Source organism: Hydractinia symbiolongicarpus, chromosome 2, assembly GCF_029227915.1.
Source record: "Hydractinia symbiolongicarpus strain clone_291-10 chromosome 2, HSymV2.1, whole genome shotgun sequence".
NCBI lineage: Eukaryota > Metazoa > Cnidaria > Hydrozoa > Anthoathecata > Hydractiniidae > Hydractinia > Hydractinia symbiolongicarpus.
In genome coordinates, this window is record NC_079876.1 from 14176912 (window position 1) to 14235078 (window position 58167).

General features: G+C 33.0%; 4 protein-coding genes and 1 long non-coding RNA gene across 6 annotated transcripts; 3 read left to right on the forward strand and 2 right to left on the reverse strand.

Moving 5' to 3' along the window:
* Positions 1-8968: 8968 nt before the first annotated feature.
* LOC130629562 (mitogen-activated protein kinase kinase kinase 1-like) lies at positions 8969-13455 on the forward strand. The gene is made up of 7 exons (XM_057442819.1): positions 8969-9177; positions 9709-10007; positions 10381-10527; positions 10896-11058; positions 11283-11557; positions 12297-12428; positions 12988-13455. Exons 3-7 carry the CDS (start codon positions 10489-10491, stop codon positions 13129-13131), a joined length of 753 nt encoding a protein of 250 aa, XP_057298802.1. The 5' UTR covers positions 8969-9177; positions 9709-10007; positions 10381-10488; the 3' UTR covers positions 13132-13455.
* Positions 13456-15302: 1847 nt separating this feature from the next.
* Positions 15303-18591, reverse strand: LOC130629563 (uncharacterized). Of its 2 annotated transcripts, none has more exons than XR_008981981.1 (2): positions 18357-18591; positions 15303-16827 (listed from the first exon to the last, which is right to left on the reverse strand). It is a non-coding gene; the product is annotated as an uncharacterized LOC130629563 (long non-coding RNA). The 2 variants fall into 2 exon arrangements; XR_008981982.1 differs by having other exon boundaries at positions 17760-18591.
* A 4715-nt stretch (positions 18592-23306) lies between these two features.
* On the forward strand, positions 23307-33728 carry LOC130629564 (YTH domain-containing protein 1-like). Its single transcript, XM_057442820.1, has 16 exons — positions 23307-23585; positions 23821-23922; positions 25296-26026; positions 26130-26154; positions 26335-26547; positions 27252-27314; positions 27396-27511; positions 27607-27660; positions 27796-27968; positions 28510-28594; positions 28703-28845; positions 30065-30183; positions 30824-31064; positions 31917-32004; positions 32303-32383; positions 33490-33728. The coding sequence occupies exons 1-16, from the start codon at positions 23456-23458 to the stop codon at positions 33541-33543; spliced, it is 2418 nt and encodes an 805-aa protein (XP_057298803.1). The 5' UTR covers positions 23307-23455; the 3' UTR covers positions 33544-33728.
* Positions 33729-39070: 5342 nt separating this feature from the next.
* On the reverse strand, positions 39071-42745 carry LOC130629821 (putative ankyrin repeat protein RBE_0319). Its single transcript, XM_057443183.1, has 5 exons — positions 42642-42745; positions 41510-41535; positions 40769-41241; positions 40161-40211; positions 39071-39265 (listed from the first exon to the last, which is right to left on the reverse strand). Exons 1-5 carry the CDS (start codon positions 42743-42745, stop codon positions 39071-39073), a joined length of 849 nt encoding a protein of 282 aa, XP_057299166.1.
* Positions 42746-49201: 6456 nt separating this feature from the next.
* Positions 49202-57289, forward strand: LOC130629565 (solute carrier family 35 member E1-like). The gene is made up of 6 exons (XM_057442821.1): positions 49202-50140; positions 51628-51693; positions 53208-53345; positions 53683-53808; positions 54901-55146; positions 55733-57289. Exons 1-6 carry the CDS (start codon positions 49820-49822, stop codon positions 55865-55867), a joined length of 1032 nt encoding a protein of 343 aa, XP_057298804.1. The 5' UTR covers positions 49202-49819; the 3' UTR covers positions 55868-57289.
* The last annotated feature ends 878 nt before the right edge of the window (positions 57290-58167 follow it).

Below are 58167 nucleotides of genomic sequence, written 5' to 3' on the forward strand. Positions count from 1 at the left end.
TATTGCAAGATATATGTGATAATGCCTTTTAATTCATAATAATTTTTTTTTAATTATTCGCGATATGGTAATTATTTTAAAGGAAAAACAAAGGCTGTTTGTGGCCTTAGTTTAATTAAACTAGTCGTTAGCCCTTGGAAAATCCACGAGTTCGCCTGTCGCAGCTAAGCTACCATTTTGCGTGACAGACAGACAGCCGTATACGGCATTATAATATAGATGAAATAAATTTCAGAGTAATATATTCATGTTAATTCACTAAAGTAAGAAGCAGTGATTTATCTGGTAAGTTCTGGATTTCTTTTAAACTAACCTAAAGTTACAGTTTAACTAAATATCCCTACGGTGGAGACGACTGGCACTTCTCTTTAATGACTGTCGAAACAAAAGAATGAATAATTGAATTGTGTATATTCATTATATAATTGATTGTTAATTTGTTTCGTTAAAAAGGAGGTGAAAATTACGGAACATATTTACCATGAAGTTCTCGTTTTTCAAGAAAACAATAACTTTACTCAGCGCGTTATTAACCAATCATGAAAAAAATATCAACTTTTTGCACGCTATTTTAATCAGAGAAAAAATATCAACTTTTTGCACGCCATTTTAATCATGAAAAAAATATCAGCTTTTTGCACGCTATTTTAGTCAAAGACAAAATATCATCTTTTTGCAATTTAGAATGGAAAAATAAGTTAAATTGCACTCGTTTATCGGTGGAAAATGAAAATATAGTATATATTCGTGTAGATTGGCCAATCATAGTGCAAAAAAACTCTAACCATAACATGACGCTATTAATTAAATTAGCATTCGACATTCTCGTTTTTTTGGATTTATAGAAAGTACCTCCACCAATCAGTTTCTTCAAAATTGTATCAAAAGATTGAACGAGAGCTAATATTATCTTCCCAAGATAGTATTATCTTTACCGTAAATGATCGATTAAGCCCCCAGGGGCTTATTTGTCAAAATGGGTTTTGGGGGAGGGGGCTTATTCGGAAGGGGGGTTAAATGGGAGGGGCTTATAAAATTATGCAAAAATCTAGTGTGCTAAAAACAACGATTTTAATAAAAACAACATATCTTTCTAAAAGTATAATAATAAAAACAAACACTAATCGATCTCAATATAATGGTTGGAAAGAGAAAAAGGGAGGTCGGACTTGTTGTTCCAGCAAAGTATGTTGCTTTGACAGGGAGCAAGATATTCGGAAATATATTGTTCGACAAGTTAAAAAAAACAAAAAACACCTTAACTTTGAATTGGATATTATAACCACGAGTGTTATTAATACCTCAACCTGCGAAATAAATACCATTTAATCAATTGTTTATAGTAGTATTTTCTCAGTCCCTATCAACTATATTGAAATTACTGTGAATTCGAACAAGCCCCCATGGGGGCTTGTTCGGAAGAGGGCTTATTTGTCAAAACGGGTTTTGGGGAGGGGCTTATTCGGGAGGGGGGGTTATTCGGGAGTGAGGGCTTAATCGATCATTGACTGTATAGTAAGAAACTTTTTTTTTAATTTTAAAAAAGTCAACTACATTTCAACTGCGCGATGCAATTGATACCTTGCTGAATTACTCCATGATGAACGACACCACAGAGGTAAAAACACTTACATATCTTACCAGACTAAATTAGCTGACTTTTTCTTCGCTTAGATTTCATCAACCTCGTCCCCAGGATCTTGTGACCCCTGCGCCGTTATTACGGAGTGGCCAACAATGGTCGCTATCAACTTCATCATCAAGAAGGCAAAATGCCCTGGGAGCGAGGTTAAGAATTCATATAATTTTAGTCTTGTCTCTTTATTTTCTTTGATGAGATATAGAAAGAGAAAAATTAAATACAGTTCCTTATTGTCATAATTTGTTTATGAATTTAATCCTTCTCTTAAAAAACTGCCGACAACTGGAACAAATTAAGCTATTTAGTAAAAATCCTACTGATGAGGAGATTCGCTTAAGTAGGACGTCCACTAAGTAGTACATGTTTCTCCGCTCTTTGAATTCCACAAAGCGTAATGCGTACCGCCTGCTTAAACCAAACTGACATCAGCAAACCAGAAGCTCAATCATGTTTTAAAAAATTTATTGTGATTTCTAACAGCAGTTTAAGTATTTGAATAAGTACTCAGTGGCAAATCAATAAGGCCATTTTAAATTCTCTAATCAGGAAAAACGCATTGAAAAAAATTGCATTGATTAATTCTTGTAAATCGACAAATGACTTTGCACCTTAATTTTTTAATAAACCTTCAAGAATCAGCAATCAGAGTTTGTACTGAATAAACTTTTCATTTCACTTAAACACAAAAACCTTCCTGATTATTTTCTTAAAATGCGCTAAGTTGATAGATACACACATCCACATATTTATAAATGATATGGCGTAATACGTAAAGAAACGACCTAGTTATCCTGCGCCTTGTAATCCTGCATCTTTAATTTACTGTGAAAACAGCTGCGTGTACCAAAATGAATGTCGACACATTTGGACGTACTTTTGCTTTTTGTTGCGTGAGGGGGTAAAAAATACAAATAGAGGTAACATGCGACTGTAAAAAGAAGTCGAGAATATATCATCATCCTGGACCAGAGCTATTATTAACATCCGTTAAAACATCATTAGCGTGGAAGAGCCCTGGGGACGAGGTTAGCAAATTCTATCAAAAATGCTTTTAATATGCTTACTTATATATGCCAACAAAGAAAGACACAGCTAATCTTTTTGATAAACGAGATTAGCTGTGTCTTTCTTTGTTGGGCGTTATTTGCAGATCTTACATATCACAAACGTTATTGGATTGAAAAAATAACTATCACCGTCTTCTTAAACGCCTTCATGAAATCGCAGTATTTTTCTAAATGCTTCTCAGGTTTCTTTGAAGTATTTTTTCTTAATCGCTAAAACGAAACTCGTAAGATGCTATAGCGCAATAAGTGAGCTAAATAAAAACGAATCAACGGTAATTATTACTCAAACGCTCAACGTACCCGAAAAGAATTTCAAGTTAATACAAATTCGAGATAGCGAGATTATAGCAAGATGAATTTCAAAAATTTTTAGATGTATTTACAGTGGTTTAATAGATCGGAAAAATAATGGATATCAAAAGAAAGTCTGTACGAAGTCTAAAACAGGGAACAAGTACAAGCACTAATAAAAACAACATATATAAAAGCAATGTTTTTTCACAAAGTAATTTTTATCTGTTACTTCTTACACCTTTATACGTGTTTCCTTAGCGGTAAAAGGGTTTTCCTTTAATAATGAAATCGCGCGTTTAGCCACATCATTTTTCATTAAGTGGAGAAAAATTATTTAATATTTTCACAGAGATTTCTAAATTTTGTGTACTCCGCGCTACCACTTTTTCATCGTTCTCAAAATTCAAGATAACGCATCAACTACTATGCTCGTGATCTCGACCTTCCACGAGACTGGTGAAAAAGGCCGTGATAACGAAAGTTTAAGATAGTGGTAGTCGAGATGAGGAGCGTCGATCGTGAAAAAGGTCGAGATAACGAAAGTTTGTCAATATCATGCACACATTAGAAAAATTATTTAAATTTTTAAACCTGGTCAGGGATGGATTAATAATCAGAAGAATCAATCATTTGAAAAAAATTCAAAATGCCACTTTGCTTTTTAGCAGATATTCTTCCCTTATTTACAATGGAATCTAATCGCTGTTATAAAGAGCGCATGTCGGTGCCGTTGCCGCTAAAAATGGATAAAGTTCCTAATGTTTTTATGGCAGGATCAACCTCAATTTTAATGGCTTTTCAATGGCTTTATCATACACTTCAATGTCGTCATCGTCATTCTTCCCCTCTTTGTCGTCTAGGTCTGTTACAGATTGGATAATTTCTTCATCTGTGACCGGGTTATCTGTTTACGCTTTATCCCAGACATAATTTGTAATCAAAGAGAAAATTGTAAGCACTCCAAATCTTGCTTTTGAGAAAGTTTGAAATTTTTGAACGTTCAAATGTTTTCGTGATTAAATTGTTTTGTGCGATGAAATTCGAAAAATTACAGAAAAGGGCGAGATAACGTGATACTCAAGGGACCGTAAAAATAGGTCGAGATAAGGAAAGTTCGAGATAACGGGTATGCGAGCGCCGACTGGATATTTATTATGTTTATATATTAAAATTATTACAAATACACGTTTTTCTTTTTAATCTTTTAGCCGCAGAAACTAATGTGTGCAAAAAGATAGCCATACAATAGACCATAGACCATGTTTTTTTTAATTTTTGCGCGAAAAAAAGTTGGAGAAGGAACCAAAATTTTAGAACGTTTAGAATTTTTGTAACATGTAGCTACACAATTTTATCTTAACTTCTTTTTCGAGAAATGTGCAAGAAACTAAAAATATGGGTATCATATAGTAGAGTTTTTCTCGCTAATTTACGCGAAATATAAGCTATATTTTTATTTTATACTGAAAAACGAGAGCAGTTTTTCTTATTTTTCAATTCTACAGGGCAAATACTGATATATTTTTCCTGATTGGTTGAGTTTAATCATTGTTTTCTTGAAAAAACGCTATAACGTTTCCAAAATTTCTCAAATAAACGAACATAAATATTTACGGTTTAATTATTCTTTCGTTTGCATAGTAATTAAATTGTCATTAGGGACCCAGTGCTCTCCACCGATGAGAATGTTTGGTTCACCTGCGACTTCAGAGAGATTTAAAAACAAGTTGGAGGAGACTTGCGGTTAATTCGATTATTCGAAAAAGAAAATTTATCAAGAATTAAATTACACGATCACAGATATTGTCTTGCAAGGAATATTTCAAGACATTCATAAACCATAAAGAAATAATCTATCCAGTGCGACAAACTCAATGAAATTTAGGCGTCGAAATTTAGTTTTAAATGGTTGGATGAAGTAAATAGAAAATAGTGAGATGGATTCTAACAACAAAATCGACTTTAATATAAGAATGAGGCAAACCACTAAGAGAAGGAGAGCAAAGTAGTAATCATAATAATTAAACTAATAAAAAGTAAAAAAGATTAGAAAATTTATAAATTAGTATTTATAATATACAAAATATATAGTGCTTAAATAATAAAAGATAAAATATCATATATATAATAATCACTTTTTACCGACCTTTTTTTAAGGAGATACAAAAATTACGTACATGGCTCAAATTATTGTAATTTTTTTATCCTTTTTTGCTAATAGAAATGTTTTTTTTTTATTATTGCAACATGAAAACTTTAACACCATCTTTCCCGTAAAAAATATTCATCGTCACTAATGATCATATATCTCCCTAATCTCCAAAAAGCTCAAAAGATTCAAGACAAGGAAACGGAGAAATTCACTATTTGCTTAAAAATTGGACGTTCTTTTAAAAAATCGTGAATTTTCGCAGGAGCTTAGCTTAAAAGGACTTGCGAAGGTTGGAAACGAGACACAGTAAACGCGGTGAAACCACGTGACTTTAACCATCCATCTTTTGTGAATGAAAATGAAACAAAACACGAAGCAATCGAACATGACGAAAATAATTCGAATAAAAATTTTTAACTACACCGTCTTAATATATTAAATTTGTAATCCTATTGCTACCTACAACTATATATTAAAAATTATGTTTACAATCTAAAGAAAAAATAAAATAAACGTCCGAAGAGTTTTGACATCTATTCTCGTCTCTAAAAAAATAAGAAAGAATCATGCTAACTTCATGTAAAATCCAAATTCATGTTTGCTTCATTCACGACACGAAAAAAATCATTCTTTTTTATATACGAATTCCAAAATGCTATCGCACCTAATAAAGCTGGTTGTTGTTTTCCGAACGAAACAAAATCTTTCATATTTACTTCTTTTTAGCCTAAAAAATAAAGAAAACTGTCAATAGCGAACACACACTTACTCGTATATAGATTTCGCTCGTTTTTATCACACATAAAACTATAAAAGTGGTCTGGGAACGAAATTGTATTTTGTTACTTCGTTTTAAACTGTTTCTTAAATATATACTTAATTTTTATGATATATTTATTATTTATAATTTTATTAATTATTTTATTTCATATATCAGAACCAAACGTAAATTTATTTTGTTTTACTTTATTTTCATTTACTTCTTACACGGAAATTAAAAAATATTCCATCCCAACAATATTTTTTTTATATTAATTTTTTTCATTAATTAAGAAAAATAATCAAATACAAAACTATACTTCTTTATATTTTATAAAATAAACTTTGTAATCATTTGTTTAAAAAAATTAAACGTCCACAATTTCCTCTATTACTATTAATACTTGGCACGGAAATTAAAAAATATTAACATTCCTAACCTAAAACTTTATTGAGAATATGTATCCATTTTTATTATCAAATTAGAATTATTAACTCTTTATTATTATTATAACATTTTTTATCATTTAAGTATTTTAATTCCTTTTTATTTTCAAATAAAAACTAATTACAAATTTATTCTTCTTTCTAATTTATTAAATCAACTTAATAACTTCCCAGCCGGCACAAAGATGTCTAAAAGACGTCTTTTAGACATCTTCCGCATTTCTAAAAGACGTCTTTTTTAGCGCTGATTTGTCCGTCTATAATGCATCTTTTTAAGCGTCTAAAAGAGGTCTTTTCAAAGATGCATTCCAAAAGATCTCTTTTAGACATCTTTTAAAAGACGTCTTTTTAAAGACGTCTTTTAGACCTTTTACAGATGTAGGAGCGACTAAAATGCATCTTAAATGCAACTTTTTAAATGCATCTTCCCAAAGACTTCTTTTAGACCTTTTTAAGAAAAACTATTACGACGCGTCTTTTTAAAGACGCCTTTTAGACCTTTTACAGATGTAGAAGCGACTAAAATGCATCTTAAATGCAACTTCTTAAATGCATCTTGACAAAGACTTCTTTTATCTATCTATAAGACGTCTTCCTTTGTTTTTGTTGTTTTTGTAGGCATTTGATAAAATAAATTTAAGACGTTTACGTTAACGTTTTAAAACGTACATTTTTAATAAATTGCAGAAATAACGACATGAAAGACGACAAATATTTTGCGATAAAAATATTTTGAACTTTTTATATCAAACTCGTACAATAAATATATTTTATAATTACATAAATATAATTTAAATATAACCGGAAATAAATAAATAAAATATTATTAATAATCAACACTATACAATTCATTTATATATTCATATTTACAAATTGTGATCATTACAATAATCTGTAATACGAATTCTACTTGTGAACTTATCCATGCTATTTAAAGCATAAATTGGAACTCTAGTCGAAAAAATCTTAAGCATATTGAGCTTAGGCCATATGAAAGAGTCACCTTAAAAATTTTGTGAAAGTTGCTAGTAGTTGAAATTCGTCGTAACGCTTGCAAGGCCGAAATAAACAAAATAAATATTGGAAATAATAAGGAAGTCTGTTCAGAAGAAACAAAAAGAGATATATTAAATGTATAAATGACATTCATAAATGAGGTAAGTCGAAAGGGCTTTTTATTTGTTTTTTGGAAATTTATACATTTAAGGTACCCCTTATGTCCCTGATCCTTTGACTGGGAGCGTTTCGAAGTTTGGTTCCAATTATGCGTCTCATCTCTTGTTCGTTCGCATCTTTAAAACGCTCGTTGACAGATTCTAGAGAGAAAGAAATAGCTTATTTCCAGATAAATAATAGATTTTTATAGAAACGTAGTCAGTAAATGTTTGAGAAATAGACCAATGAACCTAACGCGATCATTTGCATACTATGTAATAGCAAAACGATTTACTCATTATTTTTGTAAATGACTGTAGCACAGTAGAACATTCTTAAAACATTATAACTTGAATCAACCGTGCCTTTCTCAATCAATCTCTCTATCCAAAAACTAAGAGAAAACACACCATACATAGAAGGGTAACAACGTAATACATCAGCTAATACACGTACCTACTATAATTCTATAAATTAATTTCCCTTCCAGCGGGACTTTGTCTTTCTTGCCTTTTAAATTGGCTTGCGCCATGAATGTAGTGGTGAAGATCCTGACGAAAATTAAAATTAAAATTAAAGGTAAGTAGAAATAAACTACTAAGGAGAGTGTATTTCCTTAAGGAGAAAAAATTATACCTTTACCTATTCATTGCGAGACGTACAGCATCTCTGTAGTCCACCCCGCCAATTTGTGATATTTGTTGTTTCTAAAAAGATAAACTAGATTGTGTAAATTAAAGGTATTACAATAATGCTAGTTTCAAAATTAAGAATATAAATAAAATCACTAAAGCCTGGTTCCCACCAATGCGTTTATCGATAAACAGATGTTTATTTTTAAAGTCATAAAGTTAAAACTGAACAATTTTACATTGCTTTCCGATTTGAGTCATGATGTCGACATTAAATGATAATGATCAAATAATAAAAATATCATTCAATGTTAAAATGGGATATCAGGCTAATAAAAACCTCACCATTGCCGTGAAGTCTTCAGGATTTCCCAAACGTTCCTCACAAAGCTCAAGTTCTTCCCTGTTGTCAATTTGAACCAGAGGCCTTTTGTCAACTGGTACCTGGTTTTGCCCTTCCATACCATCTATTCGCCTTTCCAGGCGAACAAGGTACCTGCACATTTTCTTTTGATTCTCCAGAATCTGATTGCATGTTTCTAAATTGTATATAAAATGTAACAAACCCATTTAAACAAAGGAAAATTAAAAACATAGTATTGGACGTTTACAAAGATTACAAAGAAAAGTTATACCTTGTAACGAGTCTAATGATGGTTTTTTTGATGAACTTTGAGAGCTATAAAAATTCGGAAACTAATCTTCAGAATGACCCAAAAACTCAATAAAACATTACACATACATTTTCACATTACAAACATATTATCACACAACGAATAAAATAATTAAATCAAAAACGTACGTGTTTCCACTTTCTTCATAAAAAGGTTCACAAATGTGCCTTGTCGTTACTAGTAAAGTTTATTGCAGTATCTGCACAGGATTCAAGACTGTTTACAAAAATAAAGGAGATTGTGCAGAGGTTGAAACCTACAGTTCAAAGCACCTTGCACAGACATCTATCTTTCGAAGCTCAACGTGAACAAGCTGACATCTTGAACATATTGGATGAGCATGGTGATCTGGATAGTACGTCAATGTTTTTTGTTTTAGCCTCTTTTTTTTTTTTTGGGGGGGGGAAAGGTTTGCAGACTTGAGTAAATCTTTTCCTGGTTTTCAAGACACAGTACCTTTTTTTAAATATTTTCAAAATGTTGTTTTTACTGTTTTTCGAAAATGTTATTTTGTGAAGGGAAGTAATTATTCAGTGTAAAATTTGTTTTTGCTCTGATTAGCTAAAACATTTTGCAAAATATGCTGCTGACAGCCACTTCTGAAATAACTCTGATACACCTAGGTTCACAAGAATTTAATGGTGTCTACATTAACTGGTTAAATAAGATAGTGATGAGAAGCTAAAACACATACATTTCACCTCCTTGCCTTTGGCTTAGTGCCAGTACCTTTTGCAGTCAATTTCATTCTTCTTATTTGCAAAAATTACTTAAGTAGCAAATACTACTTCCCTTATGTACTCTATGAATGATAGTAAAAAAACAAACTACTTCACAGTAAAAAAAAACTAGCTTAAGTAATCAGGAATTATTACGTTTGGTTTAGGTCATCGTAGTGTAGAGAGAGATTTAAACAATTCTTCTGAGCGAGAAGAAGAAGACGAGCAGGCAGGTGCTGTAGCTGCACCAAGTAGTATATTAACACCACCAGGCTCCCCACACCCTCATAAACTTAGTCCACCAAGATCTGCTTATGATCCTCGTTTGAAATGTGTTCAGCAAATAGAGGATGACGAAGCAGCAGCCTTAGCGATAGCGTTGGGTAAATCACTGCGACCAGAGAATGTAGTGCCTGAACAGTTGATACCTACAGATGATTTGACGCTGGTTCATATACAACCAGGGGTGAGTATCACACTATTATTATTACATAATGTAAAATGTCATCCAACTTCCCGCGCCCTATTGCATTTCAATACTAGAGAGCTTACAATAGTGTTAAGTCTTGAGTCAGTGTTGTTGGTGATATTTTTGTTAAATATTAGTTATGAATACGTTGACATGCCATTCCTCAAATCGGCGCCTAATGAAAATGAAAGTAAATAGGGAGAAATTCCAAATTGGTAGGAAATGCCAAATTTGTAGGAAAATAGAATTTATTAGCTTGATGCTTGAGTGTCCGATTTCATAAATGAATAAGTATTTGTACTCCTATTTGATGTGAGTACATTCTCTCAGTCAGATTTACTAATTTGTAGTACTATTTTTCATGTACTAGGGAAAAGAGGAAGAGATTTGTCACTCCAAAAACGTTTACCTAGAGAATGTACATTGGAAGAAAGGTGGGCTACTGGGAACAGGTGCTTTTTCATCATGCTTTGAAGCCATGGATTTTAAAAGTGGACGTATAATGGCAGTAAAACAGGTAATATGTTCCCTATGAAAGTATATCAGCATGTAAATTGGGTAGCTATTCCGTAATAACTTTTGTTATTAAAATCATCTCATTTTACTTTCAAATTTCAATGCAAAATCATATTACAATACGTGTATACGTCTACCTGTCTGTTACGCAAAATGGTAACCACAGTAGGGAGACACACGAAATGCGGTTAATAAAGGACGGGCAAAGTCTTGGATTTATCCACAGGTTACCGACTAGTTTCAATAAAATTGCCAACAAGAAAGAAAAAAACTTATTTGGACCTTATTAAAATGTTAATCACTTTTGCAGTGGTCAACCTTTTACCTACAGAAATATTTTAATTTTCAAAAACAATATTTTCACTGTAGATATCTTTCTGTCGAAACACAGAGGAAGAACAAATCAAAGTACACGAGGTCGTGCTAGAAGAGATAGCTCTCATGCATCGTTTGAAACACCCACACATTGTGGCTTGTCTTGGTGCGACACAGCATAATGGACATTATAATCTCTTTCTGGAGCTCATGGCTGGTAAGTCATACATGCAAAAGATGACAAACTGTCTCTGACTAACTTTCTCTACTCTTGGTAATTCACCTAGGGAGACAACACCAAATTTTCAAAACCCAAGGAATTCCTTTTGACTGAGAAGTCAGAACAAGTCAAATGCATTCCATATATCAAAAGCCAACACTTTTTGCTTTAAAAAAATTAGCACTAGCAATTAGCAATTTCGTAACTTTGTTTACCTTCAGGTGGTTCAATATCTAGCTTGCTTTCCCGATTTGGGGCTTTCCGGGAAACAGTGGTTTTAAGTTATACCAAACAGATCATACAAGCTGTAGCTTATCTTCATCAGAACCATACGTTGCACCGAGATTTAAAAGGCGCGAACATACTAGTAGGCAGTACTGGTCAGATTGTTAAACTCAGCGACTTTGGTACTGCAGCTAGATTAATGGCACATGGAACTGGGACAAAGGAATTCTGTGGTCAACTATTGGGTACAATACCTTTCATGTCTCCTGAGGTAAAACAAAGCTTTTTTTATAATACTGAATATGAGTAACTGCAGTCGTACAACGTTAATATGAAAATAATGTTCTTTTAATTTTTTTTCTTCCAGTAGTTACAACAATTTGCTTAAACTAAGCGCATGCACTAAGCCCTACGTAGCTATACCTACTTAGCTACTTAGCTATACCTACCTAGCTAATTGGCTATACCTACCAAATATCTGATTAAATACAAAACCAATTCGGACGATCTGTTTGTAAAATTATGTTGCAGGATACCCTTGAAAGAAAAGTCACTAAATTTATATTCAATTTGCCACATACAGCGGTCTTTTGAACTGTGGGCGGGTTGCAGTTACCCACCCCAGCATGAATAGGGTTAACACTATTTATATCAAGTCATGAATTTTAACAACACCCTAATGTCTGGCCTTTAAAATATTATAACCAGCCAATTTTGTATTTTCTTTATAGGATTCCTGCCACTGTAATATATTGTCTTAGGTTGTAATTTTTTTAAAAAACAACATTACAAACCGTTTAGTCTCGATCTATATAATTACAGTAAAACTTGAAAAAATGTATTGAACCTTAGTTTGATGAGATTTAGCTAAAAAAAAACTATTATTCTATTTTTGGCAGAATATCAAGTCATATTAAGTTATGATTGGAATTCAGATTGAGATGAGTTGCTGTCAGTTTAGAATGATGGCTACGCGGATGAGTAATGATGTATGATATGTGTGTTTTTAGGTACTTCGTGGAGAGCACTATGGTAGGAAGTGCGACATCTGGAGCGTAGGGTGTTGTATCATAGAAATGGCTTCCGCTACTCTACCATGGGGTGCGCAACAGATGGATAATCATTTGGCACTGATGTTTAAGGTAAAAAGACTTTTTGTAACGTAGACGTGCAAGGGTATTTAACTAACAATTGCTTAACTATGTTAAGGAGTTTTGTAAATGCGCTACAGTGGAACCTTTATTAACGGACACCTCTTCTCAACGTATAACTCTCACAGAAGGCACCTTTCCACAACGGTCAGCTCATCACAACGGTCACCGTCAGAACGGTCAACTCTGCACAACGGTCACCTCTGCATAACGGTCACCTCTGCACAACCATCACCTCCTCGACGGTCACTTTTCCACAACAGCCACCTCCCCAAAACGGCCGGTCGCCCTTCAGAACGGTCGGTCCCATCTCCAGAACAGTCCTTTCCCCAGGAACGGTCCCATCTCCAGAACGGTCCCCTCTCCACAAAAGATATAATGGGCGGATAGTAATGGGACTATAAATATACTCCCATCAGAAAATAGCTATACCCTTGAAGGTTAATATATCTCTGAAAATTTTTAGACCGATCCGGCCAGTCCTTATAGTTATAATCTGTAAGAATTTTAAACGCACCTAACTATATAATTATAACCTTTATTTTTCTAGATCGCCAGCGCTTCATCTGCACCGTTGATACCAGCACGCTTAGGACCTGGCTTGCGAGATCTCACCTTAAGGTGTTTAGAGCTCAAAGAAACTGAAAGACCGACCGCCGACGAGTTGTTGAGACATGCAGTTTTTCGTGTATGAAACACGCGATTTATATGTTGCTACTGCGATTAAAACAAGAGTATAAAAAAAGGAAAACCTTTCTACCATTATAAGAGCGTAACTTCTTAGAGAATTTGAATGTTTTCAGCACTTTAAGATTAATACCTTTTCGTATCTCGTATTTTAGCGTCCAATCCTCCTCGCAATATCATGTCACGTTTGAGTTGGCATATGTTTATAAGATATTTTAAAGAGTGTTTTGTTCTGTGTAGGACAAATATTTTATGATTGAATTTATTTTTAAATGTATATATATATCTACAAAACGTTTAACATTTCTATTATAATATATTTGATGTATTACTTTTTTGCGAGAAGGAACTTTCGCGAAGGGAAAAAATATACGCGAAATTGTCTTGCGCGATAACGCGATAAAAAAGCAAAAAAGAAAAGGATTTTGTACTACGCTTTATCCAAAACATTGCGCCTCAGTCCTAATTTTAGTTTTGAAATATCAGAACTTAGCATTAGATTTAGAAGGACTTACATGTTCTTTGAGGATACAAAAGAAATATATTTACATTTTTGCGGGAAGTTTTTTTCGTAGACGAAAGTTGAACGAGAAAATAATTTTTTAACCCGTATTGTACTGTTTCACATTTTCGCGCATATTTTCGCGTGCGATGTTTTAACTGCAAAAAGATCTTCAGACTAAATGTGATTTTTGCAGGGCACATAAGGAGAGTAATTATTCGAAGATTTTGTCGAAGACTTAAAAAAGCCAACTCTCCTTCGTCATTGGAAAGTAATCTAAAAGGCCAAGCTCGACCCCAGCACCTTTACCGTGGCGGCGAACTATCAGGAAGCGCAGAGCCGTTGAGAAGCAATTAGTCCTGGGGCAATGTTGTTAAATAGCTGGTAACCCCGAAAGGAGCAACAAGTGCCAGTTTTTAAATTGCCTTCATAACGTAAGTTAACTGCTGACTTGGGTTAAAACATTAGTGATTAGCGGTGCGTGCCTTTTGGTTCGCTTCGTAATCACAAGGTCCGTCGTTCGGTGTATACATTCAAAAAACAGGACCTACATTGATAACAGTTTCCAACACAATGGCTATCCTGTATAAATATTCGGATTATTAATAATAAGAGAGAATGCATAACCAAACACAACACTACAGAATAAAGTGTTTTTTATTATTTCATTTTATTTGGCTGATTCGCATCTTTTCTCGCTAAGAAATGTACATGCGATTTCTATCTCGTTGTGATGTTTAGGTGGTTTGAAAAAATGCGATATGTTGTTTGATGGTGTGGTGCTTGTTCCTGGCTGTTATCTGGCCGTGTATGATCAGGTATGGATTTGCATCGTATGGCCAGGACTTCATAACTTGCATGTTATTCGCCGTGGCCCACAATTTACTGTGTGGTGGCCAATAAGTGTGGGATTGCACACGACGGATGACACGCAAGTTATGAAGTCCTGGCCATTGAACATTAGTTTTGCTGAAGGGTAGTCATCTTGCAACCTCGTCCAAAGGTCTCCTTTTTTCTTTGTGAAAATCTCGTACAGCGCGAGAAGAAATAGCCCTGGCACCGCAGATTATAATTTCTCTCGTTTAACCGCAATATTACTAAAGCCATCAAGAGGATATCGAGGTCATAGAAAATCAATGTGCGAGTTACAACATCTTCGAGTATACCTTCCATGCGCTATCTAGCTGTGGAGAAATAAAACGAAACAACGATACATATTTTGTTTAAAAGAATCCAATTTACATTGGAAAAAATCGATTCCTTAAAGTGTTTTAATTCTAAACCTAATGAAGTACAGTGTTTGGAATTTTTATTACTGGGTCGTGATGTTACCGAATGGATTTGGGAAATCTCTTATTCATCACAGCTCACTGCCTTATTTTATTCCAACAAGATATGAAAAAAATATTGTTATAGGCAGTCCATTACATTCCCTTATAAGGGATCAAATTTAAGTGCTCTCAACAAGAGGCATGACAGCAGAGGTACTAACCCAACTTCAAGAAAAACAAAAATCCTTGTTTGCAGTAGAGAAAACAGATTGTGAGGAACTTGGTATGTTAAAGAAAAATACAAAAGCATCCATATTAAATGGGAATTTTGATTACCTGTTTGGCCATCGCGAGCCTCTGCTTTCATTTGATGGTGGGACTTGAATAATAAAAAGTATATATACCTACCATATGCATATAGTTATATGAAATTTTTTTTACTAAAATCTATCTATATACTTATACAAAATAAGTACAAGGTTAAAATTTAATATATCTAAACATATGTCAATTTTAGATGTAAAATAAATATTTCTTTTTTTAAAGAAACTGTCAAGCATTATCTAAGTCCTGGTTAGACTCCGGTAATAGACAATTCAGGAAGCATTGTGAGTGTAGGAAAGTTGGCAATCTGTCTATTGGTAGGCTGTTCAGGCTATTTTTAACAACATCGTTGTTTGCTTAGCTTATATGTTAACGTAAAAGAGCTATTATTGTGCTTTCCAACGAGGGGTCACTCACCCTTCTAACATTTTTCGTTCCAAAGTTATGAAGATTTGAAGATACCTAATTGGAGTAAAAAATTAGACAAATTCCTGCGCATTCCTCCATATAAACTCTGGCAATATTTTCGGCCCCAATAAGCGTTTTTTGGTGCTCTGAAAAAGGTCAAAATGATGGTATGATGCAGATCAGCATAGTTCGCTAAAAAATTATCGAGTTAAGCTAAAATTTGGTATAAATACAGAGAAAGATAAGTACTATATGATTAGGTCGTATATTTTACCAAATGCTATTGCGCATGCGCAAAATTACATTACCAAATATGGTCATAAATTTTAGAAATATAACAGGAAATCGTCAATAAAACACACGCAAATGCATAACTAGGCTACTTAAAATACCACTTAGTTTAAAAATAAATTATAAGGTATCACGTGATCCTTCAAGAAGTACATTTTACGGACCAGATTCTTTGTAATTTCCAGACCAGGCGCAAAATATGTCCAAAATAGCAAAAACGATCATATAAAAAATGCGAATATTATTAAAGAGACATAATAGTATGATCACTACTTATCAAAATAAATTATATATATAAAGTACCATGTTAAAACTCGAAATGTATATTTTACAGACCAGATTTAGTGTAATTTACAGACTTGACAAAAAAAGACCAAAATCGTGAAAAATCATTGACTACGTGTGTAAATATGAATAATTAGGATGGTTTTTAGGTCTCTCAGTTAAGGAAAACACAATTATGAGGTATCACGTGATCCTTTAATAAATACATTTTACAGACCACATTTTTTGTAATTTACAGACCAAAAATATAACCAAAACAGGAAAAACTTCTCAAGGAAATGTGGGAGCAGAAAAAAATCAGAATAGAATAACTATTTTTTTTAAAAAAAAGTGGGAGTGTCATGAGATATTCTGAAAGTATATTCTATAGACCAGATTCTTTGTAATTTCCAGACTAATGCAAAATATGCTCAAAAAAAGCAAAAACAGTCAAACAAAAAGTGCAAATAAATAGGCATGATAGTATGACCAACACTTATCAAAATAAATTATATGAAGTATCATGTTAAATCTCAATTGGATAAAATAAAATATATAATTGCTAGCAAAATATATTGTGCTGTTTCGTTATATCTCCAATTTACAGACCAGACCCCAACATAAGTGAAAAAGCAACCACAACCTATGAAAATTAAAACAAAAATGTTTATTGCTGCATAATCAAAAAAAATGTTTTTCCTACCACTAAAAAACAACAACATTGAAAGAACTCTTAACATGCAGGGCTCATAACAATCACCACTACTAAATGACTTGAAAATACTGGAAATAATCTATCACTAAATAAATCGTAACTAAATAACAAAAAGATCTCCTTTTTCCAAATCTATAAGCAAGGGGAAAGACCAAATATTATCAGGCTCGTTATCATATTTCGGACTTCGTCTTCAGCTTTTTCTAATGCATCACTTTGCTTTTCAAACTTTTGCTTTAACAATTGTAATTCTTTCGCTGCTAAGTTCAAATCATTTTTATTTTTCTGAACAATACTCTTTGTTTCTATGTCTAACGTTTTCATACCATTAAGTGCCTCTAAATATTGTTGTTCTACCAATTCCAACTGTTCCTCTTGTCAATGTGTCACTTCCATTTTTCGTTTTAAATTTTTATTCTTTTTTTTTGATGACACTAAGCTCCAATACAAGACTCTTTTCCTTTTCTGTTTTTGTTGAATTTAATGACCTGTCTAAACTGTCTTCCCTTTTTGGTATTACAAACTCTTGTGCAAAAACACCTTCCTGTCCTTTTTTTTCTTTGCTTTTCTTAACAGTTTAATTCTTTGAATTAACCTTGTAATTTTATTATACAAAGCAACTCGACTGCAATTACTAACATCAATTTTAAACTTCTGTGAGAATGATTCACAAACTTCAACAATGCTTAATTGATTTAACTTCATTCATATATTTCACTATTAGTTATTTTTATGGCAGCCATTATAACTTACTTGATCATCTAACACTAATAATTACACTGAAATAAAATAAAAGCACTTTGCATAACAGAGTAAGGAAAAACTTTAATATGAATTGTTACTGTATAAATAAACGATACCTGCATATCGTAACCATATATTTAGGCCATGGTGGCCAGACACAAGTCTGTATCATACTGAATTTTGCTAGTGTTAGCTAGCTAGCATTAAATGTGCGTGCTTTTCTGGCTAGGATTTTTCTTCCTTCAAAACACAATGTAAGAAAGGATAAAAAGTTGTATTAGAGCAAGTCATAACAACCTAGCTAGCTAGCTAGACTGTATTTAACATAATTTTACAATGCTTAATTTTGAGTGTAAAATTATATCTGAGCAGTAACTTCTTAACTGTTGGCTAAAATCAACAAAATAAACACCTGTACTTGGCACATGGTTTAGCTTTTATTAACTAACTAACTAACTAACCAACTAAATAACTAACTAGCTTTCAAACTTTATTTAGTATATTCTAGAAATGGAGGCAAAAAGGGGCGCCCACAAAAAAAAAAAAAAAAAGGATAAAGAAAAAAACTTTGTTTTCTTTGTTAAAACATTGCGTTGTTGTAAAAACTCTTATACAAACTTACAAAAGTGTCATTGAAGAGTGTTTCCCTGAGTGAAAATCAAAAAATAGTTAAAATCTAGTACTTTTTCTCAAAATATGAAGTTTTTATTTACCTGATTTTTTTACTTCCTCAAACAGAAACCGGGATTTTCATCTTTGTTTACCTCAGAAAATCATCTACCTTTGCATAGGTACCCAACATAAACCGGCCTAAATTGGTTTAGTGCAAGAAAAGTACCCAAATGCTAAGGTTCCCATACGCTCACCTTTAAAAATTTTGAAGTTCTCAATTTCCGCCGCGCTGAGATTTTTTTTGACGGCAAGAATTGTCACGTGACTGAACAGCCTACTATTGGCCATGCTTTGAACGTGCTTATCAGACAGCAATATTAGGAAAGCATATGAAAAAACTGCTTATAAAATATGGCGGGTAATATTATGGAAGGCGGACAAAAGTAGTAAATTTGACACCCAATTAGATAACGATAATCCGTTCAATGCTAGGGCTATTCGCCGTCCGTCCAAGACTGTCACAAGAGAAAAAGAGCCCTGGGGACGAAGTTGGGTCACGTTGTTGCGTGTGGGTTTGCGCGTAGGGAGCATAGGAAAGTTTTCCAGAGTAGTAAAAATTTAAACTTTCGTATGTCTTGGTGAATAGCCGTGATTGGTGCACTTAAAAGTTAACCATGGTAGGCAACCTCGTCCCCAGGGACTTTTATCATTTTGACATCGGAGGCTGGTGGTGTTTAGCCGTAAAAAGCAAGCGATAACGGCTTTGACATAGGCAACAAACCCTGGGGGACGAGGATGCCATGGTAGGTTTGAACTACAAGTGTGATCGATACGATATAGTGGTGGAAAAGGAAATTGCAAACCCTAATTGTATCGGGCCAATAGCTCAGTTGGCACTAAGACTAAATGCTGCTTGTCCGAATTCTGCTTGGTTCAGGTTTCTATTGCCATCAATAGATATCACCTCGACTACTGAAATTTATATAATGTGTACATTACATAATTTTTTTGTAGCCACGCGGATAAAAAAAGTCGGCAAAATTAATTGATACCGTTAATACGGCCGGCAACGTGCCCGCATAATGTCGTTGGTGTCCGCGTAAGTATAATATAAATACAACCTTCTCCCCAGGACTTGTTTTTATAATTAAGTTAGACGGCCGTCGAAAATATAGAAAGTTTACCAAGTGCTAGGACAAATTGAATAATAATAAGAAGAACTACTAATTCTCTTCAATTATTACAAACAGTCATGATATTTTACAATAAAGAACTTGCATTTGTTTTTACATCTTTTAAACTCTTATGGACGTACGTTATGTGATTGTGAATGATTGTCCATCACAACCAGGCAAAGACTCCCCCGGGAACGAGGTTGCAGAAAAACTATCACGCTTGGCCGGCAATCAATCTAAAGCGTAGTAGTTTTCCTACAATGGATTATGACGGCCAATCGTGCATGGATTAGAAAACAACAACCCACAATGCTATTTTTCGAATCGAAGCAACCTGCACATGAGAGAAAAAAGCAAATGACTGCAAAGAAGCTATTGTTTATTTTCGTTTAGTTTTGGAATCTTAAATTGCTATTTGGTAAAACTATAAGAGTAAAAATATGGACTTTGTAATTAAAAGGTATTCAGCAGCTATCACACAAGTACTTTTTTAACCTTTTTTAAAACAACTCCTTTCCTGACGGATCAAGGTTCAGTCACTAATCCCTCCATTTAGGAGACTTTTAAGGGAAAATTACCTGATCGGAGTCTAATTTTCAAGAAAGGAATTTTATTGTACTCTTTTTGTGAACTAGCACATAATAAGGTTTTGCCAGTCAGCAAATTATGCTATTAAAGCTAGCATACGAATTTGGTGTTTGAAATATTTTGCTTTTAACAGTTTAAATAACCAATTTGCTGCCTATGTAGGATGCAATTGATGCTTAATTAGGAGTTAGTGCAGCCATATTAGGATGTGTAGTTTGTTTATATTGTGGCAGCGTAATTAAAAATTTTTCCCTGACTGTATATAGCTAGATGACTTGCTATCTTAATAAATTTTTGTTTTTATGTTTTTGGCAGGCAAAATAAGACAATTCGATTGGCTAATAATTCTTTTTAGAAGATATGATGGTTAAAAAACTATTTGCCTGCTGGAAAAAAAGGAAACAAAGTTTATAGCAAGTCATCTATAGCTAGCTAGCTAGCTAAATTATTGGATTCAGGTTACCATACTTTCTAATCGTTCTAAAAAAGAAAGACGAGTTTCATTGTGATGTATGTTGTTTATAATTCCAAGACCTCGTAAGCAAATTGACAGGCAAAATCTAAAAACTTTTACCTAGACCATTCTATTCCAAACTTTTAGGTAGAGCCATCTTAATCTTGAAATTAAATTATAGCTTGTATGTAGTTTAAATTTAGAACATTGTCAGTGCAACAATGCTAGTAGCCACAGTGCAAAAGTTTTTAACCATTATGACTTTTTTCACTTAAGGTCTCCATTTTTTTTGCCTGTAAATTTTGTTAATTTTCCCTGCATTTGCAAGAATCCAGCCAGAGAAAATGTAAACATTGAAATTGTCTATTAGAAGCCAAACTTAAAGTTCTAATAATAATAATAATAATAATAAATATTTAAAGTGGCTAGCCCAGAAAATCACAAAAACCTATAGTTAGTGGATTGTTTCCACTGGGGGCCACTAGAACAAAAAAGAAACAAAAAATGATAAACCTTAGACTGCCTCAGCTCAATCAAACATAGTAACATTTATAATCTGTGAAAATTGAAAAGAAAAAGAATAAAAAACAAAAATTAAAAAGTTAAAAAGTGATCTCCATTAGAATTTGCCAAATACATTCGAGATGGAAGTCTTAAACGAAAGCAGACTTCCATCACAGGTCACTTGGTCTGGAAGATTATTCCACACTTTTGCAGCTCTAAATGGGAAGGCTTTTTTGCCAAATTCCGTGTTGACCAAGGGAAGTGTGAACCTGTTTTTTGAAGCTCCTCTTGTTTGATGATTATGACAGTTTTTTGTCAAAAGGAATTTTGAGCGCATGTAATCAGGAGCAATGTGATTCATGGCTTTGAAAACTAATATGGCATCGTTTTTGATGAGTAAATTATTCATTGAATATTCCCTCTCTTTCCCAAGAAAGGTACGGACACATTTTAATCGTTTTTCTAGTTTTCCCAATCTACCTTGGGTGGCACAAGCCCATGCCGAGGAGCAGTAGTGGAAATATGGCATGACAAGTGCATTAATTAAAAGGTTTTTTGTGTGAGGTGTTAAACAGGATGCAATGGTTCTAATTTTAGAATATTTAATTAGTATTTTTCTATTTATGTCATTAATGTGCTTTTCCCATTGCATTTTTTGATCAAATGTTACCCCAAGATATTTAACTTTTTCGCTCCTCTTCAAAGGAATACCCATATAGTTGATAGTTTTGTTCTCAACTTTTTTTAACTGGCTGTGGTTGCCGAAAAAGATTGTTTCAGTTTTGTCCGTATTAATAGTCATTTTGTTATTATTCAGCCAGAGGTCGACTTGCGAAAGTTCTAACTCGACCTGGGAGACAAGGGTATCCAAATTTTTATGAGACGAAATAATTATTGTATCATCTGCATATAGATGGTGGTAGTTTGAATTGATGACAGATTTTAAGTCGTCAATATACAAAAGAAAGAGCAGGGGCCCCAACACAGATCCCTGCGGCACCCCAAAAGCGTCTTCATGAAGCAGATCTGATCCTGTGTCGTTTACAAGAGTCAGCTGCATTCGGCCCGTTAAGTAGGACTCGAACCAGTCAAAGGCAGCATCTCTGATGCCAAAACACCATAGTTTTTTTAACAAAATTTTATGATCAACAGTGTCAAAAGCTTTTTTAAGGTCAATGAGCACAGCACAAACAAAGTTATGTTGGTCGAGCTCAGTAAGAATAAAATCAGAGACATCGACTACTGCAGTTTCTGTGGAAAAGAGTTTTCGAAATCCGGACTGTCTGTCATTCAGGAAGTTGTGCTCAGAAATAAAATGAGACATTTGCTCATGCACTAACTTTTCAAAAAGTTTTCATCAATAGTAATATTGATGTTGTCTGGAATTTCGTCACCAAATGACTCCTCATTAGCAAAGGGCAAATTACGAGAAAGACAGGGACTGCAAACGAAAAACAGTTTATCTTCAGGAGTCTTCATAAATTGTTGATATTTTTTATCAGAAATACGCTCACATTTTTTATGAGCCCATAATCCACACTTGTCACAAGAAAGTGCTTTGTGTGTTTTTGCCACAGGTTTTAAGCATGAAGAACAGGGATACTTAACAGGACCTGGGTTGAGGCAGATGTCCCCTGACAAGAGGATTAAAAAATAGAAATACTTGTGCCTGCTTGGCTTAAGTTTTGATAAAGCCATTAATTTTAATTGGAGAGTGAGCTGGCTTTCAGAAACTCTATTGCAGGCATCAAGTGAAGAGATAGAAAAGAAACTCCTATTTAGTCGACTCATTTCGTTGTTGTTGGGTGAGCTACTTTTGAACGAAGGTTTTGTATTGCTCAAAAATACAACGAACACAAAAATCAGTTTTAGCGTAAATGTGGGGTTTCCTACCTGAGTAAAGTTATTTTTAAGTCGTAGAGAGATCATTCTACGGTTATGTGCTCTTCCAAAACTATGTTTGAAGGATCTAAGGCAAGCCCATTTCCTTACGATGTTACACAGAAGGAGCAGCAGGAACCCACAACACAGCAAAGCTACCATATTAGATGATAGATGGATAAAAAACTGACTGGGATAAAAACAATTTATTAACAAAAACAATAATTTAAAAACTTACAAAACAACAAATTAAAGAAATGAAAAGATATAAATGAAGTAAAAAAGGCAGTACAATATATAATAAATCAAAAAGGACTTAGCTGTCAAAGCAGGAGCTCTTCAAGCTTTAGTCTTCTTTTTTCTTTCTTCGACTTAGCGCGCCAAGACCGGAGCGTTTTAGATACGTCCGACCTCAACGAGAGCTAAGCACGGAATTGATTCTATTAAGAAATGACCACATAAATCAACATTGCTGTTGAATATTATGTTCTAAATCTCATTAAGAACTTTAAATTGTAATTAATCCTGTTATAAATTATAGATAAAATAAAATATGAAAATTATAAACTTTCTTAGGCTTTTACACTTGTAGCACAAAATGAATACAGAAAGTAAGGTAGATGAAAATTCTGAAAACGTAGACAAAAATGGGCAAAGTACGGAAGACAGTGAAAATTTAGGAGAAGATGATGGAATTGAGCCTGGTGAATTACCTTCTATAAATGAAAGTAAGTTGCATAATTTTGTGCTTTGTTGGGTTTTGTTTGATTAAAATGCAAAAATTGTGAAAACAATTCTTTTTACAAAGCACAGCTATACTATCACATCAAGTTTCCCTGTTGTTAAGCACTTATACAAAGCACTTAGGCACTACCACAAATATACAACTGACTTTATATGCAAAAAAGTATGCAAATCCGGTATTTCATAATGTATATGGTGTATATATGATGTATAATTTAGGTGGTGGTGATTGTGAAGTCAATGTGTTGGAAGATATTTTAGGAGCAGATGGCGGACATGATGATCTTCAGAAGGAATTGGATGACAGTGCCAGCAAAAAAGGTTTGGAAATATATGCACAACTCAAGGCTGTTGCCCAAACAGTATTTCTGATTAAATTTTTTTCACACCTGTTGATGCAATAGGCTATTTGCATGTCTGCTTTATTAACAAATTCACTTTAGCAATTGCAGAGTGCTGAACTGAATTAGAAAGGTTGACACATTAGGACTTAAATTGTCAAGTTTGTCAAAATTTTCCTATTGATTGTCGTATGAAACTAAAAACAAAGTTTCTACTATCCTTAACATGTCAGTTTAAAGCTCACTTCTCTATTTACACTAAGTTAATTTGATATAAGAGTTTCAAAAAATTGTCTAGGAATTTTCAGCCATGACAATTGTTGATGACTTTCAATAATGCCACTGCCTTCGCATTTTAGGCTACCAGCAGCAAAATATGCTTTTTCAATGAATGAGTTGTTACAAACATTAACCAATTAATCAATTCTTATGCCATAAAGGACCATTTACAAATTCTGTCTTGTAATATAGATGTATTGCCAGGAACTAAATATTTTCTTAAATGAATTAAATATTTTCTCAAAAGAATTTCAACATATTTTAGACTTTTTTTATTCAGGCCACACAAGAAAATAAAACGAAGATCAAAATAATGTTAAAAAATAACTTTTAACTTGATCCTATTTAAATAATATTTCTAAACAATTTGGTTTTATATTTCCAATTATGTAAATAAAAAGTAATTTTGTCCACTACCTGTCATGAAGCATTGTTACATAAACTGGTGTTTATGTAACAATGCTTCACAATGCAAGAAAGTTTCTGATCTTTTCATTAAATAAATTTAAGAACAAAAGCCATGTGTGTCTAACTTCTGCATGAATTTTGTTAAAATATAATTTTCTTTGTAACCTTTCGACATATATTGTATATGTTTATAAAACTAAAGCTAAAAATGAATTTGTTTTATTTTTCAATGTATTCTTTAAAGGAAAGGTATAAAAGATGTTGGACCTATATTATAGAGCTTAAAAAGGTTAACCAGTAATTTTTTTAAAAAGCTCTTTGTTCTCAAGACATTCACATTTAAAGAATTTCCGATTTAATTATCCTGCATAAATTATGATGTCATATTTAAGTAATAGCAAATTTTGACATTTTTTGTCATCAGTAATTCTAGACCTGTTAAAGGATGTGCATTCAAACCATGCATAGATATTATAAAGGTGAATTGACTGACATAAATTTTTTTGCTAAATTGGCAATCATTTTTTGTTGCAGGCCTCCTAATTTGTTTCCAATGACCAAATAACTTGGGATCTGCAAATAGAAATAGTTAGCAATCTCAATTCAATAGTAGTTTGGTTTTGATTGTAATAAATGCTAACTTAATTTTTGTTATTTATGGTTTAGTGGCCACCCCAAAGACGAAAAAAGCAAAAGCCACACCTAAAAGAAAATCTAGTCGGAAAACTAAAAACTCAGCAGCAAAGACAAAAATAGAAGAAGTTGAATCAACTGTTAAAAATAAGGTTGAAAGCGAAGTGACAGTGCCAAAAGGAGAACCTAAGACTAGTGACGAACAGATAGTTAAAACAGAGCAAGGTGAAAAAGTTATGTCTATGGAGAATAAAGAAGTCAAGAATGAAAATATCTCCAAATCAAAAGAGAAACCTGTCAAAACAAAGACTGCAAATAAGAAGTCTGGTAAGACAGCTACTCCATCTCAGAAAGCTTCAAAACCTGTAAACTCTGTTGGAGCAAAAGTCAAAACAATCACAGCTAAAGTTGTGAAAACACCGAAAGGAACTTCCAAGACTGGCAAAGGAACAAAGAAGAGTAAAAAAGAAGTGATTGAAAAAAAAGAAGAGAAGAAAGAAGGACAAGGTAAAAAAGTTGAAGAAACTGCTCCTGTTGAAGACGCTGACACTGATGCTGTACAAGAAGAAACATTAGAAAAAAAAGAGAAAATGTTAGAAAAAATGACTGCTCCTCCAACAGTCTCGAAAGACACAGAGAAAAAAGAAGTAAAGCCTAAGAAGGAAAAGTCAGCGGACCGTAAAAGAAAAGGCAGTACTAATCCAGCAGCAGAAGCGAAAGCTAAGAAACCGAAAGAAGTCAAATCTAAAAGTGATAAATCTGAGGTACCTGTATTAGTTTTCATTAAGAAGTTTTATTGTTGCCAATTCTTAATTGGTGAAAATTGTAATGAAATTTAGAATTGGAATTTATTTTTTTGTATTATAGAAGCAGAAGGAAGAGCAATTACTAGGTATAGTTTTAATTTATTTTTTATAGTTTTAATTTATTTATTTTAGTTTTTATTTATACAAAGTTGTTTAACAAAATGAAAAAAGAAAACAACTTTTAATTCAAAATCACATCAAATATCAACATTAGATGAGTGGAATGAAATAAGTTTTTTAACGAGGTTTTCTTTGTTTCTTAATAGATACTGGTGTTAAAGAAGAGCAACCAAGTGAAGAAGATATGAAAGTAATAGATGATGTTGATGAAGAATTATCTGATCATGGAAGCAATTATTCCCATGCAAGCTCGTTTTCCCATTCATTTTCAAGGTCACCATCGTTTTCTGGAAGTTTTACTGGATCCTTTTCTGGTTCATTATCATTGTCATCATTTTCTGGATCTAACACTTCCTTAGGTTTGGTTTATAGTTTAGAATTTATTATTTTAAGGAAACAAAAATTTTATGGCTCAGCTGTACTGTGATTGCATTTCGCAAGAAAAAATTTTCTTGGTTCTAAGAAATTACAAATTTTTAAGTTTTTTAAGCTTTTAGAGACAATTTGTAATTTAAAAATTTTGCAGGAAAAAAACTTGCAGTTTACAAGTGACCTTACCTTTTGCTGGAATAAACTTCACAATAAAAATTTTCTGCCTTCAATCTCATTGAACGGAAAAAACATTGTGGCATAATAATCATAACCAAACTTTCTCTAGAATGACTTAAACTTTGCTTCAGTAACCATTTTTATTTAAGAATTAGTTACAAAATTAGCACATGAGATAGCTTGTTACAAAATAACAAAAACAGCAAATCGCTAGAGTTGGATGCATGTTTTTTGGTAACCTTTTTTTCTTTTTAGCAAAACCTTATTAACTAAGTCCAAGGTTATGTTGTTTACATACGCTAAAATATACATGTTGTTTACTCGCTTTTATCTCCCTGAAGATAAATTGTGTGAAATTCTGTTCATGAGATAAAAGATTGACATGTGTGTAGTTATTATTATAACTTGGAAACTCGTGCTTTTTTAAGTAATGGGTTTTAAAGACGTGTACCCAGCATTAAAGCTACAAAGTAACGAGTAGAGTGTTTTCAATTTGTTTACATGTTTTAATTAGATTCACTTGGTAAAGAAGGTGTAAAAAAGAAAAGAAAAAGTCGAAAGCACACAGATGATCAAGGTTTGTTATCATTATCTTGCTGTTATGGGAACTTCCACGAACTGTAGAAATTTTAAAATAGCTTTTTTATTGCATCATTAGAGCATAACGAAGCATTGCAACAACACAAAGAATTTGTTGATTCCCTCTTAAAAGGTGCTCGTTACTTCATTGTGAAAAGTAACAATCATGAAAATGTTACTTTGTCTAAAGCTAAGGTGAGTAAAATGTAGTATTTTAGTTATTTCTTATTTTTTTATATATTTTTATTTATTAACTTGCCTATATTTGCCTGTATCATATTTTTATTTAGGGTGTTTGGGCTACTCCTCCTGCAAATGAGAGGAAACTAAATGATGCTTATAGGGTATGTTAGTTTGCAGAAATATAACAATAATAAAATTTTACTTTGCGCTATGTCATATTTATTATAATATAATTACAGACTGTGCCAGAGTTAAAGTAATACTTTGTTATATTTATAAATTTAATTATATTTTAGCATTCAACAAACGTAATATTAGTGTATTCTGTCAAAGAAAGTGGTCGATTTCAAGGATTTGCTAGATTGGCGTCAGAATCTCGTCATGATGGTATTCCTGTCCCTTGGGTATTGCCACCAGGTTTCGACAGGAGAATACTTGGAGGAACCTTCAAAATCGATTGGCTCAACAGGTATGTAATGTTTATGTAAAAGAAAAAACTGTTACTGATCTATTCATGGCTTTTTAATACTTTTTTAGCATTAAACATGAGAAAAGGATTAATATTTTACGCAGTTGTCAATTAAGTTTGTTACAGCTTAGACAGTACTTTAAATGCATTCTCTTGGCTGGACGCTCATTGATAACAGTACCAATAGAAACCGAAAGGAATATTCTGCGTAAATACCATTATCTGCTTAATCAGAAGTTTTTTATTTGTGTGTTCAACTGCATCTGTTTAAAAAAGGCTTAAAATCCAGGACTTAATATTTCCTTACATAAAAAGAGCTTAGATTTTTTAATACATTTTTTTTTAATAAATCAATATAAATCATAAAGTAACAATAAATCTAAAGAGGGTGTCCGTTGAAGTCATGCAGAGACAGAGTACAGCTATTAATAATGTTGAAGAAACACAGGATTAGTACGTTTTTAAAAAACATTTCTAATTTATGGCATGTAAAGGGTAGCGATTCTTTATTTTCCTTATCATACTTGTGAAATCTCTTCAGAAAAGATGTCCCATTTTCCCAGTGCGCGAATTTAAGAAATCCTTGGAATGAAAATAAAGAAGTTAAAATTTGTCGAGATGGTCAGGTTGGTTATTTCTGTAGTATTTTTAGTAATTTAATAACAAGTGCAAACTTAAATAACGTTATTACACCAAGCCAATTTTTTTGTGGAAAAGATTTCTGTGATTTTTAGGAGTTAGAGCCTAGTGTTGGAGAAGTACTTTGTCGTATGTTCGAGGAAGATTTAACTATAGACCTTTCCCGAGTGGCTCGCCACTTAAAACAAAGAAAAAAGCTTGGTAGTCAAATGGGGCATAAACGTGAATACCATCCAAGGTTTGTTTTTCTTATTATATGCTGTATTCAAGTTGAATATAGTTTTTTTTCCTCTCTATAGTTTCAAAGTTTCAAAGTCCATATACAATAGGAACTTTTTGTTCTTTATAATTGATAGTCATTTCAGTATACTTATATCTGGTAGGGATATCCTAAGAATGGAATATATTTCTCTCTATGAATGAAACTTGTGGATCAAAATTCCAGCATAATTGATGTTATCTTTTATATTTATCAGGTGTGGGGGATGAAATCTCCTGAGAGTTCTACCTCACGCAACCACAAAAAATAGACTTTAGTTCTAAATTTGAACTTTTGCTAGTTCTACTATGTTACTCCTATGAACTTTCTTCACATGAACTTCCTCTGATAGGAGTTGTAAAGCCGTTATTACAGTTTATACATATCCACTGAACTTTTTACTTCATAACTACTGAACTGTTATTAAGTCATATGAATATGAAGAAGGGTAATGTAGTTATGTGTGTTATATGTGGTGCAAAATGGTAGTATAAAATTGAATTACGAGTACACCTTTTAAAGATCTAAGGCATATTCACGCAACCTGAATTAGCTTGAAATTGCCAAGCTTTCACATTAAACGAGGCTCAATATGTTGAATAGCATGTAGATTCAATTATTCACCAATATTGGAATTGCGAGATGAAGATGTGTGACCAAGTTTATTGTACATAAGCAGAAGGAAATTGCGAATTGTTGATATCCAACTTTACCCGGATTGGCGAAGAATAGTTTCATTACCATGGAGCATACGTTAATTAGATGTTTCCAATAAAGTTTGACGATAAAGTCATTGAAGACCTGGTTTATTCATAGCAGTTATAAAGCCTGGCAAACAGAGCGCGGTGAATATACATGTTATGATGCAATGCGAAGATGTCATTCAGCCTTCTGTTTGAAATAAACTTTATTTTCATTACTTCTGAATGAACCTTTTAAAAGCAGCCCAAAGTTTGTGGTGTTGCACATTTCATTTAAGTATATAGACTGTGTAAAAGCTAATAATGGTTTGTTTGATTGGATGAGAGGTATATATTAGGTCATTGCCTGTTCCTACGAAGTTAGTCATACTTTGACCAAGTTTTTATTATAGGTAAAGTTAATCCTTAACTAGTTATGTACACCAAAATAGATACCATTCGATAACATTCGATTAAACTTAAGTGTTTCTGTTTTTATTTTTAATATCTTGATATAGGTTTAGGGGTGGTGGTCAACGTGGAAACTGGAGAGGAGGTAGGGGAGACTTTCGAGGTGGATTTAGAGGAGACCGTGGACGCTTTGGTGAAAGACGAGGAGGATATTCAAGAGATACTGGTAACTGCTTTCTTTTGATGTTGTTGTTTAACCCTGTTTATCCTCTTCTTTTATGGGCACATCAGGACTCAGAAGGTCTAAAATCTGACATAAACTTTGACATAAAATATTCTGCTGACGTCTTTAATTTTAACACTGGAGTGGAAAACTAAACTGTGTTTTGGTTGCTCAGTTGATGTCATTAATTACTCATAAAAGTAATTTTTGAGCATAATAAAGGTGATTTGGTAATCCCCAAGTGATTTGCTACCTAACGATACACATATATATTTGATGGAAATTTGAAATTGGTAAATAATTTTATCAGGACCAAATATTTGTCCTTGAAAAATATCTTTCTGAATATATTTCTGTAAATGCTTTCATTTTGTATTTTAAAAAGTCAAAAAATTTCAGACCATTGAGTTATTTTAGTCAAAAGTTACAGCAAAACAAATCAGGGAAGGAAGGGGCCCAACCTCTTCCTGTGTAAACCGAAAACTTGCTCAAGTCTCTTGCTTTGCTAAATTATAGAGCTGCCAGATGGTGTCACTTAAATAAAATTAGGAATGGAAGAAAATGATGAACAAAACTATAAATCTGATAGGTATCAAATAACCAATATTTTTCGGGAATAACCTTCATCAACCTGCTTTTTTAGATGGGAGAGGCCACTACGAAGACAGAGGTTTTCAAGACAGAAGCCATTACAACGGTGGAGATGCAAGATACCAAGATGTTCGAGGGCGTGGACGGCCAAACAGATACGGTCACAACGAGCGATTTAATGAACACTTCTCACGCAACAGGTCTCGTTCTCCAGAATACCGCCGTGACCGCGATCGAGAGTCTCGTGAGCGAAAACACAGAGATAAAGTAAAGGAATTCCTGAAGAATGACAAGTAGGTTCAGTTTTTGAGAACAGCAGGACATTGCCGACGTGAAGTGACATTTTCCTGTTTCGCGTCGGCAAAATTGTGTTTGACGTCAGCAATTTATCTTTATTTTGCCACTGTATGCTCCAATATAACAGTTAATTTGAAGAGAAAATTTACAAACGACTTAAATAAAAACCACGTCAGCAAAAATTTTTCCTCTTGTTGTTTACACGTCGGTATTCAGCAATTGCCAAATGCCGACAAATGCCGTGAACTTACTATAATACCGCAATGATCCAAACAATCGAGGGGGGGCGCTTAAAAAATGCTGGGCGTTTATAAATTTTTCTTATTTTTATACAAATTAAAAACAACGGTTATTTTCAATTTTGTTTTTTTTTCTGGAAAAATAAAACTGAACAATAGATGTAGCAAAATAAACTTTAGTCTTGTTAGGGTTCTCAATATAAAAAAAGTAAAATTTTCAAATAAGAGACCAGTTTCTCGAGGTATTTTTCGATTAAGCGCACCCTTTTATCAGGTGGGCGCTTATTCGAGGGGGGTGCCTAATAAGTGCTGGGCGCTTATTGAACTTTAAGGAAATTACCTGGGCGCTTATTCGAGGGGAGCCCTTGAAAAATGCTGGGCGCTTAATCGGATCAATACGGTATGCGGTATTTTTTGCATTTGTAAGTGGCGGATTTGTAATTTCAAAATGTTTTTTTACTGCATTCATACGCAGAGGATAAGCGATTTCAAAAGTTCGTTATTGTATTCTTCTCTGGAGATTGTTGATTTTGTTATTGTTTTTTGTTCGTTTGCCGTGTTTTTCACACAAAAGTATTGATTCTACCTATTCATAACTTTCTGTTTTAGGGCGAAATTTGGTGTTCGAAAAGAAACTCTGTTACACGGATCTTATTCTGATTATGTTAGAGAGTTTCAAAGACAGAAACAAATAAGGGTAGGTACATTGTACTATTAGGCCGGATGTCCACGAGGCGGAAAATGTCGAGGCAGACTACTTTTTCCGCAGCGGGACATGCGCACTGGTAGATATTGCGCAATATTTCAAGGTAGCTGCGGAAAATGTGGAGATACGAATAGTAAAATTATGTTTCTAATATTCGCGACTACTACTAGAGTAGTCAGGCTCGACGTTTTCCACCTCATGGAGATCCGGCTTTAAGATCTTTATTATTTCTTTTCGATATTTTCTAGTATTGTATTTTGTGTGTTGAGAATAATTTTTGTTTTTGCAGAGTTCATCATCTTATTATCCTTCATCATCGTCTAATCATCATCATTATGAACATCGCAGTTCTGGTAGCAGTCGTTCTCACGTAAGTTCCACCTTGAAGAACTTAACGAATGCAAAAAAAAAAAAAATCGAAACTAAACATTTTAAAATTGATGTTTCTGCATTTCTGCAAACACTTACATATGTTGTCGCATTTTTTAAAACTACCTATAAAATGACCTGTTTCCGTCCGAGCTTTTCTCAGATCATTAGTTCTATTATTATTATTATTATTATTCCGAATATTTATACAGGATATAGCCACTTCAGTGTTGGAAACTGTTATCAATGTGGGTCCTGTGTTTTGAATGTATACATTAAGTATACACCGGCAATACCTACCCAATTTCCCTCACATGGCATGGGTTGACCCGTAGCTGTGGTAAAGGCACTTGCTAAACATGCCCACGCTGTGGACCGAACCACGGACCTTGTGATTACGAAGCGAACTCCATAACCACAAGGCCACAAGGCTTGCACAAAGATAGAGAACAATAGACCCTCGAAGGGTTGAGTTCCAAATGAAATTATATTTATTGTTATTAAGTCTTTAAAAATAAAAATGAAGATAGTCAGTATGGTATAAACCAAGCTTTTGAAATCAAAATTTAGCTTTAAAATATTCCAATACACAATAGTATACAATAACAGAACAGTTTAAAACCCTCAAACTTTCTGGTCGCTAATTTTTCTCTATTTTTAAATGGAAAATTAAAACAGAGAAAAATTAGAAAAGCTTCTAAAAGATGGTGTGTCGTTTGGTTTTACCTTTGATTTTATTACTACGAAAATCCAAATATGAGGACAAAACATAAAGTCGACTCAACTATAATATTGATACCTAAATATAACTTAAAAATTATCTGGGAAAACAAACTTTCATTTATAAAGAGTGCTGTCTTTATTCTCGTATGAACATACCAGATTATGCGCATCGATCCAGTTGGTTTTATTTATGAATCTACTTGCAAATAAGTTATTGGTGGCTGTCATATAAGTAAATATAATTAAATAATAATAACAATTGTCTATTAGAATCATAACATAAGTTAGCAAAAATTACTTGAGCACGCGTACAAAAATGTTTTCTTCGAAGAATAATGTATGATTTTAAACAGCTTTTGTTTTTTTAAACTTGTTAATTTTTAGTACCATGACCCGAAAGAGGCGGCTGAAGCTTTTTTAAGGCGACCAAGAAGATGATTGGACGAAATCTCAACATGGCGTGCTGGTGACGTACCGTTGGAATTTTATAATCATTTAGACGACGAGCGACGTTGGTTTGTGCCGATATAGATTGCACTACGTCAAATCGTTTATCAAGAGGCTCTACTCTATTTGTAAATATTATTTTTATTAAATTTGGATAAGAAAAATCTGATATTTTACCTTTCAAAGACTTATTTTCGCGTGCTACAAAAAACATTTTGCGTATATTTATTTTCGCGAATCGTCGAGATATTCCTCTGAAAATCTTTTTCGCAAAGAACTACTATCAGTAATCGCAATTTATTTTATTTATCGACTTAAGGTAGCCTTTAATTAAAAACTTGCTCATATCACAGGCTCGACATCATTTTTTATCAACTACAAACGGAGAAAAAGCGTTAACTTAAAGACGGCGTCCTACTTATCCGGGGTCCCACTGAACGACAGTATACTATATATAGTAGTTATCGCACAGTGCCGAGAAAAAATATCGGAAATTTTTTTTTGAGTTTTTAAAATTCTCGTTTACATATAATATACAAGAACTAAAAAACGGAAAAAATATGACAAGTGCGATAACTAGTTTATCATATAAACCAAGCATAAATCGTTGTAGTAATTTAATATACTCGACAGATGATTGTTTAATTTCAATCACGGTTTACGACGTTTAAAAGCGAAAATATTTATTGCAAGATATATGTGATAATGCCTTTTAATTCATAATAATTTTTTTTTAATTATTCGCGATATGGTAATTATTTTAAAGGAAAAACAAAGGCTGTTTGTGGCCTTAGTTTAATTAAACTAGTCGTTAGCCCTTGGAAAATCCACGAGTTCGCCTGTCGCAGCTAAGCTACCATTTTGCGTGACAGACAGACAGCCGTATACGGCATTATAATATAGATGAAATAAATTTCAGAGTAATATATTCATGTTAATTCACTAAAGTAAGAAGCAGTGATTTATCTGGTAAGTTCTGGATTTCTTTTAAACTAACCTAAAGTTACAGTTTAACTAAATATCCCTACGGTGGAGACGACTGGCACTTCTCTTTAATGACTGTCGAAACAAAAGAATGAATAATTGAATTGTGTATATTCATTATATAATTGATTGTTAATTTGTTTCGTTAAAAAGGAGGTGAAAATTACGGAACATATTTACCATGAAGTTCTCGTTTTTCAAGAAAACAATAACTTTACTCAGCGCGTTATTAACCAATCATGAAAAAAATATCAACTTTTTGCACGCTATTTTAATCAGAGAAAAAATATCAACTTTTTGCACGCCATTTTAATCATGAAAAAAATATCAGCTTTTTGCACGCTATTTTAGTCAAAGACAAAATATCATCTTTTTGCAATTTAGAATGGAAAAATAAGTTAAATTGCACTCGTTTATCGGTGGAAAATGAAAATATAGTATATATTCGTGTAGATTGGCCAATCATAGTGCAAAAAAACTCTAACCATAACATGACGCTATTAATTAAATTAGCATTCGACATTCTCGTTTTTTTGGATTTATAGAAAGTACCTCCACCAATCAGTTTCTTCAAAATTGTATCAAAAGATTGAACGAGAGCTAATATTATCTTCCCAAGATAGTATTATCTTTACCGTAAATGATCGATTAAGCCCCCAGGGGCTTATTTGTCAAAATGGGTTTTGGGGGAGGGGGCTTATTCGGAAGGGGGGTTAAATGGGAGGGGCTTATAAAATTATGCAAAAATCTAGTGTGCTAAAAACAACGATTTTAATAAAAACAACATATCTTTCTAAAAGTATAATAATAAAAACAAACACTAATCGATCTCAATATAATGGTTGGAAAGAGAAAAAGGGAGGTCGGACTTGTTGTTCCAGCAAAGTATGTTGCTTTGACAGGGAGCAAGATATTCGGAAATATATTGTTCGACAAGTTAAAAAAAACAAAAAACACCTTAACTTTGAATTGGATATTATAACCACGAGTGTTATTAATACCTCAACCTGCGAAATAAATACCATTTAATCAATTGTTTATAGTAGTATTTTCTCAGTCCCTATCAACTATATTGAAATTACTGTGAATTCGAACAAGCCCCCATGGGGGCTTGTTCGGAAGAGGGCTTATTTGTCAAAACGGGTTTTGGGGAGGGGCTTATTCGGGAGGGGGGGTTATTCGGGAGTGAGGGCTTAATCGATCATTGACTGTATAGTAAGAAACTTTTTTTTTAATTTTAAAAAAGTCAACTACATTTCAACTGCGCGATGCAATTGATACCTTGCTGAATTACTCCATGATGAACGACACCACAGAGGTAAAAACACTTACATATCTTACCAGACTAAATTAGCTGACTTTTTCTTCGCTTAGATTTCATCAACCTCGTCCCCAGGATCTTGTGACCCCTGCGCCGTTATTACGGAGTGGCCAACAATGGTCGCTATCAACTTCATCATCAAGAAGGCAAAATGCCCTGGGAGCGAGGTTAAGAATTCATATAATTTTAGTCTTGTCTCTTTATTTTCTTTGATGAGATATAGAAAGAGAAAAATTAAATACAGTTCCTTATTGTCATAATTTGTTTATGAATTTAATCCTTCTCTTAAAAAACTGCCGACAACTGGAACAAATTAAGCTATTTAGTAAAAATCCTACTGATGAGGAGATTCGCTTAAGTAGGACGTCCACTAAGTAGTACATGTTTCTCCGCTCTTTGAATTCCACAAAGCGTAATGCGTACCGCCTGCTTAAACCAAACTGACATCAGCAAACCAGAAGCTCAATCATGTTTTAAAAAATTTATTGTGATTTCTAACAGCAGTTTAAGTATTTGAATAAGTACTCAGTGGCAAATCAATAAGGCCATTTTAAATTCTCTAATCAGGAAAAACGCATTGAAAAAAATTGCATTGATTAATTCTTGTAAATCGACAAATGACTTTGCACCTTAATTTTTTAATAAACCTTCAAGAATCAGCAATCAGAGTTTGTACTGAATAAACTTTTCATTTCACTTAAACACAAAAACCTTCCTGATTATTTTCTTAAAATGCGCTAAGTTGATAGATACACACATCCACATATTTATAAATGATATGGCGTAATACGTAAAGAAACGACCTAGTTATCCTGCGCCTTGTAATCCTGCATCTTTAATTTACTGTGAAAACAGCTGCGTGTACCAAAATGAATGTCGACACATTTGGACGTACTTTTGCTTTTTGTTGCGTGAGGGGGTAAAAAATACAAATAGAGGTAACATGCGACTGTAAAAAGAAGTCGAGAATATATCATCATCCTGGACCAGAGCTATTATTAACATCCGTTAAAACATCATTAGCGTGGAAGAGCCCTGGGGACGAGGTTAGCAAATTCTATCAAAAATGCTTTTAATATGCTTACTTATATATGCCAACAAAGAAAGACACAGCTAATCTTTTTGATAAACGAGATTAGCTGTGTCTTTCTTTGTTGGGCGTTATTTGCAGATCTTACATATCACAAACGTTATTGGATTGAAAAAATAACTATCACCGTCTTCTTAAACGCCTTCATGAAATCGCAGTATTTTTCTAAATGCTTCTCAGGTTTCTTTGAAGTATTTTTTCTTAATCGCTAAAACGAAACTCGTAAGATGCTATAGCGCAATAAGTGAGCTAAATAAAAACGAATCAACGGTAATTATTACTCAAACGCTCAACGTACCCGAAAAGAATTTCAAGTTAATACAAATTCGAGATAGCGAGATTATAGCAAGATGAATTTCAAAAATTTTTAGATGTATTTACAGTGGTTTAATAGATCGGAAAAATAATGGATATCAAAAGAAAGTCTGTACGAAGTCTAAAACAGGGAACAAGTACAAGCACTAATAAAAACAACATATATAAAAGCAATGTTTTTTCACAAAGTAATTTTTATCTGTTACTTCTTACACCTTTATACGTGTTTCCTTAGCGGTAAAAGGGTTTTCATTTAATAATGAAATCGCGCGTTTAGCCACATCATTTTTCATTAAGTGGAGAAAAATTATTTAATATTTTCACAGAGATTTCTAAATTTTGTGTACTCCGCGCTACCACTTTTTCATCGTTCTCAAAATTCAAGATAACGCATCAACTACTATGCTCGTGATCTCGACCTTCCACGAGACTGGTGAAAAAGGCCGTGATAACGAAAGTTTAAGATAGTGGTAGTCGAGATGAGGAGCGTCGATCGTGAAAAAGGTCGAGATAACGAAAGTTTGTCAATATCATGCACACATTAGAAAAATTATTTAAATTTTTAAACCTGGTCAGGGATGGATTAATAATCAGAAGAATCAATCATTTGAAAAAAATTCAAAATGCCACTTTGCTTTTTAGCAGATATTCTTCCCTTATTTACAATGGAATCTAATCGCTGTTATAAAGAGCGCATGTCGGTGCCGTTGCCGCTAAAAATGGATAAAGTTCCTAATGTTTTTATGGCAGGATCAACCTCAATTTTAATGGCTTTTCAATGGCTTTATCATACACTTCAATGTCGTCATCGTCATTCTTCCCCTCTTTGTCGTCTAGGTCTGTTACAGATTGGATAATTTCTTCATCTGTGACCGGGTTATCTGTTTACGCTTTATCCCAGACATAATTTGTAATCAAAGAGAAAATTGTAAGCACTCCAAATCTTGCTTTTGAGAAAGTTTGAAATTTTTGAACGTTCAAATGTTTTCGTGATTAAATTGTTTTGTGCGATGAAATTCGAAAAATTACAGAAAAGGGCGAGATAACGTGATACTCAAGGGACCGTAAAAATAGGTCGAGATAAGGAAAGTTCGAGATAACGGGTATGCGAGCGCCGACTGGATATTTATTATGTTTATATATTAAAATTATTACAAATACACGTTTTTCTTTTTAATCTTTTAGCCGCAGAAACTAATGTGTGCAAAAAGATAGCCATACAATAGACCATAGACCATGTTTTTTTTAATTTTTGCGCGAAAAAAAGTTGGAGAAGGAACCAAAATTTTAGAACGTTTAGAATTTTTGTAACATGTAGCTACACAATTTTATCTTAACTTCTTTTTCGAGAAATGTGCAAGAAACTAAAAATATGGGTATCATATAGTAGAGTTTTTCTCGCTAATTTACGCGAAATATAAGCTATATTTTTATTTTATACTGAAAAACGAGAGCAGTTTTTCTTATTTTTCAATTCTACAGGGCAAATACTGATATATTTTTCCTGATTGGTTGAGTTTAATCATTGTTTTCTTGAAAAAACGCTATAACGTTTCCAAAATTTCTCAAATAAACGAACATAAATATTTACGGTTTAATTATTCTTTCGTTTGCATAGTAATTAAATTGTCATTAGGGACCCAGTGCTCTCCACCGATGAGAATGTTTGGTTCACCTGCGACTTCAGAGAGATTTAAAAACAAGTTGGAGGAGACTTGCGGTTAATTCGATTATTCGAAAAAGAAAATTTATCAAGAATTAAATTACACGATCACAGATATTGTCTTGCAAGGAATATTTCAAGACATTCATAAACCATAAAGAAATAATCTATCCAGTGCGACAAACTCAATGAAATTTAGGCGTCGAAATTTAGTTTTAAATGGTTGGATGAAGTAAATAGAAAATAGTGAGATGGATTCTAACAACAAAATCGACTTTAATATAAGAATGAGGCAAACCACTAAGAGAAGGAGAGCAAAGTAGTAATCATAATAATTAAACTAATAAAAAGTAAAAAAGATTAGAAAATTTATAAATTAGTATTTATAATATACAAAATATATAGTGCTTAAATAATAAAAGATAAAATATCATATATATAATAATCACTTTTTACCGACCTTTTTTTAAGGAGATACAAAAATTACGTACATGGCTCAAATTATTGTAATTTTTTTATCCTTTTTTGCTAATAGAAATGTTTTTTTTTTATTATTGCAACATGAAAACTTTAACACCATCTTTCCCGTAAAAAATATTCATCGTCACTAATGATCATATATCTCCCTAATCTCCAAAAAGCTCAAAAGATTCAAGACAAGGAAACGGAGAAATTCACTATTTGCTTAAAAATTGGACGTTCTTTTAAAAAATCGTGAATTTTCGCAGGAGCTTAGCTTAAAAGGACTTGCGAAGGTTGGAAACGAGACACAGTGAACGCGGTGAAACCACGTGACTTTAACCATCCATCTTTTGTGAATGAAAATGAAACAAAACACGAAGCAATCGAACATGACGAAAATAATTCGAATAAAAATTTTTAACTACACCGTCTTAATATATTAAATTTGTAATCCTATTGCTACCTACAACTATATATTAAAAATTATGTTTACAATCTAAAGAAAAAATAAAATAAACGTCCGAAGAGTTTTGACATCTATTCTCGTCTCTAAAAAAATAAGAAAGAATCATGCTAACTTCATGTAAAATCCAAATTCATGTTTGCTTCATTCACGACACGAAAAAAATCATTCTTTTTTATATACGAATTCCAAAATGCTATCGCACCTAATAAAGCTGGTTGTTGTTTTCCGAACGAAACAAAATCTTTCATATTTACTTCTTTTTAGCCTAAAAAATAAAGAAAACTGTCAATAGCGAACACACACTTACTCGTATATAGATTTCGCTCGTTTTTATCACACATAAAACTATAAAAGTGGTCTGGGAACGAAATTGTATTTTGTTACTTCGTTTTAAACTGTTTCTTAAATATATACTTAATTTTTATGATATATTTATTATTTATAATTTTATTAATTATTTTATTTCATATATCAGAACCAAACGTAAATTTATTTTGTTTTACTTTATTTTCATTTACTTCTTACACGGAAATTAAAAAATATTCCATCCCAACAATATTTTTTTTATATTAATTTTTTTCATTAATTAAGAAAAATAATCAAATACAAAACTATACTTCTTTATATTTTATAAAATAAACTTTGTAATCATTTGTTTAAAAAAATTAAACGTCCACAATTTCCTCTATTACTATTAATACTTGGCACGGAAATTAAAAAATATTAACATTCCTAACCTAAAACTTTATTGAGAATATGTATCCATTTTTATTATCAAATTAGAATTATTAACTCTTTATTATTATTATAACATTTTTTATCATTTAAGTATTTTAATTCCTTTTTATTTTCAAATAAAAACTAATTACAAATTTATTCTTCTTTCTAATTTATTAAATCAACTTAATAACTTACTTCGTATTCTTTTATTTTTCGTCTTATTATTTCCCGGTTGTGTTCATCTCCAGCATCATCATAAGCTGTGTTTCCATATTTATCTTTGATCGTCACATCAATATTTTCATGACGCAACAAAACATCAACACATGAGATGTTACCAAACATTGCAGCAAGATGTAATGGTGTGAAGTTGTTAACATCTCCACGGTTGATGTTTGTTACATCATGTCGACATAACATATCTAATATTGTGTGACGATCACGATATGCAGCGAAATGATAACTGTTTTGTTTCACACTATCTTCCGCCCAAACATCACTCCCATATGAGATGAGTATTTCCACCATTGATGTATTGTCGGTGAAACATACTGTCCGCATCAATGGTGTGTGTTTATATTCATCTCTCATGTGAACGATGTTTGGATGAATGGATAGTAATTTTTTCAGTTTCTCGATATCGTTAGATTTAATAATTTCCACGATATCTAAAAATAAAATAATAAATGAATGAATTTATAAATTGATGACATAAGATAACGCAAAAATTATGACATCAATTTAAGATGTTTCTTTTTATTGTGAGACTTTAAAACATTACTTGACAATAAAAATAGTGAAAAGAGAATGTTAATACATTAAACATTCGCAAATAATTATAAAAACACAAAAATAAATATAAGAATCAAACGAATTTCAACTAATAATAATACTATGACGTCATCATGTTAATGTGTCCAAACGTTAAACTATTACTGTCTGAAATAATAATATTTTTAAAACTTTAAAATATAAAAAAGAGAATATTAACCCTGTAAGTATTCACATATAATTTATTTTAAAGCATGCAATCACACGAAACACAACATTCAGAATGTTAATAATATAATGACGTCATCATGTATAGGATAATTTGCATTTGAAGACAATTTTTAAAAATAATGTCACTTGTCTGAATTATGCTTACATAAACATTTCACTAGAAATCGATATAATGAGAATGCGTTTTGTTTAACTACAAAGCAGACAGAATAATTGTTTTAGGTGTTAAAAACACGATATTTTCAATCAGAATTTATAAAAGTGTTACTTCCACTATAGCATCGATTTTGAAATTATCATAGAAAACTACAATGGTCAAGCTAGCTACAGAAATAATTTTATCACTAACTTATTATTTCCTCACCTTATACATCTTGTTTCCTTGAGAACTTTTCGTTAAATGAAGATTTTAACTCCGTCTGAGTAACATATATTTTTAAAAATAGAAAAATGTATTCAAAATATTCGATTTTCTCTGCATTCATTCCAGACAACCGTGCGAGAGATTTGTTAACAAGCGATGGAAAAAAGGCATATTTTAGATCACAAAAATTAAAATGTTTTGATTTAACTAAAATTTAGGTTTCTTAAATTGTTGAATCTACACTTTTGATTATTGCATGCCCTGTTTGTAACACCTAACGGATTTAACAACAGAATCTAGCGCTAAACATTTCGAAAAGAATTGCAGTATTTTTAAGGAAAACAACAGCACTGGGAAAATGTTGCCTTAAAAGCTTTTTTAAATTTCTGTAAAAATATTTAAATTCACTCACACTCAAGAATGAAATATATTTTTCCAGTTTTTACATAGTTTGCATAAAAAAATGTTAAAAATTGTCCTAAAAATTGCCTAAATCCGCTGCCCAACGGGACCGAATATGGTTACGTTACCCCCCTAGAACTAGCTTTATCTTAAGCGACAGGCGAAACAATGAACGAAGCGATCGTATAAAACTTCAAAAAGTTTCTCTAGGTCTTTCTTAGGACGTTTAAATTTTAGATTTTATTTTAACAGCCTTTTTTAGGGACTGTCTTTTTTAATTAGCTGTCGGTTTCACTATACCTTAACACGTCACAGCAGCTCTTTAAAGAAATAAAAATCAATTTAAGATCAATTTGCGTAGACGGCAGCTCTCCATAGCGCATAGTTTTTCCAGGAGCGTACATATCGTGTATGCTAAAACATATTTTAATCCATTCAAAAAAAATTATATAAAATTTTGCGACTTAGTACAAATCCTCATGAATTCCTATGCCACGATTACACCTATTTAGTTAAGTTTATGTTTGAATTCGTTAAGTGATGTAATAGTTTTCATGTCGTTATCAAGAAATGTATTCCACAATTTAGGTCCTCTGCTAGTTATAGAGAAGTTTGTGATTGTATAATTAATCCTATGTTGAAAAGAACTGTTAATTGAAAATCTGGATGGATATTTATCTGGATGGATATTTTATTTAATCTTAAAATCTACTAAGACAACCAACAGTACTAAGATAACGAAAATAACATTACGTTTCCTCTCTATCAACCTCGTTCCCAGCGCCTGTTGGCTTTTTCTATAACCGGCACGGCGAAACCATTTTCAACTGGGTTTACAACTGGGTTTTTTTCTTAAATTAGTTTGGTTTATCGAGCCAAGAAGAAAAAAGTAATGACACGAGACAGAACAGAGGATGATGACCCTTTTCTTGACAAATTTAGTGTGTCAGTCAATCTTGACTAACCTGCCTAGAATACCCGACATGATTTTCGTCAAGTTATTTGTGGGAGTATTATGGCTAGCTAGCTAGCTAGCTATGTTTGGCCCAGATGAAGAAAGTTCTAGTTACTACACTGTTTGACACTTTCTTAGTCAGGGACAACCTGAAATTAGGGGTTAAATAAAAACATGGTGTTCCCCCTATTGTGGTAGTATTTGGGGGTAGTGGTTAAAGTAACTAATTTTTATATTCAAAGCATATATTTTGAATGAATGAAATAAACATAGCTAGCTATATTTTTCAGTTTAATAGAAGATATACATTATTGGTTAAAAATTATGCCCTAGTAAACCCAGGAAACTGTCAAAGTTAGCAGAGCTTGAAGTATGACAGCCATCGTGGACAATACAAAACACACAACGTATTCTGTGTAAGTTGTGTGTTTTGTGTCAACACTACAAAACAAGACAGGCAGGCGAAAAATTGTGAAAATATTGCAATCCCTGCTTTTCATTCTTTGGTCGAGCATTTGGACATTAAAATAATGTTTTTATTTTGTTTGTTTCCCTTTCCCGGAGACCAATTGTAATATTTGTCGAAACGCTAACTTTTATAAGAAAATTGTTTGCGCGATTTTTTAAAAGTTATGTATATTTTAAGTGCAAAATACTACATTTAACTTTTTGTGAAAAGAAATAAAATTGCACACATGCTTTAAAACACAAGTATCAGCTAAACATAACATTTATAAACAAATGGTTTAACATTGCTGTTCGTGATCTTGTGGGTACTATTTTCTTCATTAAGAGGCTTGGCTATCTCTTGTGTACCCTACTTTCTTCCCAGACCACCATATATGCTGTTAGAGTAGCACAATGTCTGCTTTTGTTTTATTCTGGCAATTTTTAAGGATTGTTAGTACTACAAATAAACGAAAACAACGCACAGAAGATTTTGTTTAAAATAAAGGAAACCCCCATTTGCTTTCACCATTATATAAATGTATAAACTTTAAATGTCACAATAAATAACAGAAAATATAAAACTTGTCATATATATAACCTGCACCACATTTTAACCTGCACCAACAGTGAAAAGCGGAAGAATCAACTTATAACTCGCAGGTTAAATACTGGAAAATACGGTAGTTTTAATAAAACTGTGTCATTATAATCTCCCTAAAGAATTGCACCCGCCATCTTCAGAAGACACAGCAAAAAAAATTAAAATTTCGATGTACTTATATATATATATAACTTCCCAAAAAGATTGTAAAAAAATGTATATAATAAATTGATGTAGTTTTGATAATAAAATAGTTTTTCTAGATTTATTACAAAATAGTTTTCAAATTGTATCATTTTTAAGCTTTTAAACTCACACATAAAAACTCATCATTGTAGAGTACAGTTCTATTGCTGTAGATAGGACAAAAGTTACAAAACATTTATATATAGTAATAGCTGAAAATATATACAAGCATGAAATGAAAGTAGAACACATATATAATATAAGCAACAACAAAGCCAAGGTAATAACACATCTCTATATAATATTAATAAGCGTGAACAAAATATATATATACATAGCATAGCTCACAACGTCCAATATGTGAAAACATAGAGTCCAAATCCAAAGTAGTAGTAGAAAATAAAATATAATATGTCATGCAAGGTGTGATGCCATAAGTCGTTGGGCAGAAAACCGCTGAGCAAGGGGCATGTGAAGGTAAAGAAACATACTATCAGATTTCCAGTCCCCCAATAAGGATATGACATCCAGAGGAACGCCTGCCTCTAAAGCAAAGGTGGCCCCCCCCACGGCGAAAGGAGTGGGTACCATATTGGGAGGTAGAACACCCTAACTCTGTCAACACTTTTTTCATAACGGACATGAAAGTCCGATATGTCAATATAGTGTTATGTAGCATCGAGGATTTGCGCCAACAAAAGGCTTGAGCATCAGGCAGAACACCTTGAGTGAGAGAAAAAGCATGCAAAATAGCCCGAACTGGACAAAGAGGAGAAGAAGGAATAGCCACCAGTGGAACAGTAATTGTGCGCTGTCCCAGTTGGATGGTCTTACTCCATCTAACTAGAACGAGAATATGGTCATCATGAAAAGTAAAATCAGACCGAACTAGTTGTTTGAGGGGATTAAATATCGTAGAAGATGCCGGCAATAAATGTGACTTACGGAACAGACCAAAAAATGAAACTAAACAAACAGCCCAAAATGAAGCATGAAAGCTACAATTTAGGTTAAGGCGAGAACGAATACCAAAAAGAAGAGCAGTGGTAATAGGAAGACGTGGCTTGGCCGGAACACCAAGCATACGCTTCATACCTTTTAAAACTGTGGATAGTGTCCAATTGTTGGTTAGAGGATTAGCATATCCCATCTCAAGATGTAGAAGGCCAACAAAATTTAGATACATACAAACTGATTGTGGTAGTAAAAACCTAGCCAGATGGGCAATATATAGGCATAAAAAATCTGTGGAGGCAGGCACAAGTGGCGAAGACATCTGGCTACAAAAACATTCATAAGCCTTGCGATGCGTGTGATAGCTCTTTTTTGTATTCTCAGCATAGGTGGCCTGCCGAAAAAGGACAACATCGTGCACCAACTCCGAAACGAAGGGGGGCAACTCTAGAGGAAGGAGAATACAAAAATTAGCTATCACAGATGGTATACTTACCAATGAGAAAATAATAAGAATAGGCAGACATATGATTGATGGCAACCATATCACAGACTGAAGTCAGTGAGTTGAGCTGCAAAAAGTGCAAAAATGATAATAAGTGTTGTCTTGAATGAAGACGTGATATGTCGTCAGCAAGGACATTCTGAGCACCAGCTACATGGAAAGCCTTCAAACGAAAATTGAAGGTAGCCGATAACCAAAACAACTGACGTAAATAGTCCATCATAACAGGGTGATGGGTAGTTCCTTTATTAAGCATAGCAACAGCAGCAGTATTATCGCAGAAGACATGGATAGTTTTGTTCTGCCAAGTGGGAGCCCAACGAATAGCAGAAAGAACTACACACAGGGCTTCCTTAAAATTAATATGCAAAGAGGCAAGAGGGGAATGGTCTACCCTTAGATGAGAATAGAACCAATCACCCTCAAAAAAGGCACCAACAGCGTCAGAGCAAGCATCAGTTTGCAGACTGGTAATAGGTCTTTGGTCATAGAAATCGCATTGTCCATTAAACACACCCAAGAACTGATCCCACCAAGCTATATCCCTGTGAAATTCGAGCGTCAAGCGACACTTCGAGGCAGAGGAAGACAAGGTGTTCATCAGATCCAGGACACGTCTCAAGAACGTTCTACCACCATACACGACTTTACAAGCCCAATTTAGGCGACCAGCAAGACGTTGCAACTCTTTCTTAGAGGCTCTCTGCTTGGTTAAAAAATGTGACACTACTTCCCTCAATGCATCCAGTTTAGCAGTTGGAAGAGAAAGGGTAAGTGACACAGTGTCAAGCAGAATTCCAAGAAAAGTAAGTTGCTGGCATGGAGGGACCAACTTAGCAGGGCTAAGCTGAAACCCTAGTGCAACAAGTAATTTACAGAGTGTGTTATAGGCCTCATAACATTCAGTCTGTGTTCGGCCAATAACAAGAAAATCATCTAGGTAGACAATAACGAGAGGAAAACCTCGTCTTAGCATCATACGACGAACAGATTGTGTAAGGCGATGAAATATTCCAGGAGCACTTCGACCTCCAAAAGGAAGTCGAGTATCGACAAGATATGAGTATCGAGTGCTTCCAGAAAACCGCCATTTTAGACCAAGCGCAGCATAGTTTGATGGATGAACAGGTACTGACCGATATGCATGGCGTAAATCAACCTTGGCCATAAAATATCCCTGTTTGATCATAGCACAGGCATCATCGATAGTTTGAAATTTTTGTTTTTCAATATCAATGTATGTATTGACACCCTTTCCAACTGGCATGGAACAGTCATGTATAATACGTAACTCGTCAGAGTCAGGTTTGGGGACAGCCCCAAGAGCACTGACAATGATAGGTTTACATTGAGTAAGAACATAGTTACCAGTTTTAAGTTTATCCAGCAGAGTAGCTTCTACTTTCATATGAGCTGTAGGACTGGTAACAGAAAAGTAGTTATTCATTTCGGCAGGCAATAAATCAGAGTCCTTAGGAAGAAGCTGAAAACCACAGTGAATTCCATTAAGGAGGAAGTCACGATCTGGGTCTTCAGCCAGTTCATTGTTCCATAAGTCAACATTAAGAGGAGTGCGAAATTCTGAGGGTAGTCAATTGTCAGAATTGTGGTTTTGTCCAGAATGAGGTTTGCCACAAGCCTGATTACCAATTTTGCGGTTGCAGACGTGGGTGAATTTACATTCTGTTTTCTGGCAACCTTTTTGGCGGTTAAAATTACGACATATTTCCACACCGGAAGAAGTATGTGTAGGAAACCCTGAAGACGATCCTGAGGCAGGTGAACCTGAATTTCCCTTACTTAAGGTACTGGAAGGGTTACAGACGGGAGGGGAGGCCCAACGAGGTATAAGCATCACTTCATGCAAATGGCTATTGTCAAAGCTCCATGGATAGCCATAAGTGTGCTGAAGAATTCGATATTCATCGTCATACTTTAGCACAGACTCCCAGGTGTACTTTCTAGCCAACTCTAAGATCTTAATGGAATAAGACAAATAGTCACGTAAATCGGACGAGGTTGGCAATCTGGCAGAAGACAATAATTCATAAAAAATTCTCAAATTAGCTATGTTATATTGTTCCATGGAAAGAGATTCCAGTCTTGGCTTCTTATTTCCAATGGCCAACATTAGCGTAGTTTGTGAACCAGGATCAGTAGAAATAACTTTCTCCTGCTCCACAGGACGAAGCCGAGACACAAAATCGACTATACGAAGTGGCTTACCATTTCCAGTGTTTGAAGAAAGTGCAGGGCGCAGAAACAATTCTGAACTACGGTCTTCTTGCTGGCGAAAAACATCCGATAGGGAACGTGTTTGTTGTTGTGACAAGACAGTGCGATTGGTCAACAAATTGGCGGACTGTTGCGGAGCAAGCAAGGAAGCAAAACAAGATGGCGGTTGTACGTCAAGGGGTGAAGGGCGGAGATTGTCTTGGACACGATTGGTTGGATTTACAGTTTGCTGCAACGGGGAAGTGCTTAAAATTTGTGCTGGGCAGTCATTTCTGGAAGAAGCTGAGCGAAGCCTAGCTAATTTTGATTGTCGAGCAGCAATCTGATTGAGAAGGTGTTGCTCTTCTGTTTGTAAACTTTCCCTTAGGGATAGCTCTTCCTGTTCTAAGACAGCCAGCTGATTTCGAAGAGCAGCTAGCTGAGACGGTGAAGAAGATTTGTTTGGGTTGTTTAGGTGAGACTGCAGAGGCGAAGATCTTTGGATTAAAGACATTGGGTTATTAGCGATAGTTGAGGAAAGTGCTGAAGCAGCTGATGTGACAGTGTTGGTTGCGCTAGAACGACGACCTGGACAGTGACGACTGGGAATACCAAAGTCGTGTAGAGCCAGAAGTGCCTTGCAGCCAGGACATTTTGGGATACGTTTCTTTTTGAGTGTGGACGATTCCTCAAGAGCGACAGACATTGCAGCAGATTGGAAGGTTTGAGAAGTTGAATCTTCATCTTCTGAGCCATCTGGCGTTTGAGTAGGTGAGATAAAATATAACAGCATCCATATAGGTGATAAATACATGTTTAATTAGCCAAAGATTGGTTTGATTGCAAATTGATTGATTAGATTTAAGTGGATTAATAAGCAGCAGACATAAGCATAAGAAAAACTGCTAGAACTGAAAAGGAAAACCATGAGGCAACTGCAGCTTAAATACTAGCAAGACTGCTGACCAAAAAATATGCTGCTGACCAGAAAAGGCACATAGGTAAATGGTAAACTAACTATGGGCAATACAAACCAGAGTACTGTAGGAAGAAGATCTATATATGTGTGCATTTAAACACTCATAAATATATATTTATGAGTCACAAAAAAAATATATATATATAATTGTTTTCAAATCATTTCAAATATTACCACATGTTTCATCAAATGATACAATTTTGAATTGTGATTGTTTCAATTTGTATAAAGTACGAAACAATCATGTATATGTTCCCTTATATATACCTTTTATTTGGCTGTTGGAAAATTCAAACAGATATTACCATTTCTGAAAATGTTAAGATTTTTAAGTATATATTGGTAGTGGTATTTTTGAAAAATGTTGTCACAAAAAAGCGTAAGCAAACATTGCTAACTATGATTATTTTAGGAGTTTTGTGACAACAATAGTAAATTAGATTAGATCATTTGTTTTTTGTAGCACATTCGTGTAGAAAATGGAGAACGATAAGTTCATGTAGAATCATAAAGCGTTTTTGTGTAAACATGATATTGTATAGAGCAGCTTGTGTACTCATTAAGGTAAATTTAAAGCAGTATCATAGTTTCATGTTGTATAACTATATTTACCTTTATTTCAGTTCCTGAAACAATGGCAAAATTCAGTAGACCTTTAAAAGTAACAATCATGTGTATCCTCTGGTATGCGCTGTCGTCAACAAACAATGTTATTGGAAAAAAAGTATTGCGTTCTCATCCATACCCTCTCACATTGTCTGTGTTTCACATGGCTGCTAATGCTTTCTTTATGTATCCTGTTTTAATGCTGGTTGGTTTACAAACAAGGTTCCATTTCTCAAGACATATGTTGTGGAGATTCATTATACCGTTAGGGTTTGGGAAACTACTGGGATCAGTTGCATCTCATGTCAGTATATGGAGAGTGTCTGTTTCATATGCTCATACTATTAAGGTAAGAAAAATGTTTTTTTCTTGCTACTGTTGGTGGCTGCTAGCAAAAGTTCGTATTATAAAATATTAGAACCAAATAATTAGTTAAAGGGGAAGTTAACCCAAAAGCTTAGTTTTTGATATTTCATAGAATGAAAGTTAACAATTTCAAAATTTGTATTTTCCTTTAACACTTCTAACAGAAAAAAATTGAAAATATTGCACTTTCTCTTCACAAATTTTGATCGAAATCTCAACCTGTTTAAAATTGGGAAACGCTGGATTGAGCACGATTTATGATGTAAATGTGTTCAGAAAGCTGTTCCTGTGAAGAGAAAACTGCAAAGTTCAGTCTAAATAAACACAAATTCTGAGCTTTTTCCCAAATGGTCTCTTTGGTGATTGTTCTTGGTGCTTTTTTGTCCTTTTGTTACGTTAAAACGATATTTTGTAAGTTAGTGCATAAATTTATATGTTGTGTATGCACGCTTTTTTCTATCTCTACATTTACATTTAATTGACACTGTTAATATAACCCAATCATGTTCATTTCTTCAACTGCTGATTTTCAAATATTTCTTTGCTTGTATCATTTTTTTAAGAAATATGCCGGAAATACCTGAAGAAATTTACTGACAATTTTACTGAGAACTTGATACAACAATAAATTCTGGAAAAATTTGGAACATACATTGAATAATTACAAGATATGCCAGGTGTGTACTGAAGATGCCCTGGATATATTGAGCAATTGTGATAATAACACAGGAATGTTTTCAAAAGTGTTAGAGAAATTTTTTAGCAGTAAACAAACTTTAGAAGAAGAAAGCATAAGATAGCTATTTTATGAATGCAAGAAAATATATTTTCGAAAAGATATTATTTTTAAATTTATTAAACTTGGTTTCGGAAAGTGCTCTGATTGGTGCAGATAGCACATAGTACATAACTTAACATAACTGTGAGCTGTAAACTTTTTTTAATATGGTGCGTTATTATTGCTGTTTGATTTCATACCCTTGGTACAAAATGCATTTTGCAAAAAGCATAATTTTTTAAGGAGAAAACATCAGCTATGGTATAAAAAACACAACATTTAGAAACTGCGTATTTTAGACAAGACCAATTATAGACAAGTTGGATCAAATATCAAACAGTAACTTTTGGGTCAATTAATAAATACAAGCACACCTTTTAAGAGGCAAAATTTGTAAAAACAGCTCCTTGTAAAAAACAATGAAAAAATAAATTCACAAAAAAGAGGTTTTTCGAAAAATTCTTTAGTTCATGATTTGTAAAACGAATAAATTATAGCAGTAATGATGTGACTGAATTGTAGGTAGTTTTATGATAGGCTTATGACATTTATATGTACAGTTTCATTGTCATTAAACAGTTGATGCGCAATGACCACTTTCATACTAACTACGAAACTACGAAAAGGTTTATATTAATATAATATATACCTTTTCGTAGTATTAACAACATCTTTTTTAACACCAAATTTAGGGAATGTTACCAATATTTACTGTGACTCTCTCCAGAATATTTTATCATGAAAAGCAATCTACAATAGTAAGTAGTAAATTCTTTTTATGTAACTATGTTATACAATTCCTAGTTTATATTTATGTTATTATTGCTCAGACTGGTGGCCTTGTGGTATAGAGTGTTTGCCTTCAGAGTGGAAGGTCTTCCGTTCAAACCCCGATCCAGTCATGATAGGAACTATAAAAGTGTGAATCGAACCTGCTTAACATTCAGCATGAAAATAGGATTGATATCTCCCCCCCCCCCCAAAAAAAAAAAAACAATAAATAAAAAAAGTAAAAATAGTCAAAGAAATTCCATATTATTTGTTGATTTAACGTCATATACAACGATATCCATATGCTGCAGATTTAATTTTTCTCCCCAAGTTTTGTTTGCAAAATATCTATGGTTCTTCTTTTTCACAACGGGCTGTGTATGTTCCAGGCACTACAAGTCCATCATAGAACTTCTTCTGTTTGATGAAGATGATGAAACAAATGAAGTTAACATTATGTATTCATTTGAAAAATAGATTTTGTGTTTCAAATTCTATTATTTATTTACCCCCCTTCTATTAGCCCCCCCCCCCCCCCCCCCCCCATCTAAAACCTCCAGAATTTATCTTTCGAACAATAGGCTTTTTTATGTTTTGAAAGATTCTCTGATGGCATCCTTTACTGCTTAACAAACTATTAAAAAAAAATCCAGAGTAAAAGTATTTCTGATATACCAAACACGTCTGAAAATATTAACGCAAAAGCAGAACTACTATTGTACTATCTTAGTTTGTTAATAACATTTCTCTTAATTATATGTTTTCAGGAAAAACACTATTTAAAATTAAAATATATGAATGTAATGCTATTATAGTATAATATAATACTAAATATAGTATAATGAAAAAAAATAAAAGCTTCGTATATATTAATTTTAAATAAAGTGTTTTTTCGGAAAATATTTTGGCTGGTTTTATAATAATTCTCTTAATTATTATGTCATTTACTTTCTGTATAATTAACACATATATTCAGCAAAATTGATTATTTATGATATTTTAGTTTAGAGAAGAATTACTGAATCTAAATAATTTTGGTGAAGGATAAAAGTATTATAGCTATAAAATCTTGACAAGAGTGTTATGTATAGAAAAAATATAAAAACTTAGTCTGAAAATAATCCTTAGGCAACTCCAACTTATTTAGTTGTCCTACGGGCCCCACTAACCCTAATTTCATGAAAACAAAAAAATAATATCAAGCGAAAAGTTTTAAAGAAAAAAAAGCTTTGACGTCATTTTTTTTTCTGAATGTCAATATAGGTGAACGTTACTCTTAGTACCCCTGTTGTTAATGTGTGTTTTTTTATTATTTTTTTTGTTTCAGTCATACATTCTCAATAAAATTATTTGTATTTTGCGACTGACCAACCGTAGGCTAATCAACTTTGCCCGTAGAACAACTAATTAAGTTAAAATTGCCTTATATTATATTTGAATTTTAAAAGGGTTAATGCCCCTTAATAAATAAATTAATAAATACATTTTTTGATATATTTAGGTCTATTTATCATTAGTACCAATTGTTGTGGGTGTTGCCATAGCAACGATGACTGAATTATCATTTGAATTTTACGGCATGCTAAGTGCTGTGTTAGCCACATGTACATTTGCAGTTCAGAACCTCTACTCCAAAACAGTAAGTTGCAGTTTTTTAATTACAACATTTTGGGGGGTGTCTATATTATATATTATTTGATTTTTTGTCAGTGAGCCAAAGATGGTGAATTCTATGAATCTTTCTATTTAAGCGATAAATTAGTTATTCAATTGAAGTGTGGCTTACATTTTACAAGAAGACAGAATTTAGCAGGACTTTTTGCATATAAAAGAAAGGCTGAGAAGAAATGGTTAATGAAAAATAAGATATGGCACTGTATTCAATTTTATTTAAAAATTGTATCAATCTTTTTGCTAAGAATTGCATGAAAATATTTTCCTTTGTTGTTTTCATGCTTTTTTTTTACGACGCATAGGCTTTGAAGGAAGCTCGCCTCAACCCTCTTCAGCTGCTGATGAAGATGTCACAAGTTGCACTATTTATTTGTGTACCTCTTTGGATACTGATTGATACTACAACCATGGCTCACGATCCAGGCTTAGTATGTTCTGTTACATCGTTTCCATAATGATTTCAATTAGTGCCCTGTGTCATCATTCTTAAGCTTGACACCCTTTTTACTTCATTGCAGAGGAGATCCCACCCTTTTTCTGCATACTTTCAATTATATTACCCCCCTCCATGCTTTACCCATTTTTATTTAAATTAAATTTCCATCACATTTTTTAAATCTATGTATTTTTATTTTTATTTATCCCAGACATACCAATATAAAAAAAATTGTATAAATGTTTGCCAATAAAAAAAGAATTAAAAAAAAATTTATAATTGCAATATAAAAGTTAGAAAATTTCTTCCTCCCGTTTCGGTAATACAGTGACATTATGCAGGTCTTGAAAAGGGTGTGCAAAACCAGTCTGAAGGAAAAGGTTTTTAATGAGCTAAGAAGCAGACTAGGTATTTATAGCATTAGAAATGGCAGGTAGATCAAAAGACTGAGTAAGTCAAGGCACTTCGAGAGAATAATTAGTTAACAGAGTGAAGTCTTTCTGGGGCAACTTGAAGACTTGATAGTAGGTAAGTATAGACAGACAGAAGCAGAGAAATTTGAGTTGGAAATTATCACAGTCTAGAACAGATTTAAGAAAACACCATTAACTGTGTTGCCAACACATGGTAGTAAGGAAAATGGATGTTAATTGTTGATGATGATGATGATGATGGTGATGGTGATGGTGATGGTGATGGTGATGGTGGTGGTGGTGGTGGTGGTGATGGTGGTGGTGGTGGTGGTGGTGGTGGTGGTGGTGGTGGTGGTGGTGGTGGTGGTGAAGGTGGTGGTGATGGTGGTGGTGATGGTGGTGGTGATGGTGGTGGTGATGGTGATGTTGATGATGGTGGTGATGATGAACTTTAAATCAATTCAAAAATTAAAATGCTGCGGTGGAAATAACTTAAATTAAGTTTTTTGTTAAAATTATTTCCAGTGGTAGTCTTTTTATTAAATAACTTAATTGACTTGAATTCTTGTTTTGACTGAGCAAACCTAATTCCTGGATGGCATTAACATAAATTTTATTTTTATTCATGCTTCAACAAGGTGCTAACGTGTTTTTTTTATTTTGTATTTTAGACTGAGATTAATGAAAGATTTGATCTATTGTTTAAACTTTCATTGAGTGGAGTGATTAATTTCATGCAAAACATTGTTGCTTTTTCTGTACTCCATCTGTTATCACCACTTAGTTATTCAGTTGCCAATGCTACAAAACGAATTTTAGTAATTACAGTGTCGTTAATTACGCTGAAAAATCCAGTCACTTTGGTCAATTTCTTTGGTATGATGTTAGCTGTTGCTGGCGTCTTTTTATATAATAGGGTAAGTAAGTATCCAGTTTGAAGATTTAAAGATTTATTTAAAATCAAGTTAATGATTTGTTTTTATATTGTTTTTATTCTGAGACATTTTGTTTTTAGGTGCCACTTTGATATTAAATTTCTCTTCGAAAACCTCTACAATACAATTGTAATTAACCCTATTTCCTATTTTATTATTTTCTATTTGTTTTTCTATTTTTATTTTTTTATTACTTTTTAGGTTATAGTTATTGTGCCAATTTTCACAGTTATAGTGTTTGTTCTTCCTTGAATTCAATGGGGGTAAAAAAGTTACCATCCCCTTTAAAATCGAGTCCTAAAAGCATCCCCTTCCTTACAACAGGGTAAGGTATGACACACTTCAAACAATGCAGATAAGCCAGCCATAGCACATACGAAATGTATTGGTCAATTTCTCATAAAATTAGCGTTCTGCAGGCAGTAACGTACTCGAACTATTTTGCACATGTGCCAGTGTGGCATTGCATACAGTAGGGAGATAGCAGCAGCTCACTAATGCAGTTATTTTGTAGAACATTTTGGATACATGTTTATGATCTTCACCTTAATTTTCTCTTTGTGTTTAGGCTAAGATATATCAAAATTCGAAACGTAAGATCCTTCCAACAACCAATCAAGATATCACAGAACCACATGAAGAACATCATTACGTATCTTCTCGTTACAGAATGTTTAACAGCAAATTAAATTCTTTTATTTAGACTTTTTACCATTTTAAAGTTTTTAGGATATTATAAATTCTGCTTGCATTAATTAGAAACTACAGGGCACTGAGATATTGCGTAAAACTTTTAACAAGCCTGTTTATATAGGTTTTAAATCCCTTTTTTTAAAAGAAACCTGTGTTTTGTAATTTTGCAGGCAAGCCTTCAGCTTTTAAAAGCTAACAAAATATATAATATAAAGAATATAGTTTAGTTACTTCTGACAATAATTTATTGTATGGACTGATTTCTAAAATCATTGAGGTATTTTCTTTCCATGAAACAACCCTTTAGAGCAATTAGTCAATAGTTTATAGGTGTAATTTAAGGTTTTAGAAATATGAAATAATAGGTAGATATTTATTTTAGCTTGTAATTAATTTCAAAGTAACATTTTGTAAAACAGAACATATACTGATATTAGATATATACTGACTTTCAAATCTAAGGAATTACAGTGCTTTTCATTAGGCGCTCATGCCTCCAGCTCTCAGGGTTTAAGCACCGGCACTTCACTTGCTCAATTACCATTACATTAAAGGTGGTAGTGTTTTTGTATTTTTTGTTACTTGTTAAAAAAAGATTGTCTGAAAACCCTTGAAGGTTATAACTTATCTTTGGCTTTTAAAGTTGACAAAATACAGGGGTTTGTGGCTAAAAAAAATTTTATTGGGTGAAATATTACAAGTTACGAGCTGCACCCCGGAACAGTTTACTGCAAATTCAAATAAAAACTAAGAAAATGTGTCAAGAAGAAGTATATTAATATAAATTCTAACTAATAATAATAAGTGTTACTTAAACGAAAATTCTGGTCTTACCTTAATTTTTAAAAGCAAAATAATTTTATTAGGTACTTGTTGCTTATCATCCCTCTCTCGAAGGGTTAAGGTTAAGGTTAGGGTTAGGGTTAGCCCCTTGAGGGAAGGCATAACCGACAAGTAGTATAGCACAGTTTATTTTAATGACAAATATAGGTTATATATTTTCTCAAATTTGTGTATTTATTGTCAGTAGATGGATTTTTTTGTTTACAAGCAAATGTGTGAAACTGTGAATCGGGAAGTGTTAGGAAAACAACATAACGGATGAGCAGAAGGTTACCTGCTTTACTCCTCTGCTTTCCAAGTACTTCCCCTTCTTTTACTTTGTGCATAGTATTTGTAACTTGGTAGGCTTCATATTTGCGTAATAATTGTCAGGAGTTTCTTCATTATCATTCTTAATAATAAGTTGTAAGAATTTTTAAATCTTGAGGAAACAAATTACTGAATTTTAGATTTAGCCTAAATCCGAAACAATAGCTTCTGCAAAAGTTTTGCACAATGAGTTTTTCTCAAAAATATTTTACAAAATTTTCCATTTCAATGTTTCATTTCTTTGCACTTTGATTTATTTGCAGTACCTAAATTCTTTTTTACTTCATTTGATATGAGATTTGTTGTAAGATACTGATTTTGCTTCTAAAATAAATCTCTGATATTTGCAAAAATTTCTTCTGCAAATAATTTGTGACCTTAAGGTCTATGAAACCCTTTTAAATCCCCATATTAACATACGATAGTTTTTTATTACTAGTAGGAATAAAACGGGTAACAAATTATATATTTATGAATTGTATTTTTCTTTTTATATTTAGTGTTATTTTTTTATATTTAATATAAATAGACGGCTAGTGATGTTGGAGGTAATTCAATAATATAAAGTGTTTTTTTTTTCTTTCTATAGCTGCTTGTTTTGGTTTGTATGATTTAAGTAATGTGCTTTTATGATAGATACTGAAGTAAATTGTATTAAGAGTTTCTACAGTAAAAAAAAGTTAAGGGAAGGTCTGTTGTTTTCCATTATGGTCGGATATATAAGGAAACCTCTGTATAGTCTAAGAATTTTTTTTGTCTACAACAAACGCGTACAAGAATGGTTTTATTTTTGGCAAACGATTTTCTGTTTATTATATCTGCAGTTGTCCATGGTTACTTGTAAGGAAAAGAATTTTGAATTCACAATACAATGATTGAATTTTTTCATTTTTGTTTTTTATTTAAAGTCAAAAAATTTTATTTGTAGAAATCATGTGAAAAGAGAAAATGCTAATGTCATAGTGATTTGTAATCTTCAATTTTTAGGATCTATACGATACGATCTTCTGATGTATGTTGCCATGATGGTTATATTGACAACAAATATTTGTCGTTAAATTCCGGTTACAATTGACTGCAACAAATTTTAAATGGAGAAAACTAGTCGTAGGAAAGAATATTATTAAGTTTTGAACAAAAATTTAAAACAGATGGGGT

Excerpts from the sequence above, each read along its gene's own strand:
- LOC130629562 (XM_057442819.1), top strand. The coding sequence starts at position 10,489 with ATGGATTTTAAAAGTGGACGTATAATGGCAGTAAAACAG. Across the intron at positions 10,528-10,895 it reads GTATAATGGCAGTAAAACAG|ATATCTTTCTGTCGAAACAC; the intron begins GTAATATGTTCC and ends TTTTCACTGTAG. Across the intron at positions 11,059-11,282 it reads CTTTCTGGAGCTCATGGCTG|GTGGTTCAATATCTAGCTTG; the intron begins GTAAGTCATACA and ends GTTTACCTTCAG.
- LOC130629564 (XM_057442820.1), top strand. The coding sequence starts at position 23,456 with ATGAATACAGAAAGTAAGGTAGATGAAAATTCTGAAAACGTAGACAAA. Across the intron at positions 23,586-23,820 it reads ATTACCTTCTATAAATGAAA|GTGGTGGTGATTGTGAAGTC; the intron begins GTAAGTTGCATA and ends TGTATAATTTAG. Across the intron at positions 23,923-25,295 it reads TGACAGTGCCAGCAAAAAAG|TGGCCACCCCAAAGACGAAA; the intron begins GTTTGGAAATAT and ends TTTATGGTTTAG.
- LOC130629821 (XM_057443183.1), bottom strand. The coding sequence starts at position 42,745 with ATGTACGCTCCTGGAAAAACTATGCGCTATGGAGAGCTGCCGTCTACG. Across the intron at positions 41,242-41,509 it reads AAATATTATTATTTCAGACA|ATATCGTGGAAATTATTAAA; the intron begins GTAATAGTTTAA and ends TTTTATTTTTAG. Across the intron at positions 40,212-40,768 it reads GAAAAATAAAAGAATACGAA|ACCACTTTTATAGTTTTATG; the intron begins GTAAGTTATTAA and ends TTTCGTTCCCAG.
- LOC130629565 (XM_057442821.1), top strand. The coding sequence starts at position 49,820 with ATGGCAAAATTCAGTAGACCTTTAAAAGTAACAATCATGTGTATCCTC. Across the intron at positions 50,141-51,627 it reads CATATGCTCATACTATTAAG|GGAATGTTACCAATATTTAC; the intron begins GTAAGAAAAATG and ends CACCAAATTTAG. Across the intron at positions 51,694-53,207 it reads ATGAAAAGCAATCTACAATA|GTCTATTTATCATTAGTACC; the intron begins GTAAGTAGTAAA and ends TGATATATTTAG.